This window comes from Rattus norvegicus, chromosome 18 (genome assembly GCF_036323735.1).
Source record: "Rattus norvegicus strain BN/NHsdMcwi chromosome 18, GRCr8, whole genome shotgun sequence".
NCBI classification, from domain to species: Eukaryota; Metazoa; Chordata; class Mammalia; order Rodentia; family Muridae; genus Rattus; species Rattus norvegicus.
The window spans coordinates 69,710,251-69,780,049 of record NC_086036.1 but is presented as its reverse complement, the minus strand read 5'-3'; the positions used below and the strand labels follow the sequence as shown (position 1 = coordinate 69,780,049).

Here is a 69,799-nt window from a genome sequence, read left to right as displayed (position 1 = left end):
GGGCAAGAAGCTGAGATCGCATCTCCACCACATGCTAATAACGGAGTGGATATGCTGAAGTGGGGTGAAGCTAAAACCTCAAAGCCCACCCACGTGACGTACTTCCTCCTGCAAGTGCATCCCAAAGGTTTTATAACCTTTCCCAACAGCACCACAAACCGGGGTCTCGGTGTTCAAATCTATGAGCTTCCGAGGGGACGTTTCCGACTCAAACCACCATATCTGAGCTCTTGTTAATTCTGTTGACAGCTACATGCTACATTTCACCTCCTGCCACCAGGGACACACTTCCAACCACGTTGTCTTTAACATGGGATATCCCCTTCTCTCTAGGTTACTTTATAAGATGTCTACTTGACACTTAGCAAGCTCAAGAACAACTTCAATGACTGGAGAGATGGTTCAGTGACTAATTACACTTGCTGTTCTTTCAAGGGACTCAGGTTCTGTTCCCAGTCCCTACGTATTGGCTCATCTGTGACTCTAGATCCCGAAGATCTGATGCCTTCTTCTACACCTTGCAGGCCTACATACATACATGCATGCACATAAATGTTCCTACACATAATTCTTTTCAAAAAAAACTCTAAAATAATCAAAATAAAACAACAACAAAAACAACTTCACCTTGGACTCTTAAGTCTCACTTCATCACTATAATGTCTGCTGGGTTCTTGGCCAAAACATTTGCTGGAAGAGAAAAGATATCTACCATGGAAAATACCTGTAGACCTCTGCCTCCTGCCATCTTACTTCTTCTTACATGGGATTCAGGGTAGCTTCAATGACAGGGAAGAAATTCAGGACGCTGTGCAGGTCAAACCACCCTTGGTCCTCCTGCTCATATATCATGAACTCCATTTGGGGCATCATGGCATGGTGCTCGACCTACAACATGGAGAACCTAAGGCATTTCTCTACCTGCCTGTCTTTGCTGTGTGCCTCCTGGTGGCCCCTGGAACTAGGGTTCCAGATGTTTTCAAACCACCATGTGTGCACTGGCAATCAAACCTGGGTCCCCCGAAGAGAAGCAAGTGCTCTTAGCCACTGTACTGACCCCTTGACTCCTGTTTTCTCACCAACGCCTATCTAGGCCGCCATTTTGAAATAAATGCTTTCTAGTGGAAGTTCCAGGCCTCTCTGTCCAAGCCAATGGCCACTGGCCACACCTGACTACTGAGCTTGAACAGAACATCTATCTATCCTATGTGTATCATTTAATTAAGAAAGAAAACACCCTTTCCTTTACCTTCCTAGATGTTATGGCTAGAGTCCAAGGAATTAACCTGGAAGACAGATTAACAGGAGAAAAGCAGGGTTTATGAACCTATGAGGCATGCACTACTCAGGAGAAAAGCTTACTGATATGTAACTCAAATTATTGGTCTTTTTTTCTTTACCACTTGCTGGGTTTTTATTGCCTTTACCTCAAAATCATCACTATGTCAGAATGCCATACGTGGAGATACCATATGCTGAGTCTGTTCTACTGGGCGTGTAAGATACATACCAAGCGTGATGGTCGGGATGTGAAATGCTCTCCCCCCACCCCCAGGCTCATGCATCTGGACGCTAGATTCCCAACAGGTGGCACTGCTTGGTGAGCAATGGGCCTTGAATGCTATAGACCAGCCCAATGTCCAGTCAAGTGAAGCTACTTACCACAGTGTCTTTCCCACCATGATGGCTGTGCCTCCTGACCTAGGAACCCAAACAAACTTCTTCTCCCTTGAGCTGCTTCTGTTTTGTCTTAGCCACAGTACAGTAAAAGGGACACACAAACATCTTAAATTATTTGCAAACGCCACTAAACAACAACCACCTAACGAACAGTGTTTGTTAGACAGATAAAACAGTCAAGTCTCTCTCTCTCTCTCTCTCTCTCTCTCTCTCTCTCTCTCTCTCTCTCTCTCTCTCTCTCTCTCTCTCTGCCAGAGGACAAGAAGTGGAAGGGCTGTCTTTAAACTCCTGGAAAGCAGACACCCAGACACCCAAGGCTCATCTCTCCAAGGTCCCTGTGCAAAGGGACCTAATGTCTCAGGTTTTGGCCTAGCTGCTCCGATTCCACTCAGAGCTCTGAACAACGTCCTTCTGCCTCATCTGAGTTTAATACAGGCAGAGTACAGAATCAAGATGACCCACTTACTAGATTATAGGTGATTTATTTTATCTCCAGTGGTGCCAGACATTATATTTTACATTGGAGTCTCATGGCTCTGAGCTGTGATTTATTTATTAGACTTGATAATGAAAGCTGTCTACCCTGAGCACACAGAGGAAAATTTAGCCCAACTCTAAAAGTAGAAGGAGCTGCTGTGAAGTACGTCCCCTGATTTAGTGTGTGTGTGTGTGTGTGTGTGTGTGTGTGTATGCATATGTGTGCATGTGTATATATGTGTGTATGTGTATGTGTGTATGCGTGTGTGTGTGTGATGTGTGGGTATGTGTGTATGCATGTGTGTGCATGTGTATATGTGTGTGTATGTGTGTATGCATGTTTGTGTGCATGTGTATATGTGTGTGTATGTGTGTGTATGCGTGTGTGTGTGTGTGCGTGTGTGTGTGTGTGTGTGTGTTGGAGGGAACATTGTCACACTCATGCAACTTGTCCCTTAACTTGCAAAATGGGGTCAAGATGAACTCATAATTATGAAGATCTGCACATGGACTATCTTCTGTAGGGCTATGCAAATAAAACTTTAAAGACCCGATGGACTACCTCAGAGAGCCAAGGCACAACTCTTGTGCGAGTGTCAGATGGTCCTTCAAATGCAGTAATCGAAGGTCAGCAAAGCTTTGCTATTCTGCCCACCTCGCCCCAAGTCCAGACTGTCAACCTTTATCCACCATACAAGTCCACTGAGATCACATGCAACTAGGCTACCTCAAAGGGACAACACAACTTCTCTAGCATGAACTCTCTCCCCAGCTTAGGAAGTGATGGCCTTCAGACAAGTCTCAGTGACATGACGGTAAATGTGAGCATTTGCAACAGTCCTCTAAGGAACAAAGATGGTGAGCAGACAGAAGGACCCACGATGGATCTTAGAAAGAGCAAGGAGTTGAACTGGACTGAGAATGAAGAGGTGAATTTCTAGAGGAGATCCTTCTGGAGGAAAGCTGGCTTGTTTTGTTTTGTTTTGTTGTCTCATGTTGTCTTCTTTTATCCTGTTTTTCCAGGACAGAGAATCATATATCTCTTCCAAAAGAAGACAAGCTATTGGACCAGGAAGCTAAGTCCAAGGACAAATGAGGGCAGGGATAATAACAGATAAAAACTGTGCCTTACAGCAGCGCCTCAGCTGGAGCGCGACTCTTTGAGAATACCCATTCTGCAGACATGGCTGTCCTGAGTGTATATTGTTGACATGAGCATGACCTTGTCGTGGACACCAATGCCTCAGACCCATGGGAGGGACAAAGTCTTCCTCTATTCGAAGTGTGAATGATGACAGTGTGTCAGGAAATGTCCACCACGCCTTTCCCCTTCCTGGATGCTGACTGTCTGAACGCAACCCTACCTCTTGTTCAACTGTATATAATAAACACCCTGACCTTCTGAAATGCTGCGCCCTTTCCACAAGGGAGCCCAGTGATCCCAACTTCTCTGTGTGTCCTTGTTTTTGTCCTTTCTTCAATCCCTCACTGCCCCAGTTGGTTCGATCCTTGGAGCTGTCTGACACCGTCATGGATCATTCCTCAGTGAGAAAGTCTAAGCCAGTCTTTTACTTCCCAGGCCTAGAACAGTCCAGGATGATTAAGAGCAAAGCCCATTGATAGTGTGTCTTTGGTCCTTATTCTGCTGTTGGTGGTGGTTGGTTGGCTGGCTGGCTGGTTAGTTGGTTGGTTAATTGGTTGGTTGGTTGGTTGGTGGGTTGGTTGGTTGGTTGGTTGAATGGTTGGTTGGCTGGTTGGTTGGTTAGCTGGTTGGTTGGCTGGTTGGTTGGTTGGCTGGTTGGTTGGTTTAGTTGGGAAGCTACTAAGCTGAACATCACCCACACCTTAAGGCTCTTTGCAAGTAAACTGTAAAGGGTTACTTGTTCTTAAATGATCAGAAATTGCCAACTAAAATCTGAGCCAACTGTAGGCAGCCAAGAAATATCTCTACTTCGCTCCCCCACTCTTCCTACATATTCCTATAGGGAGCCCATTGCTCTATCATTGAAGCTGAGCTCTCAAAGTCTCTTTTGGCTCATGAGCTGTCTTTGGTACAAGCAAACCCTGCTAAGTTTATCTGTGGCACTTCCTCTAACTACCTGGTCTTTCCTGCTATAGCTTGGCTTTTTTCTATATCCCTCAGGGGCCCATGAGGTAAGGCTGGCTCCCCAGATTCATGCTACTGTGAGATAGTGGAGTCTTTAAAAGGTGGGGTCTCACTGGGGGACTTCTAGGGCATTGGGAAATTAACTCTTAAAAGGGACCTTGGGACCCCAGCTCTCTTTTCCTTACTCTCCGTGAAGTGAGTAGCTCCCTTCTAGCAAGCATGTACTCTACCATGCATTCCTGCTTTGCCACAGGCCCAGAAACCAGGCCACTTAATCATGGACTGAAATCCTCAGAAGTATAAATTAATTATCTCAGATGCTCCTTATAATATCAGAAAGCTGATTGATGTGTTTCTTGACTTCCAGCCCTAGCCAGTTCCTCCCCCTCAGTGGGATTCCGGAAGTTATTTAGGGGCACCTCGCTGTGCCACCAGACAAGGCACTATCCCCTTTTCTTCTCAGCTCAGGCTCTATAAGGTCATGTACTGTGAAGGTCACAAAAACCCAATGTCTAAGCAGCGGGTGCTATGGCTGGCTGCATTGGCCGAAGAGACTTAATGATGAACCTTTTTCTGCCGCTCCCAGAGTCACTCATAAATTATCTAGCCATCTTACCTCTCCCTCTTCTTCCTAATGCTTCAAGGCTTTCTTCCCCTAGACAGAGGGTGAGGGAGGGACTCTTCTCTTCAGGCAAAAGGCCTCCCAACTGGATGCTCCCTACTGGGTAACCAAGCAAGCTCAGGTCTGCCTCCCCCTCTGTGCCAGAGTTCCTGCTGGGTAGAAGGTTTCTTCTTGGCTTATCTAGAAAGAAAGTCTATTGACTTAAGAGAGGCTGGCTGGGGGACTGGGCTCTGTGAAGCTGAAGTTCTGTCAACGGAGCCTGGCTGTGAGGGTGATTGCCCCGAAGGCCGCCAGCTGTTCAGCCTGCAATGGCCACCCGCACACTGCTCAGCTTTGAAATCTCAAAGCAGAAGAACCAATGTTAACACCCCCAGCGCCTCGTTGGGAAATGGCCACAGTGCTTGATGTAATTTCTGTTTTCCCTTCTCCCTTCACACCCCTTTGTGCTGGCCACAGGCCAAAATCAATCACCTCTCTGCCTTCCCACAGAGACTTGTCTCTCCTGCTTCTGCCTCTCTGGGAGGAGACTTTTCTCTTGCACAGACCAGCAGGGCTACAGATCCGCCCATTAGTATTCATGGCCTGATCTCCAGGAATTGACTTTTGATAAGGAGTGTGGGGGCTGGGCTCACATCACATCTTAGCTCTGCTGCATTTATCTCCTGTCAAATGTCAGTCAGACCCACGGGTATTCACTAACCTCCACATGAAGCCTGCTCACCTAAGAAGTGGGTTTTTCCCTTCTGATGTAGGGTCGGGCTATTGACAAGATAAAGTATTCAGGGGGGTCATAATGCCTTTTGTGGGTGCTGTCTATGCAAAAGACACAGCTCTCATCCTAAATGGAACAAGGGAAAGCTTGTTCAGGAGCTAAGTTCAGTGGCCATGGCCTGAGAACATAGGTTTAGGGTGACCCTGAATTCCAGGTACCAACCTGGAAGCAATTTCGGGAAGTTTTAGAATTTTGCAGAACAAAGAGTGTTGTCCAAGGCAACTTTAAAATACATTGGTGGGTACAACAGAGAGGCAGTACAGTGAGATAGGAGAAGGTTTTTCTAGGTTCCAAACACTATCTGAGGACATTCTTAGCTTCTGGGTTGGTAGAAGTTAGTGGTCTGCTAGGTTAATAGATTCTAAAAGGTTTCTGTCACAAGGTGTTGATTCAGGCACAGAGGCAAGCAAAGAATAGCTGTTCTGGAGGCCAGAACTAGCCCAAGATAATATAACTAACCTCTTGGACCTGCAACATTCCAACCTCTCGACCGTGCTGAAATGTCAGTCGGTCTCTGCAGGTACAACTGGATCATCCTGAGATTGTCATGGGAGTGAATTTGTCTTGTAGGTAACAGAAGTGCTCTGACTTGATCCTGTGTTTAGGTGAACAGGCCATCAAAAGCCAGGCTATTCTACCTCTAGGACCTCCTCAGCTGAGATGAACAGGGAGGGCGAGAAAGGGCCACAAATTCACTCTCAGCCCTGACTTCGGGGCTGCCAAAGGCCCCAGAGTCATAGAGAGGAAGAACTGAGTAGAGGAAGGGTTAACCAGTCTTGGCTACACTTGGAGACGCTGAGAGGACGCACATTTGTCTCCGTTATCTCGGGTCCGGTCTGTGAGCTCCTCCTGACTCAGAAGTCAATACTGTGTGAGGGGCCAATCCACTTCACCAATGACAAGGTTTCTCCTGCTCAGGGAGACGGTCCTATCATGGGGTGACCTCTCCACAGGCTAGGTATTCCTGGAGTCTTGAGACCATCTCATGCTTACCCTGGTAAGCTTTAGCCTTGGAGAGGAAGGATTGCCGGCTTCAGATGAACCGTCTTTAATGATTAATGACTCTGTGCGAGTTCAGCAGAAATCCAGCCCAAGGCTTTACACTGGTAAAGGAGACAGAGCAGGTACAAAAGGGAGGCAGGGAAGCATTTGCGGGCTTTTGGCTACCCACTGGGCATGTGCAGGCCCAAGTAAAGAGTTTGTGCCTTGGCAAAAACAGCCTCTACCTCCTTGTCACACTTCGGTTTGGAAAGACTGAGGTAAGAATGTCGCTGAGGAAGGACCACGGGCATGAATATTGTAGTCTATAAATTCACCTCTGGAAAGCACCTGGGAGGTAAGCGATATAAATGTATTCATGCTGGAGGCTGAGATAATTTCTGTAGGGGAAACTCGACAGAAATGTGGGGGTCCAAGACCGTGCTCTGGACGCCAACAGAAGGTCTGGCAGCTGTGACCAGAGCCCTGACTGCTGCTTTCACTGTGCATCATGACTTTAACCAGTTCTCCCTAACACACACACCTCACCTCACTCCAGGAGAAGCACCCCTACAGGGACACCTCTGCAGATAACTGCCTGAGCACCTATTGCTCCACCTACCCAGGATACCCCAGACTTTTCCCAGCTTCTTGATGCTGGGGGTTATGGAAAAGGATGCACATGCACATACACACACTCACACACACACACATTCACATAAACACACACTCTCACACACACATAAGCACACACTCTCTCATACACACACTCACACACATTCTCACACACTCACACACACATACACATAAACACACACTCTCACACACACACATAAGCACACACTCTCTCATACACACACATATATACACACTCTCACACACTCATACACACACTCTCTCACACACACATTCACACACACTCACACACATGCACATACACTCACACACACACACACACACACACACACATGGCAAAGAGAATAAGGGTTTGAAACAGCAGGAGGGTTGTACTCGGTTTAGATCCCTCTGGAAGCTCAGACTTGGGGGGAACTGGGAGAGCTAGAGGGAGGGAAACTGTAATCAGGATCCATTGTGTGAGGGGAGAAATCCATTTTCAATAAGAGGAAAAAAGAGAAAAGGAACAAGCACAGAAACACAAAGTGGGTGGGGGAGTACCGTGCAAAGCTGGTTCTCATGAGTGGGCCAAGTGACGGCCTCTCCTTTTTCTAGAGGGATATGACGACCCAAAGGGAAGGCTCTGGGGCTAAGCAACCTTCAAGGCTGACACAAAACAGGTCCCTGACCAATCTGTGAGACCTAGAGCACAGCGGAGGGCAAGCAAGGGCCTGGGACCTAGACTGAGAATTAGGACAGGGGAGTCCACAGTGAGCCTGAGGAAGCAGAAGGAAGAAGCTTGCATCTCCTCTGCTGATGAGAAAGGAGGTGGGTGTGGTCTGAATGCTGTGAGCTGAACTCCTTCCTCTCTAGGTAAAGTACTGAAATGTCTTAGAGATGGCGGAGGACGCTGATATATAGATTTCTCCTTGAGGCCTAACGATTTATTTAATGCCACAGACAGACAGCAACACGGCAGGGGCTCTGAGATCATGCAGACCCTAGAATCAGAGACAGATAGTATGGCAGGGACTATGAAGAAAGGAAATCAGAGCTCATGAGACGGGAGTGGAGGATCTCGTCTTCTACTGTTGTGAGGATGGTGCTGGATTCATAATGCAAGCCCATGGTCAGGCTCTCTGATTCTCTTGAAGGCAAGGGGTACAGAGCAGGATGTGTGGCCACCAGTACCCTCTTGATGTAAAAACACTTACCTAGGTGAGAGATCCTGCTCTCTGGAAGTCAGGGCCTCACAGATGAGGTATCCTGTAGAAGGGATGTAGTTGCTGTTCCGGGGAACCAGCTAGAGTCCAGCATCACATTCTAGTAAATGTCAGGAGCTGGGGTATTGAAAAGTGACTGGATGGTGGGGATGGAGTTCTCATGAATGGAGCCTTTACCTGAAGCAGCCTGAGAGGACGGCAGCTCTGCCGCCAGGTAAGGGCACTGAGGCAACATCACCAGGAAGTAACCTTTGCCAGACACCACATCTGCTTTGATCTTGCTCCACAATGGTGAGAAAGAGGTTTCTTTTGTCTGCATGCCGCTCTGCCAATAGTATCTTGTATGGCAGTCCAAACAGACTATGACAGAGGTGTGGGGTAAGTGTGCATGGTAGTGAAGAGACCACAGATCCAAGAGACAGGAGTTGGGGATCTTTCATCTCTAACCTCGGCTTGCCTGTAGGCACCCTAATCTCACGGGATGATGAGAGATAGGTTAACAATATGTGTGTAGCATGCGCAAGGGGGTGTGAATCCTACCCACAGCACTGACAACAGAGAAACAGACGGAGACAAAGACAGAGAGACAGAGACTCCTGTAAATGCAATTCTATACCTCCTTTGCTCCCAAGTAATGATAAGGCTTTTCTATGCCCTCTCTAGCCCATTTTAGCTCCCAAATAAATGACACCGAAGCCTAATGAATTTATTAACGAGGAGCAGGCACTATGCTGGGCAGAGTCTAAGCTATTCTAACTAAGGCTGCCTATTTCCCAGCCGCATGGTTCTTTACCTGCTACTCTGGTCCTGTGTGCCCCATGGCTGTTCTCCCATGGTGACCTCATGGCGAACCCTCCTGGTCTTTGTTGTGTTTTATTTAAAAAAGAAAGAGAGAGAGAGAGAGAGAGAGAGAGAGAGAGAGAGAGAGAGAGGACCAGGAATATGTTTGGTAGAGAGATGTATGGTGTGGTAGAAGGGGGTGCCTCTGTGGGCCCATGCTGAGGCATCCCTTTCCCCTGAGGTACCAGTCACATGATGGATATAGTATGGAATAGTTTATTTAGAGCATGGGGAGGGGAGTTGAGGAGGGAGTAGAAGCAGAGAAAGGCAGAGAGAGACAGAGACAGAGACAGAGAGACAGAGGTGGGAAGGAGGGAGAAAGAGAGAGAGAGAGAGAGAGAGAGAGAGAGAGAGAGAGAGAGAGAGATCCACAAGTTGGACCTAGGTGCCCACAAGAGACATCTCTGTGAGTCGTCGCTCTGTCTAGCACTTTCTTGAGCAGCTGGTCTCTGCTTTGCTGGGGATGCTCAGGGGACAACGGTCCCCTCTTGTTTCCCACACCCTCACTGTGTACAACCCCAGCATATAGAGCCAAACTTCCATCCATATCAGAGAAGAAAGGACGTGAGCATGAATAGATTGAGTTTTGGAGGGAGATGCTGACCTTGGAGAAGTCATACTCCACTGAAACAGCTTAGGCCTCTTCAGTCCTCAGACAGTAAGAACTGTGGACATCTGGAATCTATGTGACAACTGTCAATTCAGCAAGTGTTGGTCTAAAACTGTTTCCATCGCTTGGAGCTTGGGTCAGGCCAGCCAATTCTTGTGCCTCCAGGAATTAAAAATTACTTCAATTGTTTCCTCAGTGTGCTAATTTGGAGCGAGAGTCTATTATAGCCTGGAGCTGGGCCAAGGGCTAGGGAAACTGAGGTCACCGTTCATAGGTTATTTCTTCTCTGGTGAAATGAGCCGATTCAAACCAGATTAGATTTATATTCAAGGCAGGTTTATTGGGAAGCTGCTCTTGGGTGAGTTCACTGGCCCCAAGGATTGAGGCCAGGGGCGTGCGTCACCATGAGGAGAGGGAGGGAAGAAATAGAAAGGAAAGGGCATTTGGACAGAGAGGGAAGAAAGGAGGGAGAGAGGGAGAGAAGGAGAGAGGGAGAGATGGGGGAGGAAGAGGAGGAGGAAGAGGAGGAGAAGGAGGGGAGTAGGAGGAGGAGTAAGAGGAGGAGGAGAAGGAGGGGGAGGAGGAGGAGGAGGAAGAAGAGGAGGAGGAGGAGGAGGAGAAGGAGGGGGAAGAGGAGGAGGAGGAGTAGGAGTGGCCAAATGTGTCTGGATTATATAGGAAGGAACCTCTGGGTTAAAGACAGCCTAGCCCCCCGGGGCTGGAAAATTTAGGGTTGGCCACAGGGTATGCCTGGTACGGACTGAAGGATATTGGGAAAACCTGGAGGCCAGGCTTGTTTTGATATATAAAATATGCACCTCAGTCTCTTGTCCTGGGTCAGAAACCAAACAACCACAGTCCGTAGAAGAGACTCTAGCTTCTACAAAGCTGGCATTTCCTTGTAACCTCCATAGCAGAGAAAAGCGGGAAAATCCCAGACAAGAACCATCAATACAGAAGGCTGTGTCACTCCATGACGGCAATGGTGGCTCAGAGGTTTGGAGAAGCTGTGTGAGGTGAGTAAGAAAGTGGGCTGTGCCTTCCTGTGGCTATGTGCTGACTCCCTCCCTCACAAACTGTTTTCTGCCTCTTAGGGGCAAGCATAAGCTGGGTCCGTTTGGCTGGTGAGACTCAGAAGGGAAAAGAACACTGGGCTGTTGCATACAGGGATGTAGGGGACTGAATCCCTGGAACTGAGGGCTTAGGGTGAAAGAGAAGCCCCCACCACCTAGGACATTCTTGCTCACTGGCTATCAATGTCTTTTTCTGATAGGTGAAAGACCCCCGGAGAGGACCTTTCCCTCAGGAGGAGTCCCAAGCGCCCAATGACCGAGCCGAGTCCACTCGGATGCAATCAGCAAGAGGGTTTATTGGAAAACACAGGTACCTGTGGGCACACAGTCTCTTCGGAGGACTTGCGCGCCCAGCAGCTCCAGCATGGGGCTTTTATAGGGATTGGGGAAGCAGAAGCGGGCGTACAGAAGAAGATGCATAGTTACGGGGATTGGTGGATTCAAACGAGGCACATAGACATGTTCACATATGATTGGCTATTTCACATGATGAGGTAATAAGGTATAGCTACACACATTGGCAGGTTTGGGGCGTCCTGGATGTCGGGGGCTGGGGGCTTATCTCTTCCTGCCAGGTGGCCTGTGAGTCAGATCCGGTACTCCTGGTCTGTTCTGCATTCCTTTCCTTATCTTTATGGCTTGCCAGTCCTGCCTAGACAGTGTTTCCTGTGCTCCTTTATCTTTATGGCCTGCTAGTCCTGGCTGTAGGGCTTAGCCCTCGGTCTGTGGCCTTTTGGGGTTTATTCTTTTAATTTTGTATCTGTGGCCTTTTGGGGTTTATTCTTTTAATTTTGTATCTCCAAACCTAGAATTCGTATAATTCTCCTTTCATAGGTAAAGTTGGGCAAAGCCCCCAACAGCTGCTTCTGACTTGGGAGAGTTGAGATAAATTCTTTCTTCCCTTCCTCTCTCCCTCCCTCACTTCCTTGCTCCCTCTCGCCAGCTGTCCTCTCGTTCATTCAGTAACTGTTGATGGAGTGCTATACAGCAGGCACAGTGAGAGTGAAAGAGCGTAAACGGGGAGCCGAGTCTCTCACTCCAATCGTGGGATGGGGTGCCCCCAGGAATCACGAGTAGCCATCTTGATGTAACAGCAGGAGGTAGCTTTTATTAATGAGATCCCGGGTCTTAGCGGGATCCCGGGTCGACACGTATCCCACACAGGAGACAGAGGAATCGACCCCGAGCTTCCAAACTCGGGGGGGGGGGGGTTATATAGGGGCATTCACGCGGTTACACATGATTGGTCAATTCAAATGGTGCACAGTTACTTTCGGCGCGAAATTACATCAGCAAGGTGTACGTGCTCTCTAGCAGCTCGGCAGGCAGGTAGGGTGGCTCATCTCACTCAGGGGGGTGAAGGAAGGGGAGGGGTGGCTACAGATGATCAATGTCCTTGGGGCTGATAGCTGGTTTGGCAAGTCCTATCTCTGGCTCTCCCTCAGGCACGTCCAGCCCTGCACATCCGGACTCTGACAATGAGTAACCTTTTTAAAACTCTAGTTCTACAAGAGCACAGTCGGTGAAGGGATCAATAAGATCCTGCCTTCGAGAAACTTGCACCGCATTACAGTACACCCCAACTTTTTCCACCCCACAGTACCCCCCCCCCCGAAGATGATGGAATGTGCATCACAGATCACAATGAATAGGAAGGCCACGCTGGCTACGAGGACTAGCCCAGAGCCTTTTCTTGATGCTGGTCCCCCACCGATCAGTCCCAAGGATAAAAGGATCAATAGCATAGAAAGCCATTTGCAGCCAAGGAAGTCAATTACAGGCAGGGTTCTGAGACGATTTCTACTTAAGAGTCCTGGAGAGTGAAATAGCCAGGCACCAGAACCTGTAAGCACAAGACCTTAAAGGAACAAGAATGCTTTAAGCCATGACTGAAAACAAGCAAAAAAAAAAAAAAAAAACAAAAAACAAAAAACAAAAACAAAACAAAACAAAAAAAACAAAACAGAAAACAAAAAAACCAGGAAGCAAATTCCTATCATTCCTTCGACAAAGAGGCTTGACTCTGCGCTCCCACACCTTGAATGAGACTTGCTATGGATTTAACCACAGCTGCAGCAGCCAGCTTTGAACATGCAGGGGCTGAGCCTGACTCTTACCCCTAACAATTTGCTTTTTTAACTCAGCTTGCTTCTCAGCACCGAGGCAAGGGGCTTCTGGGAAGCACTCAACACTCATCCATGCCCAGACCCAGAAATTCAAATGATTTGACACCCTGAAAGAGAACTCAGGTGAGAGAAAGAAGACAGGCTCTCCTCTCCCATGTTTTTGAGAAGGAAGATCTGAGGCACATTCCACAGGGCTCCTCAAAGATGCTGAGCTAGACAGGGCCTCAGATGTTCACAGCAGGGACCAGCTCAATTATTTTCCCAGTTTTATTGTTTGATTCTGTTGCCCGCGATTCTGTATGACAATAAGCCACCTGTCCACAGAATGTGTGCCAGCTCGGCTTTCTGGGGAGAATGCAGATGTTCTAACACATGCAGATTATTTTGCTAAGACAAACGCCAATCCACGGAAATCACCCCCATATTTTACACCACAGTAATGCTATGGGCTTGATTTGTTTCATAATCTAGTCTCAACTCAAATCATCCCCATATTTAAAGGGCCCACAAGAGCTGCTCCAACAAAGCTTGCAAATGGGAAGTCTTCAAACAACTGAAATGTTCTCTCCAGTAGTTCCAAAAGTCAGAAGTCTTAAGACCAAGTTGTTGAACCAGCCCTGCTCCCTCTGAGAACTTGAGTAGATTCTTCCCTAATTTCCCCGTCTTCTGGTGGTAGCTGGCAACTGTAAGCACTCCTAGGCCTGCCACTGTCATCGCAAGTCTCTGCCTTCTGCTTCACAGGGTTGCCCTTCCATGGATCTCCAGGTCGCCACCTTCATCTACATTGTGTCCAGGTGCACCCCCTTATAGAAGGACACTATTCACGGCAGATTACAGCCAACCCTGAGGATGTCGTCTTAACATGATTATCTGCAAATGCAGAGTGCCCGGAAAGAATGCTCACACTGGGGACAGTGCCTACATTGGGGAGGACGCTCACACTGGGGAGGGTGCTCGAAGTAGAAAAGGCATTTGCTCCCATTGAAATTATGAGTCACACTTGTCATGGGAAGTTGATTTTTTTCCCAGCACTCCTACTGAAAAATTAACTTATGATGACATCACTCGTCTAGCTCCATTTATCCCCACCTCTATAAAGGGGCTAAGCACATTTGTTCAATGTCAGGGACTTAGAATCAGTGGCATAATTCTCCTGGCAGGATAAGGCAGCTGGTAGGCTCAAATGGTTAACTCTCGTCACAATTTCACACAGTGGTCTCACTGGCTAGGTTCCTTGAATTGAATTTATGTATTACCTCATTCTAAAGTGGAATGATCTCACCTGACCCACAATCGGGTTGGTAGTCACTTCCTGGCTTTTGACTAAGTTTTTTGTTACGCTGCAAGCTTTATTAGTATGCTTGTGTACTTTGTGTATGTGTGTGTATGTGTGTGCTTGCATGTACATGTACACAGGCACACACACATGCACACATAAAGACCAGAGGACAAGATTAGGTGTCATTCCTCAGAAACTGTCTACCTTTTTGTCTTTTGTTTTTGAGTCAGAGTCTCTTACTAGATGTGAAGTCAGTGGGCAGCCAGTATGCTCCAGGGATCCACATGCCCCTGCCTCTGCCCCTGCCTCTGCCTCTGCCTCTGCCTCTGACCCTGCCCCTGCCCTTGCCCCTGCCCCTGCCCCTGCCCCTGCCCCTGCCCCTGCCTCTGCCTCTGCCTCTGCCCCTGCCTCTGCCTCTGCCCCTCTGCCCCTCTGCCTCTGCCTCTGCCTCTGCCCCTCTGCCCCTCTGCCTCTGTCCCTGCCTCTGCCTCTGCCTCTGCCCCTGACCCTGACCCTGACCCTGACTCTGCCTCTGCCTCTGCCTCTGCCTCTGCCTCTGCCTCTGCCTCTGCCTCTGCCTCTGCCCCTGATCCTGACCCTGACCCTGCCTCTGTCTCTGCCCCTCTGCCCCTCCGCCTCTGCCCCTCTGCCCCTCTGCCCCTCTGCCCCTCTGCCCCTCTGCCCCTCTGCCCCTCTGCCCCTCTGTCCCTGCCTCTGCCTCTGCCTCTGTCTCTGCCCCTGCCCCTGCCCCTGCCTCTGCCCCTGACCCTGCCTCTGCCTCTGTCTCTGCCCCTCTGCCTCTCTGCCCCTCTGCCTCTCTGCCTCTCTGCCCCTCTGCCCCTCTGCCTCTGCCTCTGCCTCTGTCTCTGCCCCTGCCCCTGACCCTGCCTCTGTCCCTGACCCTGCCTCTGCCTCTGTCTCTGCCCCTGACCCTGACCCTGCCTCTGCCTCTGCCTCTGCCCCTGCCTCTGCCCCTGCCTCTGCCTCTGCCCCTCTGCCCCTCTGCCCCTCTGCCCCTCTGCCTCTGTCCCTGCCTCTGCCTCTGCCTCTGTCTCTGCCCCTGACCCTGACCCTGCCTCTGCCCCTGACCCTGCCTCTGTCTCTGCCCCTCTGCCCCTCTGCCCCTCTGCCCCTCTGCCCCTCTGCCCCTCTGCCCCTCTGCCCCTCTGCCCCTCTGCCCCTCTGCCTCTGTCCCTGCCTCTGCCTCTGCCTCTGTCTCTGCCCCTGACCCTGACCCTGCCTCTGTCCCTGACCCTGCCTCTGTCTCTGTCTCTGCCCCTGACCCTGACCCTGCCTCTGTCTCTGCCTCTCTGCCCCTCTGCCCCTCTGCCCCTGCCTCTGCCCCTGCCTCTGCCCCTGCCTCTGTCTCTGCCCCTCTGCCCCTCTGCCCCTCTGCCTCTGCCTCTGCCTCTGCCTCTGCCCCTCTGCCCCTCTGCCCCTCTGCCCCTCTGCCTCTGCCTCTGCCCCTCTGCCTCTGTCCCTGCCTCTGCCTCTGCCTCTGTCTCTGCCCCTGACCCTGACCCTGCCTCTGTCCCTGACCCTGCCTCTGCCTCTGTCTCTGCCTCTCTGCCCCTCTGCCCCTCTGCCCCTCTGCCCCTCTGCCCCTCTGCCTCTGTACCTGCCTCTGCCTCTGTCTCTGCCTCTCTGCCCCACTGCCCCTCTGCCCCTCTGCCCCTCTGCCCCTCTGCCTCTGTCCCTGCCTCTGCCTCTGCCTCTGTCTCTGCCCCTGACCCTGACCCTGCCTCTGCCTCTGTCCCTGCCTCTGCCTCTGCCTCTGCCTCTGCCTCTGTCTCTGCCTCTCTGCCTCTGCCTCTGTCTCTGCCTCTCTGCCTCTGCCTCTGCCTCTGCCTCTGCCCCTGACCCTGCCTCTGCCTCTGTCTCTGCCCCTCTGCCTCTCTGCCCCTCTGCCTCTCTGCCCCTCTGCCTCTCTGCCTCTCTGCCCCTCTGCCTCTGCCTCTGCCCCTCTGCCCCTCTGCCCCTGCCTCTGTCTCCCCAGCACTGAGGTTATGAGCACATATCACCACATCTGGCTTTCTTAAGGTGGACATTCATTATTCACCGTCACTGTTGCCATGAGAAATTTACAGATGAGAAAGAAAACAGACCAAGAAGGCTGATTCTATTAGGAATGTGGAAGGAAAGGCAGGGACATAGCAGAGAGTCAGGGTGAATATGATTAAAGGTCATTATATGAATTCCATTAGTGGCTTTCACATCACTGTGACCAAAATACACTGAGGAAAATTTGGCTCATGGTTTCAGAGGATTTCAGTAGACCATGGCAGAGAAGGCTTGATGTGGGAGCAACATACGATGCCAGGCAAGTGTGGCAGCCTCTGTAACCCACCACTTGGATGGGTGGCAAGTCTAACAGAACTGGAATGCTTTGGCTTCGAATGAGAGACTTTGCCTTAAAGTAGTGAGTGACAAAAGAAGCCACTCCACATAGCTCTCTGGCTTCCTTGTGCATGAGCACACATGTGTTCACACACCCATGCAAAACACAACATGTAGGCAAACACTGCACATAATATACAGAGAGGGGGAGAGGAGGAGGCACATCATATTATTTATAAAACATGAAACCTTATGAGATTTTTTTTTAAAAAGGAGGGGTAGAGGGGAAGAGCAGTTGTGGGTTGATGTCATTATGCAGGAAGGCAGGTACAGGATAGAACAAGGCCTGTCATTGGACGAGAAGGAAGGATGGGTGGGAGAAAAGTTTTAGAAGGAGGAGAAGGAGCCAGAGTGAAGGGGAAGCTGGGAAAACATAGCTGCAGATGTTAAGATTCTTCTCTGAGGGGGGCAGACACGCCTGGGAAACCAGAGGAGACTACTCTCTGCCCACATTTCTGACTCTAGAGGAAAACGCCTAGCGCCATCTGGGCTCCTGGAGAAGGAGAGGCAGGCCCTTCTGGTTGTTACCCTCATGGAAAGCTGATACTTAGCCCTGAAGAGCAACTTCATGCCGGAGACCAAAGGTAAGACCAACTTTTCTGCTCCAAGTGACCTGCCTGGTGGACTTAGGACACACACCCACAGGAACAGCTGAAAGCCAGTGGACAGGAAAGACTACACACCTGAAAGCAGAACACTCTGTCCCCATAACTGACTGAAAGAAAACAGGAAAACAGGTCTACAGCACTCATTACACACGGGCCTTAGGACGATCAACCACTGTCAGAAATAGCAGAACAAGGTAACACCAGAGACAACCTGATGACAAGAGGCAAGCACATGAACCCAAGCAACAGAAACCAAGACTACATGGCATCATCGGAGCCCAATTCTCCCACCAAAGCAAACACTGAATATTCAAACACACCAGAAAAGCAAGATCTAGATTTAAAATCACATTTGATCATGATGATAGAGGACTTTAAGAAAGACATAAAGAACTCCCTTAGAGAAATGCAGGAAAACACAAGTAAACAAGTAGAAGCCCTTAGAGAGGAAACACAAAAATCCCTGAAAGAATTACAGGAAAACACAATCAAACAGGTGAAGGAATTGAAAATGGAAATAGAAACAATAAAGAAAGCACAAAGGAAAACAACCCTGGATATAGAAAACCAAAGGAAGAGACAAGAAGCCTTAGATACAAGCATCACCAACATAATACAAGAGATAGAAGAGAGAATCTCAGGAGCAGAAGATTCCATAGAAATCATCGACACAATGGTCAAAGATAATGTAAAACGGAAAGGTCTACTGGCCTAAAACATAAGGAAATCCAGGACACAATGAGATCAAACCTAAGGATAATAGGTATAGAAGAGAGTGAAGACTCCCAACTCAAAGGACCAGTAAATATCTTCAATGAAATCATAGAAGAAAACTTCCCTAACCTAAAGAAAGAGATGCCCATAAACATACAAGAAGCCTACACAACTCCAAATAGATTGGACCAGAAAAGAAACTCCTCCTGTCACATAATAGTCAAAACACCAAACGCACAAAACAAAGAAAGAATATTAAAAGCAGTAAGGGAAGAAGGTCAAGTAACATATAAAGGCAGACCTATCAGAATTACACCAGACTTCTCGCCAGAGACTATGAAAGCAAGAAGATCCTGGACAGATGTCATACAGACACTAAGAGAACACAAATGCCAGCCCAGGTTACTGTATCCAGCAAAACTCAATTAACATGGATGGAGAAACCAAGATACTCCATGACAAAACCAAATTTATACAATATCTTTCTACAAATCCAGCCCTACAAAGGATAAATGGTAAAGCCCAACACAAGGAGGCAAGTTAAACCCTAGAAAAAGCAAGAAACTAATCGTTTGCAACAAAACAAAGACAAGCACATAAAACATAATCTCACATCCAAATATGAATATAACGGGAAGCAATAATCACTATTCCTTAATATCTCTCAACATCAATGGACTCAATTCCCCAATAAAAAGACACAGATTAACAAACTGGACACTTAATGAGGACCCTGCATTCTGCTGCCTACAGGAAACACACCTCAGTGACAAAGACAGACACTACCTCAGAGTAAAAGGCTGGAAAACAACTTTCCAAGCAAATGTTCTGAAGAAGCAAGCTGGAGTAGACATTCTAATATCAAATAAAATCAATTTTCAACCAAAAGTAATCAAAAAAGATAAGGAAGGACACTTCATATTCATCAAAGGAAAAATCCACCAAGATGAACTCTCAATCCTAAATATCTATGCTCCAAATACAAGGGCACCTACATACTTAAAAGAAACCTTACTAAAGCTCAAAACACACATCGCACCTCACACAATAATAGTAGGAGATTTCAACACCCCACTCTCATCAATGGACAGATAATGGAAACAGAAATTAAACAGAGACATAGACAGAGAGAAGTCATGAACCAAATGGACTTAACAGATATTTATAGAACATTCTATCCTAAAACAAAAGGATATACCTTCTTCTCACCACCTCATGGTACTTTCTCCAAAATTGACCATATAATCAGTCATAAAACAGGCCTCAACAGATACAGAAAGATAGAAATAATCCCATGCATCCTATCAGACCACCACGGGCTAAAGCTGGTCTTCAATAACAATAAGGAAATAACGCCCACATATACATGGAAATTGAACAATGCTCTTCTCAGTGATAACCTGGTCAAGGAAGAAATGAAGAAAGAAATTAAAGACTTATTAGAATTTAATGAAAATGAAGGTACAGCATACCCAAACTTATGGGACACAATGAAAGTTGTGCTAAGAGGAAAACTCATAGCGCTGAGTGCCTGCAGAAAGAAACAGGAGAGAGAGTACATCAGCAGCTTGACAGCACACCTAAAGCTCTAGAACAAAAAGAAGTAGATACACCCAGGAGGAGTAGAAGGCAGGAAATAATCAAACTCAGAGCTGAAATCAACCAAGTAGAAACAAAAAGGACCATAGAAAGAATCAACAGAACCAAAAGTTGGTTCTTTGAGAAAATCAACAAGATAGATAAACCCTTAGCCAGACTAACCAGAGGTCACAGAGTGTGTATCCAAATTAACAAAATCAGAAATGAAAAGGGAGACATAACAACAGAATCAGAGGAAATTCAAGAAATCATCAGATCCTACTACAAAAGCCTATATTAAACAAAACTTGAAAATCTGGAGGAAATGGACAATTTCCTTGACAGAAAACAGGTACTGAAGTTAAATCAGGAACAAATAAATCATCTAAACAACCCCATAACTCCTAAAGAAATAGAAGCAGTCATTAAAAGTCTCCCAACCAAAAAGAGCCCAGGTCCAGATAGGTTCAGTGCAGGATTCTCTCAGACCTTCATAGAAGACCTCATACCAATACTGTCCAAACTATTCCACAAAATTGAAACAAATGCAGCACTACCGAATTCCTTCTATGAAGCCACAATTACTCTTTATACCTAAACCACACAAAGACCAAACAAAGAAAGAGAACTTCAGACCAATTTCGCTTATGAATACCGATATGCAAAGATACTCAATAAAATTCTTGCAAACCAAATCCAAGAGCACATCAAAACAATCATCCACCATGATCAAGTAGGCTTCATTCCAGGGATGCAGGGATGGTTTAATATACAGAAAACCATCAACATAATCCACTATATAAACAAACTGAAAGAACAAAAACCACATGATCATTTCATTAGATGCTGAAAAGCATTTGACAAAATTCAACACCCTTTCATGATAAAAGTCCTGGAAAGAAAGGAATTCAAGGCCCACACCTAAACATAGTAAAAGTCATATACTGTAAACCAGTCGCTAACATTAAACTAAATAGAGAGAAACTTGAAGCAATCCCACTAAAACCAGGAACTAGACAAGGCTGCCCACTCTCTCCCTACTTATTCAATATAGTTCTTGAAGTCCTAGCCAGAGCAATCAGACAACGAAAGGAGATCAAAGAGATACAGATTAGAAAGGAAGAAGTCAAAATATCACTATTTGCAGATGATATGATAGTATATTTAAGTGATCCCATAAGTTCCACCAGAGAACTACTAAAGCTGATAAACAACTTCAGCAAAGTGGCTGGGTATAAAATTAACTCAAATAAATCAGTAGCCTTCCTCTACACAAAAGAGAAACAAGCCGAGAAAGAAATTAGGGAAACGACACCCTTCATAATAGACCCAAATAATATAAAGTACCTCGGTGTGACTTTAACCAAGCAAGTAAAAGATCTGTACAATAAGAACTTCAAGACTCTGAAGAAAGAAATTGAAGAAGATCTCAGAAGATGGAACGATCTCCCATGCTCATGGGTTGGCAAGATTAATATAGTAAAAATGGCCATTTTACCAAAAGCGATCTACAGATTCAATGCAATCCCCATCAAAATACCAATCCAATTCTTCAGAGAGTTAGACAGAACAATTTGCAAATTCATCTGGAATAACAAAAAACCCAGGATAGCTAAAACTATCCTCAACAATAAAAGGACTTCTGGGGGAATCACTATCCCTGAACTCAAGCAGTATTACAGAGCAATAGTGATAAAAACTGCATGGTATTGGTACAGAGACAGACAGATAGACCAATGGAATAGAATTGAAGACCCAGAAATGAACCCACACACCTATGGTCACTTGATTTTTGACAAAGGAGCCAAAACCATCCAATGAAAAAAAAGGTAGCATTTTCAGCAAATGGTACTGGTTCAGCTGGAGGGCAACATGTAGAAGAACGCAGATCAATCCATTCTTATCACCCTGTACAAAACTTAAGTCCAAGTGGATCAAGGACCTCCACATCAAACCAGATACACTCAAACTAATAGAAGAAAAAGGGGAAGAATCTCGAACACATGGGCACTGGAGAAAATTTCCTGAACAAAACACCAATGGCTTATGCTCTAAGATCAAGAATCGACAAATGGGATCTCATAAAACTACAAAGTTTCTGTAAGGCAAAGGACACTGTGGTTAGGACAAAACGGCAACCAACAGATTGGGAAAAGATCTTTACCAATCCTACAACTGATAGAGGGCTTATATCCAAAATATACAAAGAATTCACGAAGTTAGACTGCGGGGAGACAAATAACCCTATTTTAAAAAAATGGGCTCAGAGCTAAACAAAGAATTCACAGCTGAGGAATGCTGAATGGCTGAGAAACACCTAAAGAAATGTTCAACATCTTTAGTCATAAGGGAAATGCAAATCAAGACAACCCTGAGATTTCACCTCACACCAGTCAGAATGGCTAAGATCAAAAACTCCGGTGACAGCAGATGCTGGTGATGATGTCGAGAAAGAGGAACACTCCTCCATTGTTGGTGGGATTGCAGACTGGTACAACCATTCTGGAAATCAGTTTGGAGGTTCCTCAGAAAATTGGACATTGTACTACCTGAGGACCCAGCTATACCTCTCTTGGGCATACACCCAAAAGATGTTCCAACATTTAACAAAGACACATGCTCCACTATGTTCATAGCAGCCTTATTTATAATAGCCAGAAGCTGGAAAGAACCCAGATGCCCTTCAACAGAGGAATGGATATAGAAAATGTGGTACATCTACACAATGGAATATTACTCAGCTATCAAAAACAATGACTTTATGAAATTCACAGGCAAATGGATGGAACTGGAAAATATCATCCTGAGTGAAGTAACCCAATCACAGAAAAACACACATGGTATGCACTCATTGATAAGTAGATATTAGCCCAAATGCTTGAAGTACCCTAGATGCACAGAACACATGAAACTCAAGAAGGATGACCAAAATGCAGATGTTTCACTCCTTCTTTAAAAGGGGAACAAGAATACCCTTGGGAGGGGATAGAGAGGCAAAGTTTAGAACAGAGGCAGAAGGAACACCCATTCAGAGCCTGCCCCACATGTGGCCCATACATATACAGCCACCAAACTAGATAAGATGGATGAAGCAAAGAAGTGCAGGCTGACAGGAACTGGATGTAGATCTCTCCTGAGAGGCACAGCCAGAATATGGCAAATACATAGGTGAATGCCAGCAGCAAGCCACTGAACTGAGAATGGGACCCCCGTTGAAGGAATCAGAGAAAGGACGGAAAGAGCTGAAGAGGCTTGAGACCCCATGTCCTCTGCCACAAGGCAATAAATATTATTTATAAAAAAGTTAACTTGAAATGGATCAAAGGCCAAAATATGAGAAGTAAAATGGTAAAAGTCTTAAAAGAAAAAGCCAAAGACCAGCGTTTTTGCAACCTTAATTTTAGCAGTGATCTCTCGGCTATTACAGCAAAAACACAAGTAATAAAATGGAAAAAATATATAAATTGAATTATGTCAGCATTTAAAACTTTTGCATGTTCAAAAGGCATTGTCATAAAAATGAAAAAGGTAGCCCAGAGGATGGGAGAGAATATATGCAGTTCATATGTGTGATAGAGGTCTAGTGTTAGAATACATAATAACTCTTCTAATTTATTACAAAAACAAATTGGGGCTAGAGAGACAGCTCAATGGTTAAGAGCATTGACTGCTCTTCCAGGGGTCCTGAGTTCAAATCCCAGCAACCACATGGTGGCTCACAACCATCTGTAATGAGATCTGATGCCCTCTTCTGGTGTGTCTGAAGACAGTGGCAGTGTGCTCACATACATAAAATAAATCTTGAAAAAAAAGTTGATGTCTTAAACTTAAGACTATAAAAGAATTTAAACAAATACATCTCTAAAGAAGATACATAGATGACCAAATAACCAAGAAACATCAAAAGATCTCAAAATCATTAAAATCAGGGAAATGCTAATCAAAATCACATCTTCACTATACTAGAGTTAATATAACAGGTTTTTAAAAATATAGATTCTGGGCAGATGACTCAGTCAGTAAAGAGCTCGACACACACACTTACAGACTCACAAATAGACTCAGAGACTCTCTCTCTCACACACACACACACTCAGAGACTCACACACACACTCAGAGACTCACACACACACACACACACTCGGAGACTCACACACACAGACTCACACACACACACACACACACACATACTCACATACTTACACTCACACACCAAACCCACACTCACATAGTGTAGAGAAAATCTCTTGTGTCCTGTATAGATGCAACACCTGTCAATTAAAACCGATTGTCCAGTAGCTGAGGCAGGAAATAGAAGATGGGACATCCCACGGGGAGAGAGATTTCTGGGATAGAACCAGGCACCAGGCACAGGATTGAGGCCCCAGGAAGAGGAAGGAGAATGTGCGTGGAACCTGAGCAGAGGTAACCTGCCACATGAGAGAATTTAGATTAGAATAAATGGGATATTCAGTTATGATCTTATCGGGGAACAGTCAAAGCTTGTGGCCTAGGTATTTGTAAATATATTTGTGTTACAGAGTTGTTATTTCTGGGAACTTAGAGCCAGGCAAAGGGGGAGGGGGGGCTTGCATTTAACACACACACGCGCGCGCGCGCGTACACACACACACACACACACACACACACACACACACACACACACACACACACAGGGCATGGAGTGTGAAGTGGCAATGGGGAATTAGCCGGACCAAGAAAACAGGGGTGATGTTTCCCTTGGAGGCAGCTAGGAGAGAGTGCGGAGAGAGAAGGGCGCCTCCACAGTCAGAAAGTGAACGTACAGCCAGCGCCTCAGGAAGGCAGGTTGCTGCTCTCCTGTAAGGAGCACCTTGAGTTACAAGTTAACAAGGTTCCAACAAACACCTCTTTAAAGGCCAGATGCTTCCTGCTTTTGCGGGGAAATCTCCGTCCTCCCCGCCAGCCCCTACCCCCACCCACACACACGTACACACACTGACCCTGGCCCCCTGCCCTGCAGAACAAAGTCTTTCTTGTGAGAATTCCAAGGGTAGCCTGGAAATCCTAAACCTTTTTGGGGTTGGAAGAGTGGCTCTCCACAGGCAGACGGCTGGCAGGAGCGCTGCTGCCCTCCCCTGGTCAATCAGTGAACGGCTGTCATTTTATCCCTCTGACCTAGGCCATAGGCCATCTACTTGCTGGTCTGTGACCAAGGCAGCCGCCCTGGCTGTGTATGCTGGGCAGGTCTGAGGCTTTCAGAGGCTAAGGTGCGCCTTCTATGAGGGTAGAGGCTCTTTGCTCTCGCTTGTTTTCCTTTCACACACCAGCACCTCGCACCTTCCATTCCCCAGATGCAGTCGACTCCTAGGCCTGTTTGACCCTGCAGACACTTTCTTCCCACAGCTTGAAAATCAAGTTTACTGCTCATTGTCAACAATGAGCCATTGCTAGCCTCTTCCGTGCTGTTTCCCATCCACTTATATAAGTGCGATCATACATTGATGGTCTTTCCGTATGTTTTACTTTTCCTAACATCACGCCTTCATCGATAACGTTTTATAAAATATTTTTAAAGAATCTAAGGAGCTTTTTGGTCAGAAACCAAAATTCACCCAGAATGTTCAGAAATACACCCTTTTCTCTACCCCCTCTGAGTGTTTCTAAGAAACCGAGCCAGCCTGGCGCTGCCAGGAGGCCCATGGGAAGCCCTCTCCGTGACAGGGTTCTGGCTAGTGGCATTGTGTCCCACACCCAGCTGTGGTGGGTGGCCCAGTAAAGATGTGATTTCGGGAGACGTTCCTGGTTTTCAGTAGAGAACTCCATTTTCACACTTACCTATGATCATCTGGACTCTAGAATGGTCCCGTTTACAAACAGGATTATGGGAATGGGCTTTTTTTTCTTGGAATCTCGCACTGGTGAGTGGGGAGGACCGCGGTGGGAGGGGGGACGGCGGGATCCTGCTGGTCGTATTTCTGACTGCGCATGCCTAGGGCTCCATACAGCAGCTGAGGGCTGAGGGGCTGTGGACGAATGTTATCCTACAGCACTGATTTGAGCACTCGCGGAAATCCCTGCACCTCAGTCATCCAGCGGTACCTGCTGCGCCGGAGTCTGAAGGAAGGAAGAATGTGGGTTCTTCCTCACTTCACTAATGGCTTCCGTGCAGGCCTCCTCAGCCCTCTTCCCTCCAGGGGCTATTCTATCCCTCCATGCTTTCTGGTTGCAGCTTCCCACTCCTGAGGACTGTCCCATTCAGTGCTGAAAGTCCCATGACTTGGGAAAACTTCTCTTTTCTCGTTCTGTTTGGTTCTGGCTCGAAGGACACATGTGCTTGTGTTTGCTGGTGTGCCGCTATGTTTACCTCTGCGTGCAGACGCAGATGCCGGGCGGAGATCAACGTCAGATAACGTTAATCATTCCTCACTTTACCTCTACAAGGTTCTCACTGAACCTAGAGCTAGCCGGTTCAGCTAGACTAGCTGGTCAGTGAGCCCTCAGGATCTGCCTGTTTCTGCGCTAACCCCCAGGACTGTTACAGATTCACTGAATCATATATATCCTCGACCTGTTTGATTTTGTTCTGCTCTGTCCCACCATGTAGCCCAGGGTTGCCTGGAATTCGCAGTCTTTTTATTTTATTTTATTTTATTTTATTTTGCCTCCCAGGGGCTGCTGGGATTGTAGGTGTGTACCACCACACGTAGACAACCCCCTCCCTCTCCCCTCTTCCTTCCTGACTCCCTCATTTCCTTCTTGGTTGATTTATTAGACCAGACATTCAAATGCACCATGTACTTTATGCACCGATTGCATACCCCCATCCTGAAGGTTCACCCAAGGCCTTCACACTTTTTTTTTTCATCTTTATTAACTTGGGTATTTCTTATTTACATTTCAATTGTTATTCCCTTTCCCGGTTTCCAGGCCATCATCCCCCTAACCCCTCCCCCTCCCCTTCTCTATGGGTGTTCCCCTCCCCATCCTCCCCCCATTACCGCCCTCCCCCCAACAATCACATTCACTGGGGGTTCAGTCTTGGCAGGACCAAGGGCTTCCCCTTCCACTGGTGCTCTTACTAGGCTATTCATTGCTACCTATGAGGTTGGAGCCCAGGGTCAGTCCATGTATAGTCTTTGGGTAGTGGCTTAGTCCCTGGACGCTCTAGTTGATTGACATTGTTGTGCCTTCACACTTGTTAAGCATGTACTCTACCACTGAGCTACACTCCCCACCCAAGACATATTCATTTAGGCTGGCCATATGTGAAGACCTGAATAGTCACCGGTTTCTGGTAGCTATCAAATGAGACTGCATACACCGGGAGCCCGGGTTGCAACACAAGTACCCCATATAGTCACTGCTCACGTATAATGATCCAATAAGTCTGTCTCTTTGGAGGCCAGAGAGTATAGGAGCCATGTCAGATAGGATAGAAAGTTGTTGGATAGGAGAGAGATGCAACATGGCTGAAGTCATGCTGACAAAGCCAGGTTCTGTCAGCCCTGGCTGTGGCCAGGGGTTCCCAGCACGAGGAGCTGGTTTGCCTGGTCCACTGTTTAAAGCATCAGAGGGGCCGCAGAGCATGCCTGCTAGATCGAGGCCCTCTCCTGCACCACCAGAAGTTTCCAAAGAATAAAAGCAGACGATAAGTCACAGGGTACAGAGAAGCCAGTCTCTCACTTACATATGTCCTATCGAGCAGAAGCTGCCTCTGGCTGGTACAGCTGTTCTTCCAAACTGCATTCTGCAGCAGCCGAAGAAAGATGCTGGCTTGCACCATTGTGGCTATGTAAGCAGAGTCTTTCCGTGTGTGTTCCCAAACAGGTATCCTTTAAGGAGAGCAACGGTTCTTAACCCAGAGAACCTTCTCAAATGGAAAGAAAGAATGCCAATGGCTTGATTTGTCTCTGAGTCCCCAAAGTCTCAAGATGTAGTTATGGATCACAGAAGGCCAGATCCATAGAGCCTAAAAGTTGGTCATTGAACAAACGAAAGGAAAGAAGGAAGAAAGAAAAAAAGAAAGAAAAGAAAAGGAGGATTTGGCTGCTCCTGGGTATGGGCTGAGGAGAAGGTTTGCTGTAGATATAAGGGTGAGCATAGCCTGAAGTATCTGGAAGGGTCCAGACTGAACCAGGCCATGAGGGAAAGAAGGTGAGAGATAGGAAGGGAGAGGAACCAGGAGACCAAGAGACCAGTGTAGAACAGCTGGGTTGTACAGGGAAGGAAGAGAGCTGGGTCCTAGCCCAGCTCCGGGGCTGGAGAGTTTAGAATAAGGGGCAGGGTATGCCAACCAGGATGTCTCCATAACAGGCCTGGGACATGCTGAGAGTGAGGCTGGCAGACAGCGTCCACTTGGTTAAGTTAATAAGCACCTGGGTCTAGGGACTAACAGTTATCAAGTCACAAGCACCTCACAAAGTAGAAGAGAGGAGGGAAAAGAGAGAAGACTAAAAAAGATCCCTGACTAGATGACACACAGAGAGAGCGTGTGTGCATATCCATGTCACTCTCGCTCCTCCCACGTGTGTGTGTGTGTGTGTGTGTGAGAGAGAGAGAGAGAGAGACAGAGACAGAGACAGAGACAGAGACAGAGACAGAGACAGAGAGGCAGAGAGGCAGAGAGGCAGAGAGGCAGAGAGGCAGAGACAGAGAGAGAGCACATATGTACAGATGTATAGGGTGTGTAGGCAGCCTAAGATTGTGTGTGACTATGAAGACAAGAAACACATACTGGGCATCTTCCTCCACCACTCTTCCCCTCAGTTTTTGAGGCAGAGTTTCTACCTGAACGGGGAGCTCACTGATTCCGCCTGGCCAGCTGCCCAGCAACCTCTCCTTGCCCACCAGCACTGGACGGCAGGTGTGCACCACCAACTTTTTACATGGGCACTAGGAATCCAAGGCTATGCTGTCATGGCAAGAACCTCACTGCACCACCCTGTTGGCAGGAATTCCAGTGTAGACAACCCGTCCCTTCCAGTTGTTGGTACAGGGCCTCACACTTCTCTTGCTCTCTGCCCATTCCTACCAGCAGAACCACTGGAGGGGAAAGGAGGACAAACCAAAGAGGACACAGGGCATATCCATTGGTTAATTGCTTATTTTATTTTACTGTGGTGTGGGGGATTGAACCCTGGACCTAGCATATACTAGGCAAACACGGAGCAAGATCCCTGGGATGCTGGTTGGTTATTTCAAATGGTTGTTTTGTGCCTGCCCATGGCGAGTGTAGAGTGTTACTGGCTAAAAGATTGGGGGCTAGAGAGATGGCTCAGTGGTTAAGAGCACTGACTGCTCTTCCAGAGGTCCTGAGTTCAGTTCCCAGCAAACACATGGTGGCTCACAGCCATCTGTAATGGAATCCAATGCCCTCTTCTGGTGTGTCTGAAGATAGCAACAGTGTACTCAGAGACATACAATAAAAAAAAATAGCATGAACTCCTAGAGCTTTACAGATGGAAGGATCTAGCTCCACATGCAGACATGGTGCATGTAGCCAGACACTGGCCATAGCATGGGCCACGCCTCTGGGAACACTCAGAAATGCAAGACACAAGGAGGAGGAGACTCCTTAGAAATGGTGACCCAGGAGGGTCCTTCCAGCTTTCTGTCCATTGTCGTGCGAGAAGTGAATCACCCGGCCTGTTGGGAGCAGTCTGCCATCGATGCTGGGACATCCAGATGTTACAAGCTTTGGTTTCTCAGACAGAACAAACAGCTTTGATGAACAAGTCCAAATCATATTTAATAATAATAATAATAATAATAATAATAATAATAATAATAATAGTAATAATAACAACAACAATCTCCAAGGGGCTGGTACAATCGCTACTTTTCTTAGATTAATCAACGTCATTGGCTCCAGGAGTAAACACAAAGGTCTTTCGAGATTTTGCAGGCTTTCCTGGGCATATCCCAGCCTTGCCTTGATAATAGTGTCTTCCCTGCATGTTTACTCCAAGATCACAGGAGGAAGCAACGCTCAAAGACAATCGTTTAACTAAACAAGTGACATGTGTATAATACAACATGTCATGTTTGTTCCCCGCAAGATGTGAGATCTCTATTTCGGAAATTGGGTTCATTCACTTAAGTCGTCAATGAACTCTCTGGCTTTTGATTAATGTAATCCACCGCTGAACTGCCCATTGCATAGGTTTTCATTCCCCTCAGAAAAACCCAAGCCCCCTGGGTATGTTCCTCTCAGGTTTATGAGGAACAGTAAATAAAATTTCTCCCTGACATACTTTAATCCAAGCATATTAAAATTTTCGTTTTCCCCTAATGGTGACATGCACGCATATTTTTGTCTTAAACTTGACCTTGGTGTTAGAACTGTCTCAGGGAAGAATGGCAGGCTTTGCACAATTTCCAAACATTATTCTGCCTATCATTCTGACAGACCCGAGCGCAACTAAACTATACAAAGTTGATAGTTACTTGCAATAAAATAGTCTGTCATTCCTAAAGCTTACTGGTGTGTACTTGTAAGGTTTTGTGTGTGTGTGTGTGTGTGTGTGTGTGTGTTTGTGTGTGTGTATGTGTGCGTGTGTTTGTGCACGCGCATGCGCATTAGGGGTGGGGAGTGAGACAGGTTTTCACTATGTAGCTCTGGCTGTCCTAGAACCAGGCCTGTTTCTGCTTCCCGTTGCTGGAATTAAATGTATATGCCTCCAAGCCCAGCTTTTTTCTTTCTATTAAATGTGTTGCTTTTGAATTGGGGCCTACACTAAGGCTGTGTTTCATGTTTTCCTTTCGGGTTCTTGGAGAAATAGACTCCGGTAACGAGTGGCTACCGAGGAAGGACACAGTTCACCCAGACTTCCTCATCTGAGTATCAGTCTGCTGTGGGGGGCTTTCACCTCGTGCTTCGAAGGAAAAAGCTAAGGTGCTGGAAAGGGAACCAGACAGCTAACCAGACTGCCCAGTCAGTGTGCCTGCTGCCCAAGCAGGAGGACGTGAGTTCAGTTCCCTGGTGCCCACATAAAAGGCTGGCTGTAGTATGTGTCTAAAACCCAGGACAAGGGATGCAGCAGGATACATTGGCTTTGAGCCTAGGTGAACCAGTGAGCCCCAGGTTCACTGAGAGGCCCTCAGAGTACAAGGTAGCTCTTCACAGAGGAAGACACCTAGAGTTGACTGACATCTGGTCTCACAAGTCAAGGGGGAGGGGGAAGGAGAGGGGGAGGGGAGGGGGGAGAGGAAGACTATGAATCGGCTAATGATTAAGTGAGAACATAGGCCTTTGGCCATCAAAGTTAGCACCCTTGAGCATGAACGACACCCTTTTGAGAACCAAGCTTCTCCCCTTCTCCAGCAGGTGGCTCTGTCTGCTGCCACCCCTGACAGTCATGTTGGAAAGCTTAGGATCTCCGCCCAGCCCATTTTTGCTGTGCCCAAGGCATGTGCCTCTAGGAGTGTACATATCGGAAATGACATTCCAATTCTCAGATCTGCATTTCGGGAGACATCGAACCATTATCTGGTTAACATTTACAAACTGCTCTAGGAAACTCATTAGCTTGAGAGAAATACGTCTGCAGCAGCCACCCTGCAACAGAAGGCAGGGTGTTAATTATTGACAAGAGATTGCCAATAGACACAATACAGAATTGTTCATAGAGTTTTGGGAATACTGGGTTTAAGAGAATAGAACCCCAGAGCGTGGAAAGCCATCGCATGTCTTGGAAGTGTTTGCAGACGACTTTCAACAAAGGCTCCATGAGAATAGACAACTTGTTAGTCTCAGTCAGTCATGACTATGATGTTTGTTAAAACCTCAGGTGAGGATAGGCCCCTGCCACAGAAGCATAAGGACTTGTGTTCAGTCCTCAGAACACAAGCAAAAGGTCTGGCACAGAGGTGCATGATTGTAAACCCATGCTCAGTAAAGACAGATCCCAGGGGCTGACTTGACAGCCAGCCTGGCCTTCTCAGCTCGATCTCCAGGTCAGTGAGAGAATCCATCTCAGTAAACAAGGTGGATGGCTTCTAAGGTGCCACAGAACATCCTCTGACCTCCTCTACCCACACACACATACGTACAACCACATACATGTGAACATACGCACCCTAACGCACACATATACATTGTGAAAATGACCAGAGAGCATGTGCAAGGTGCCAACATTTTCCATTCAACAAATTAAACTCGTCTTCAAAAGGTGCTCTTGGCAGCCATTTCCACACCACATTCTTGGCGAGCTGATGAGAGCAAGGTGCAGGGCCATTCCAGGGCTGATGGCAGCAGAAAGCATAACAAGATGGTCCTTCACCCTTACCAGGGAAGATGGCAAGCACTTGGTGTTGCTTAATGAATTCTTGGAAGTCCACCTGTTCCAGGAGTCAGGTCATCATTGGCTGTGCTTAACAGAAAAGCAAATTTGAGATGTGTCTCACTGACTTCACCACAGTCATGTGGGCAAGTGGCAGAACCAGTCTCCCACCCCCACCAGATCCGCTCTGTCCCTGAAAAAAATGATGGATGGAAACAGGAGCTTGACAGAAACAGTCCACACTGGGGATTTAGAGAAAGCAAAGAGAGATCATAGGTCGGCATGGACAGCAGAGAATATTAAATGTTTGCCTTGGGGATGTGTGCTTAACTTGCAAATACTAACAACCTTTACATTTCAGACTATCTCTCCACAGAGAATTGAGATGTGTTGGCTTTATCTAGAGCCCACTCACTGGAAGCTCTTCGTGGTTCCTCTGACAGGGTCTCCTGTGAACAAGACCTGCCTCAAAGGAACTATGCACCCGAGGATGACCTTGAACTCCTGACCCTCCTGCCTCTCTTCCCCAAGTAGTGAGGATAAAGGCTTGTGCTGCCATACCAGGCTTAGAACCCAAGATTTTTTCTAAGAACATTTAACACTCAAATGCAGGAAGAAAAGATTCAACAGTGACCAAACTGAAGTGCTCCAGATCCACTAACAAAGCGGCATGCATCATCAGCGAGTGCGTCATTTACAGGTTCTCGTCACAAACCGGTTAAAACAAACTGTCACGAGAGGGACTAGGCAGCCACTGAGGGTGAGCAGGACCCTCCCAGGCATCTACAGCATCACTTCCACAGACAGACATCTTCTTTTCACTGTGGACCAACATCTTTGCATTAATTTTATGACTTGTGAGCGTGGTGATGCACACTCAGTACAGAGAACTCGGGAACCTAAAGAAAACAGAAAGCACAAATATGTCTTCTATATCACTAACTCCAAGTTCTCCCTCACAGCCCATGCTGTCTTCCGACGCACACTTTACTGTTTTAATAAAGTGTAAGAGACAATGGGGAGACATCTCCCTGTTTAATGACTCTTGCCTGGAGTCCCAGGCTTCTCCTCATACAAACTGTCAGAGCTGGATACATCTGCCAGCTCCTCGGTTCTTTCTCTCATCCTCCTTAAGAATGGCTCGTCTTGGGACTCGTCACAGCCTCGGAGACCAGAAAGAGGACTTCAGATCCAGTTTGGCACTTGACCCCGCTCGTCATGGAGAAGATCAAGCTGATCCAGCAGGCCAAGCTGGCTGACATGGCCACCTGCATGAACATCGTGATGGAGCCGGGCGCCGAGCTGTCCAATGAGGAACGCACCTGCTGTCGGTGGCTTACAAGATCGTAAGGACATGGTTGGGGGCCGCAGGTCTGCCTGGAGGGTCATTTCAAGCATTGAGCAAGACCAACACCTCCAACAAGAAATGTCTCCTGTGTCACATATTCTGGAGGTTACATCTGTCTGTGACAACAGGAGTTTTCTTATGCATTCTTCATTTGCTGCTGTGTAAGTTGACAACTTCCTTCCTAATAGAAATGCACTAACACCTCTTGCCTTCATAGCTCTGGTATTCACTTTACCTTGTGATAGAAGTAGTCTGTTGTTGCAGAATACAAGCATTGCTTTGGGCAAATTAAAATGCATGTCCTTTCTTAATCCACTAGAAAGGAGAAACAAAGTACACAAGTCCAAGTCTAAACTTTAGACTTTTCCATGCAGATTTGTGCACATGTGAGGGAGTATCTGGTGTGTCTAGTGATTGTTCTTTAGAGAGTTGGACCATTACATTGTGTGTTTGCTAATCATTGACTGTAGTCCCAAAAAAGCCTCATGAAGATGTTATGCCTTATGTAACAGCAGAGTAACATAAAATAAAACTACATTTTATAAAGAAGAAGAAGAAAATGAAGAAAATGAAGAAGGAGGAGGAGAAGAGGAAGAAGAAGAAGGAGGAGGAGGAGGAGGAGGAAGAGGAGGAGGAGGAGGAGAAGAAGAAGAAGAAGAAGAAGAAGAAGAAGAAGAAGAAGAAGAAGAAGAAGAAGAAGAAGAAGAAGAAGAAGAAGAAGAAGAAAATGAAGAAGGAGGAGGAGGGCCCATCTGTCTCAGTGGTTAAGAGCACTGACTGCTCTTCCAGAGGTCCTGAGTTCAAATCCCTACAACCACATGGTGGCTCACAACCATCTGTAATGAGATCTGATGCCCTCTTCTGGTGTGTCTAAAGACAGCTACAGTGTACATAAATAAATAAATAAATAAATAAATAAATAAATAAATAAATAAATAAATAAGTAAGTAAAATTATTTTAAATATTTAAAAGAATAGCTCATCTCACATACTTCCTCTCTTTCCAGCCTGAAAGCAGGAACCAGGCTTTCCTTGCAGCTATATGTAACACTTAGTGTGGCAGGAACTTGAAACTCTATTTCCTTTATTTATTCAATTGCTGTGTCTAATATTAAGACAGAAGAAAGGTCAAAGCCTTTGGGTTGGCGCTCAAGTTAATAGTCTTCGTGTTAGTCATGTGTCTCACTGCTGGGACAAAATGCTTGAGAGAAACAACTGAATGGAGGAAACGTTTCAGAAGGTTCTGTCTGAGATGGGGTGGGCCCACTTGGTGCCCGAGTGAAGCCCACATCACATTGTCAGTATGAGTGTATAGCTGAGGAGACAAAGAGATAAACGTGCATACCTGATTGGCTTCCTCCTTTGCCCCACTTTGTTCTGTCAGGGATCTCAGTCCATGGGACAGGGCCCCTGACCCCTCTGGAAATGCTCCACAGTCACAGTGGCATATTTTCTAAGCCGTCCCTAATCCAGTCCGTTTGACTAACCATCACAGGTATCTTGTGAGCAAGGGAATGTTCTAGATACAGGAGAGTAAAGATAATCTGGAGTAGCCTCATAAGAAAGGGAATGTGGGCCCGCTTTTGTCAAAACGTCCCTTAGAGAAGAACCATGGTCCAGATGATGTTTCCCTCTCTGACCAGCATTTATTTTCTGAGCACCTCTGACACTGAGGGTTCCAGAACAAACAAAAGAGCAAAATGAATGACGGGGAGACTTTCTTGGCACTATTGCTCTGTGACAAACTATCCCCAAAGTGAAAGACTGGACCTGTCAGCCATTCCATTCCTCCTACATTCCACAACATGCATGAGCCCTGTGGAGACAGCTCCTTGTCTCCCTGCGGTGTCAGTCAAGAGAGCTAGGAGAACTGGGGTCCGTGTGGACCATTCAGCTAGGGTCCTGCTCTGGACCTCAGACACTGCTGTGGGCTGGGTTCCTTCTCTCCTCCAAGGTGATCTCAGTCTTTCAGCTTTGTGTGTGGTGATTAGATTTATGCAGAGGCTGGCCTCCTGCCAGAGTGGAAAAGGAAGGTGTCAGGGACTGCAGAGTGGGCACAACACACTGTCACCACATTCTGACGGGCAAAGCATGTCACAATAGGAACCTACATTGGAGGGCAGTGAGTCCACACAGGGCATGGCTGTGAGGAGCGGGATTCATTGGGTTACCATAGAAATGCAACATCAAATATCAACCCAGGGATGTTAGCCACAATGTCTTCTCTACTGCACATCGTGCAGTCGCACAGGCCCTGTCCCGTCTCCACTGTCTCTGAACGTCATAGATATTCAGTTTCTCATGCCACTTGCTGATCACTGAACAACTCTGAACCAGACTCTAAACCTGTCTGGCAATCTAGCGTTAGCAAGCCAGCATCTGGAGAAAGAAAGAGCCATGGCACCTGCTGTTCAGTGTAGGCCACTGTTTGGAACGCCTGCTGTCGCCAGCTACAGGCTCGGAAGGAGAAAGCCCCACTGTTTTATGTACCTTCTATCACTTCTGCCATCTCTGCCCACATTCTTTCTCTCCCAGGACACTCCAAACACCGTCATCGCTTCATTTCTTGGCGACAGAGTCTCTCAGTTCTCAGAAGGGCTCTTCAGATCCCTCCATGTTTTGATAACCTCTTGTGTTCTCTGTTCTTGTTGATTTTTCCAGTTCCTAAACAGAACGCAGTGTCCCAGGAGTGATGGAGCACAGTGAGGGTTTCCGAACTGCCGTGAGGAAAAGCCTGGGGCTGAGCAGGCTGGTGGGAAGGAGGGACTAAGAAATTTGTTCTTGGAAAAAAGAAGGAGACTTAATATGTTACCCAGGCTAGTCTTGAACTCATGCCTCAAGAGACCTTTCCACTTCATCCTCCCAAATACCTAGGACTTGAAGAGTGCACATTACATGGCACATTGTTGCACATGGATGCAACTCTTTACCAGCGCTGAGGCCCTTCAAGTGACAACAGGTCATCGGTGCATTAGTCAAGAAATTGTTAAGAGTATAGACTGAGTTCGAGTACTTCAATGTAGACTTGGAATGGATGTATAGTGAACTTTAGAAATGAACTCTAAATGTATGGGCTTAGTGTGTGCAGAGGAGAAAAAAAGTTACCTTGGTTGAATAGGAAAGCAGAAGCAGCTTGTGGTGCCCATAGTTTTATTTGTCACATTTTTCACCATGGGGAATTCTTCCACAGGTAGAATTATTGAGCTTCAATTCCAGAACTCAGATCCCATGGATTTAAGTTCTAGTTCTACTATTTATCTTGGGTGAGTTACTTGATTTTCTCTGTGTTCTCATCCATGAAGTGAAAACTATCCCTGGGGCCAGCAGGATGGCTCAGTATGTAAAGGTGCTTGCTGCCAGGTTTGACAACCCGAGTTAGATCCCTGGAACCCACATGGTGGAAAGGGAGAACTGACCCCCTCAAGTTGTCACCTGACCTCCACACACACCATGACTCCCAGTAAATAAACAATAGCACCTGTCACATACAGTCGTTGCATTAATGTTATTTTCAAAAAGTTACTAGTGCCAATCTTACTATTCTATTGCTCCAAAGAGACACCATGACCCAGGCAACTCTTATAAAAGGAAGCGTTTAATTGGGGCTGGCTTAGAGTTTTAGAAGGCCAGTTCATTATCATCATGGTAGGAGTAGACAGGCATGGTGCTAGAGTAGTAACTGAGAGCTTTACGTCTTGATCTGTAGACAGTAGGCAGGCAAAATAAGAGACGGACAGACAGACAGACAGACAGACAGACAGGGCCTTGCTTGGGCTTCTGAAGTCTCAAATTCCATCTCCAGTGATATACACACCCTCTAACCCCTCCTAAACACTTCCACTAAGAAGGGACCAAGCATTCAAATACGTAAGCCTGCAGGGTCGCTCATCCAAACCACCACAGTACCGAAATAAGTTGTAAGCATTCTCAGTAAATGTTACTGTTTTTATTCTGTAACTTATCATCATTCAGTGGATTTTCAACAATATTTCTTTTCCTTGTTGTTCTTTTTAAAGACGATTTTAAGACCATGACATTTTAAGATCATCCGAAATTAAAGACACATTGTAAGCCAGCTCCTTGGTCTCCTGGTCCGTAGCAAATAGCAAACTATCAAAAACAAATACAGTTTAAAAATGTTTAAGGTAACAATTGTTCCCCCAAGCCTCAGAAGTTACATATTATAAATGTGTGTCACCTGGCAGAGAGGGAGTGAGAAAGGAGGGATTGGGACATCATGCATGTTAAATGTTTTAAGGAAGTGTGCATCTACTGGGCTGGGGAGACGGCTTAGTCAGCACAAGTAGGTATAAGGGCCTGAATTTGGCACAGTCAAAAACGGTTGGTTCGATGGACTGTGGTTATAACCCCAGAGCTGGCTCACTAGCTATCAAGCCTAGTCTAAGCTCCTGCAAGCCCCAGGCCAGTCAAAGATCCTGTTTCAGTGGAAAGATGGATGACGCCTTAGGAACAGCAGTGAGGTCGTCCTCTGACCTCCACAGTCATGTGCATGTATGTGCACACACTTGCATAGAATTTTACTTTGCGTGCACTCCAGGGTGATTTTTTTTTCAGTTGCTCTCTGACATCCTCTTTTCTCTTACAATCACTCGAGAGTCAAAGAGGTATCCTATGAGACAGATGGGAAATTCCATGCCGGGGCAGGGCACTCCCGTGGGCTTTCTCTGCTGCTCTGGACCTACAGGATTTTATTGGCATAGAAGAACAGCAGGATCTCTGGATGGTAGTGGCTCTGAAATTAGAAATTAGGAAAGTACGTGTGAGGGAGGTTGCCATGCAGGATACTGGGAGCAGAGGCAGGAGTGGAAACAGCAATGACCCAAACTGAGCCAACAACAATATTGGGGATCATCTTCTAGGCAGCCTGCCATTTGCATCTTGCAATTGCAATGCTGGCTACTTGAGGGGGTAGTGGGAGGTAACTTTCTGCTGCACTGGGCCACTTCTGCTGTTGCAGGGCCTGGAGGTGAGGGACCCCCCCCCTCCCAGGAGAATTCTCTCCTGCCCTGGCTCACCCACCAGTTGCTGGGAAAGCCTGCGGTTCTTCTGGTCTTCTTCACTTTGGAAACTCTGCTCCTTTCTGGGTTTCAGGTATGGAACACAGGCTTGAACAGCCATTGTGCAAGCCTGGGGGAAATCAATAACATGGCTGTCCAATGGCCTAAACTATTAGAAAATTCTAGAACCCCCCCCCCAGGCCGGGCAGGCAATCCAAAAGGAATGCAGCCCATCTTCAGTCAGGGCTGCTGAGGCTGGGAAAGTAATCCTCAGGTCATTTGCGAATGAGTCTAAAAGGAGTTCTTCTGCTCATGAAACGGCCATGACTTGGTCTGTGGCACAGGCAGAGGGCGCAGCTTTGCCATGTCACAGCCCCTTCTAGAAATTACATCACCTCCCTCCCCAGGCCCCACTCCCAAAGTGGTTTGGTAGCACTCTTCGTACCCAGTGTTTTGAAGCACCCACTCAGCCCCATGATCCTTTGGAAACCTGGCCTTCCCTATCCATCTAACATTGACAGGAGTTGGGTTAAAGCAGAGTCAGGTCAAAGAGCAAGCGAGGGAGATTGTACATTAGAGGCCTCTTTGCCCAACTCTGCATGGATGGCCATTCTAAGTGACAGGAACCCCAGAACATGGCTTCTCCACTTAGCGAAGCTGCCACCACCCTCTCTAGGGACAGCAGAGATCTCACAAAGTGAGACAAGCATGCCAGTCTCACCTTGGCAACCTGAGGGCTTTCGTCCTGCAAATGGCTTAGGAGGGAATCTTGGGTCTGGTTGACCTGGTGGGTGAAGAACTTCTTCCATTTCCGCCCAGCAAATGCAGCCAACTGCCCAAAGAGGACAAAGGCTGAGTAGCGCACGCTGTCATCCTCCTGTGGGTTTTCATCAACAAGAACACAGAGCCAGGTCTCCATCATTGGATCGCCATCAGAGTGGACCACAGCCATCGTGAGTTGTACATTAAAGGGTAGACGTCATTGCCAAGGTCCTGTGTCTCCTTATTCAATGGACAGACACTGCTGGCCTTAGCGCCCTGGCTTTCCTTTCCATCTGTCTGGGAGCTGCTTCCTGCCATCTCCTAAAGATTTCCTGCTTTCATTTCTCAGTTCTTTATCTCCTTTCCTTTCCCTCCCCCTCCCACTTCCTCTGTCTCTCTCCCTCTCTTCCTTTCTATCTTCCTCCTGTCTCCCTCTCACTCCCTCCTCTTCCTCACCCCCCATCATATTCACCACCTCTCTTCTCCCTCCTGTCTGAGCTTCTCCTACTGATCGAGGAAACAAAGATCCCGTGTCTCCCCTCCCCCCAACACTCTCGCAGCTCTCCCTGCCCCTTCTCTCATCTCTTAGCTCTTCACTGAGAGCCCCGTCACCCTCTTGTCTTCTACCTAAATGATTCGGTCTGTATTTCTGCCTTCAGACACACCAAGGAAGCCAACCTGGTCTCCTGACCTTGGTACACAGATTGTTTTTTATATCAGCACTTTTCGGTCCTGTCCAGGGAAACCAAAGAGAACAGGGCTGGGGGTGGGCCTCTCCAAAAGAAAAGGAGCATCTAGAACTGGGTCACAAAGACTCATCCAGAATGAGACAGCACTGATGGTTTTTCAAAATAGTCAAAATCTATTTTAGCATAAGCGACCCATGTAAATTGCCTGGGGGTGGCATTCGGTGCATTGCCCCGTTCAGTGTGTATTCATGTTTAAATCGATGTAATTGAAATTTAGTGAGATGTGTTCCAGCTAAACCCTCCCCTGAGGCTTCCATGCAGAAATGCGTAAGCTAGGTACTGTCCCCCGAGAGTGTGAATAACATCTACTGGGGGCCCATGTCCCAACAAACGTGGCTTGAAGCTGGCCATGTTCAGAGTATACCTCTCACATAAATTCTGCCATCAGGCAATGGTGGTAGTGATGGTGGTGGTGATGGTGATGGTGGTGGTGGTGGTGGTAGTGGTGGTGGTGGTAGTGGTGGTGGTGATTTCCTTTTCTACATAGCCAAGGATTGTGCTAAAAACAAAAATGACAGGCAACTGGATCTACAAAGCAGTTGAGTAAAATTCAACTGAAGTTCAGGTGGTACCAGAGGTATTTAAGGATATGTCCTTAAGATTTGTGCTGACATCCTAGGGTATAAACATCTTCCTACCACTTCTCAAACAAGATAGATTTGCATTCAACAGCAAACACATAGGCAAGGGTACTTTATCATGCCTGTAATTCAGTACTGAGGACCTGAGGCAAGAGGATGAGCATGAGGTCAAGGCCAGCCTGGGCTACATATTTGTTACAGGATATTTACACTTGTTTCTTTTTTTTTTTTTTTTATTAACTTGAGTATTTCTTGTTTACATTTCGAGTGTTATTCCCTTTCCCAGTTTCCGGGCAAACATCCCCTTAATCCCTCCCCCTCCCCTTCTTTATGGGTGTTCCCCTCCCCATCCTCCCCCCATTGCCACCCTCCCCCCAACAATCACGTTCACTGGGGGTTCAGTCTTAGTAGGACCAAGGGCTTCCCCTTCCACTGGTGATCTTACTAGAATATTCATTGTTACCTATGAGGTCAGAGTCCAGGGTCAGTCCATGTATAGTCTTTAGGTAGTGGCTTAGTCCCTGGAAGATCTGGTTGCTTGGCATTGTTGTTCATAAGGGGTCTCGAGCTCCTTCAAGCTCTTCCAGTTCTTTCTCTGATTCCTTCAACGGGGGTCCCATTCTCAGTTCAGTGGTTTGCTGCTGGCATTCGCCTCTGTATTTGCTGTATTCTGGCTGTTTACACTTGTTTCTAGTTGTGGTATGGCTTGGTCCTTAGCACAGATCTTCAATCCCTCTAGCTAAACTACAGACATGCCCTTAGGATACACCTTCAATCCCAAACAATGAGGGAAAAATTACTTTGTGGACGGAAGCAGCCATGTTTGAAAGTGATGTCTAATTGAGTGGGAGACAAAGTCACAAATCAGAGAAAGATTTAACAGAATAGGATATGCCCAACTCTCACTAGAAGAGAGAGGAACGGGAAGCTACTTAAGAGAGCAACACAGAGGAAGGAGGAAGGGAGCAGTTTTTCTAGAACATTCATGGAGAGACAAGTTGCGGAGAGAGAATGAGCTAGACACAGGTGAAGACAGAACAAGCCAGAGAATGTGAAGGAGACAGAAGGTAAGAAGATATTTCCCAAGTCGGTCTGAGGCTGGTCAGAGGAATTCAGTAGGAGGCTGAGAAAAACCACATTCAGTCAGTCAGAGTTTGAACCAGAACAGCTGAGGTGAACCAGCCAGAGCTCAGAGTGAAAGGGTGAGCCTATTCAGCTGTGAATTTCAGAGACCGAAAACACTCTAGGCCTAGATTAGACTGCACAGAGGTTAGAAGCTTCTAGGACTAGGCCCAAGTTAGCAGAATAAGCAGTAAGCCTTGACGACAACAATGTGTAAAAGTTAAGTTTATACATATTGAGTCCCAGGCTATCCCATGCCATCTCCAATGAAATATTAACATCTGTCCCTGTGGAGGAAGGAGGGCCCCTGACAAGAGAGCCTGCAGCTCTGATGGGAAATCTAAACTCTGTAAACTCAGTGTCTCTCCCTTTTGCTTGAGGAGACACTATGTGTCAACACAGGGAATTAGGAAGAGAGGGACAGCAGAGATTGCTCTGGGTATAAATAAAGGTCTGAGGTGTGTCTGACAGCTGCTGCCTTTGATAAAGGCAGAGAATAGCACTGGCAGGCTGACTGTCAGTTAGCAAGTCAGTTACAGAAGACTCCTCACTTTGAGACAATGTTGCGCTTCTCAGTTGGCCCATTTTATCTTACCGCTAACAGTGCAGGGGCCACAGTCAGATGGTAGCTTTCAGGATGCATTGCGGCTCTGTGAACTGAGGGCAGGCCCTAATCTTTCCCCAGTCTCCTCGTTTTGAATAAGGATCATTGCAGAACCTACAGAAAGGGGTTATTGTCACAACTGCATATGTATCCATGGCAATTGTGTGGTGTTGTGAACAACACACAGGAAGGACTCACTAAATGCTAACTTGTTATGGAGAAGAGAATACCAAGTACAGGTCAGCATCAGCACCACTACCACCATCATTATCACTAATACATACATATATGTATGTATACGTATATAGTATATATAATGTATCTATACTAGTAATGAATATATGTATATATTCATTTTCCTATTGAAATGAGAACTTCTCGAGGGAGAGTGGCAGGATTCTATATATCTTCTATTCTCTCCAAAACCCCTATCCCATAACTCTTCTCAATAAAATGTATTCATAAATTACTGACTAATATAGTCCTTGTTTCTGAGAAACACTACCCATGGGTCTCATTTCTTTTTGTTTCTGTGCCTTTTTATATAATCCTGTCTGTCCTGGAGCTCACCAGGCAAACCTCTAAATCATAGAGCTCAGCCTGCCTCTGCTGCTTGGGGTTAAAGGCATGCTTGAAGTTCTTATTTCTCTCTTTCTCTCTCTCTCTCTCTCTCTCTCTCTCTCTCTCTCTCTCTCTCTCTCTCTTTCTTTCCTTCTTCCTTTCTTTCTTCCTTTCTTTCGAGCTAGCATTTTTTAAAGATTTATTTATTATATATAAGTACACTGTAGCTGTCTTCAGACACACCAGAAGAGGGCATCAGATCTCATTACAGATGGTTGCAAGCCACTATGTGGTTGCTGGGCTTTGAACTCAGGACCTCTGGAAGAACAGTCAGCGCTCTTAACCACTGAGCCATCTCCCCGGCCCAGAGGTTCTCATTCTAATCCAGGACTATGTCACAGCCCCTTCTCACTTACATCATCCAATAGGGTCCGGGTCTGAAGGGTGATGTCTATGAAGAAGGAGCCCAGCCGTTGGCCCTGGATCTTGCCCAACATGATAGTCAGCGTCTTCACACTCTCATGAATGACTTCGGAACTCACAGGATCATACAGCCCGTGTACCAGCAGGTCAAGCATAACTTTCTTATACTTTCTCACCTGCTAGCAAGGTTAGAAGAGTTTTAGAATCACACATATACATATACATGAACACATATGCACACATGTACACACAAACACATACACGCACATGTACACATACTCACATTCCTTCACTCTTAATCTTCCAGTAGTCCAAGTTGCCTTCTATGTCTTATTGACATATATATCATTGTCTTTCCCTCATATTCATCCCCCAATTACCCCCTATTATCCCTTCCCCCACTACTACTTATGCTGACCCCCTCCTCCTCACAGCAGTTCTCTCTGTTCGTGCCATTCATATGTATAATATGTAATAAAATTTATTATATATATGCATAATATACTAAAACATAAATGCATAATACATATACACACACTTTCTTCTGAATCTTCCACCAACTCAGCCAAATATAAATGCTTCTAGTAATCCAGGCCATGAGCCCAGCTTGATCTTAGAAGAACAGAAAGGACAAATAAGAATGAGGCCTCTGGACAATGGAGATGGGAGATTCTTCAAGAGCAGAGGGAGAGCAAGAGTAAGACTATTCCAGGGACCTTCAGAGTGCTAGGTGTCTTTTTAATGGTGAGGGCACAAGATGGCATCAATGTGCACAGGCACTAAGAAAGGGGCATGAAAAATGTCTCTCATGAAAGAAGAATTATGAGAAGATTGTTTAAACTCTCAGAGTGATATCCGCCTGAGTCAGTGCTACTGTATCTGTTTCCCAAGGCTGACAGAGCTGAGGCGCCAGCCCAAGTGATGACCTTGACTGAGTCTCGCCCTCACAGGATTTGTTCCTCTCCTGTGTAAGAAGAAACAATGTCTTGCTTCTAGCCGGATGCAACAGAAGTAACCAGATGTCTCTCCTGGTTGCTAAGCTACATTATATAAGACTCCAGTAGAGCAGACAGGAGTGAGAGATACCTTGAAGAAACAAGTTATCATGTTTTGAGAGTGTGGATCCTGGGAACCCGGATGGGGGTGGAGGGATAGCCCCCAGCAGACAGACAGCAAGGAAGGAGAAACCTCAGTCCTACCATTGGAAGAGCCCGTTCTACAAAGAGTCTTTCTTGGAAAAGACCTCTGGGTTTCTGGGAGGCACAGTCTGGTGAAAGCAGTTTGCAGCCTTGCCAGATGTGAGCAACTGATGCAGTTCTAGACCCAGCCCCTGAGCACTGACACTGCTGTTTCATGGTTCATGTGGCTTGTTAGCATCAGCGTCCATGGAGTGAGTGCCCAAGCTGTGTGGACTCCACGCTTAGAGTCTTGGGAAGGCTATCTGAATCCCACCTCCCCTACCTTGTCAGGAGCTTCATGGGCCAAGATACCCAGGCCTCTCATTGCTAGATGGCGCTTTCTAGGATTAGGACCCCGGGCTCTTTCTGCCAAGACGAAAAACAGATTCTTCAAAGGTTCCCGCTTCTGCAACCTCAGTTTCCAAGAGACCTGGGTGGTCAAAAGTGTGTTAATTCAGAGGCTGGTGAGATGACTCAGTTGCTAACGTGCTTGTTCGCCAAGCATGAAGACCTGAGTTCAAATCCTCAGCACTCACAGTAAGCAGCATCACTGGGAAATCAAATCTCAGCACTGGGAAGACGAAGGAAGGAAGGAAGGAAGGAAGGAAGGAAGAAAGGAAGGAAGGAAGGAAAGACTGAAAAGTTCACTGACCATATAGCCTAGTAGAATTAATGAACTCCAGTCCAGTTAGGGTACAAGGTAACCAAGGAAGACACCTGATGTTGACATCGGGGGTGCACACACACACACACACACACACACACACACACACACACGGGAGAGTGGAAGAGAGAGTGAACACATGAGAGGGGGAAAAAGAGAGTGAATGTCAGTTCAAAAGGGTTCAAAGTCATATGCTGAACTCAATCCCAATCACTCTCACTTCTGTGTGTGTATGTGTGTGTGTGCATGCATGTGTGTGTGTACATGTGTGTGTGTGTGGGAGAGAGAGAGAGAGAGAGAGAGAGAGAGAGAGAGAGAGAGAGGTCATTAAAGCCTGGCTTTGCATACTAAGCCCTCACCTTATCACTAAGCTATACCCCAACCTTTCAAGATGACTTACTTCTGTTGGCAAATCTGTTTGTCTACATAGTGGAGAAGCAGATGCAGAAAACAATACAGGGCTGGTGCTGTGTGGGTTGGTGATTCTGGAGAGAGAGACGTGGCAGTGAACTGTGCAACAAATGCTAAGAGGAAAGGGGACTGTCCTTGAGACTCAGTGTATGCTGTGCTGGAATTTCTCCTATCTGAAGAGTTCCCCAGCCTCTCTTCCTCTTCTGAGCCATCCTCATTCCTCTGCTGTACTCGTAGCTGAATAAAACGTTTGTACGATACCTGCTTTATCCAGCTCCTCTCTTCCAATTCTCTCTCGATACGTCTGCCGTCGGGCCAGTGTTCCTGCATCCCCATCCGACAGTGGGACAAATTCTAAGAGACCTTTCTCGGAGGTCACCTTCCTCAACCCTTCACAAACATGTGAGTCAATTGCAACATCTCAACAAATATCAATTACACGGCTACAAACATTTCAGGACTTTGGAAGTTTGCTCCAACTTTTGAATTTGTGCATGAGCAATGAAGAAGAAGAGAAGGAGGAGGAGGAGCAGGAGGAGGAGGAGGAGGGGGAGGAGGAGGGGGGGAGGAGGAGGAGGGGGGAGGAGGAGGAGGAAGAGGAAGAGGAGGAGGAGGAGGAGGAGGAGGAAGAAGAAGAAGAAGAAGAAGAAGAAGGAGAAGAAGAAGAAGAAGAAGAAGAAGAAGAAGAAGAAGAAGAAGAAGAAGAAGAAGAAGAAGAAGAAGAAGAAGAAGAAGAAGAAGAAGAAATAACACAATGGGGAAGTACTGTGCTTTTATGCAAAATCCTACACTTCCAAAACCAAACTAGATCAATATGTAGGCCACCTCTCCGCTGAGCAGATTAGCTGCCTCCCTGGTGAGCGATGGGCTCCAATGCCAAGGCCCTGCTGTTCCTCAGGACACAGAACAAAGGCAACCTGCATCCGAGTCAGACCCCAGATGATGAAGGGTCCCACCAAGGGCACAGGGCTCGGTGGGTAAAGCACTTCCCACGCACCCATGGGGACCTAAGTTTAAGGCCCACGTAAAGACAGGCACAATAGCACTTATCTATAATCCTAGTTACCTGGTGACAAGATGGGAGTAGCAAGAGGGCATCCCAAGAGAAGAGAACCCCTGTCTCAAAGGAGGTAGGAGGTAAGACAGACATCAAAGGTCGTCTTCTGACTTCTGTGTGTGCATCATGACTTGAGAGCACCTGTGTTCACATTGGAATGGACACAAACACACACCCGCACTCACATGCACACGCAAAGACACATGGGGGGGGAGAGAGAGAGCGAGAGCGAGAGCGAGAGCGAGAGCGAGAGAGAGAGAGAGAGAGAGAGAGAGAGAGAGAGAGAGAGAATGGGAATCAAAGACAAAAGCTAGCTCCGATTTTTAGGAAGCAGGTCCAGATGCAGGGTTCAGATGTGGCCGTCGGCTCAGCACTGGGCATGAGACATTGTAACTCTCCAGTGTCATTGCTATTTCTGAGCACTTGTCACCGTTCTTGTTGTGTTGTGTTTTTCTAATTTTTGAGTTAGCAGCAAACTTCTCATCTTCCCACAGGCATCCTCTATCCCTGCTGACAAAAACTGTCATCACACGGCTTCCGGAAGGACCCGGGGCAGAGCAGTTCTAACTACAGAGATAGCAGGCTCACACCTTACACAGTGGCGACTGGGAAGGGACCTCATGTCTGACCTTGGAAAAGAAAGATGACAGTGGTGTCCTCCTCTTCTTGGACTGAGAAGCAGGGGTGGGGAGGGGCTGGTTCGGGATTCTCTGCATTTGTTCCATGAAACTAAAAGGAAAGGAAAGAGTGGGACAATACGTCATGAGATGACCCCAGATGGTCCTCTGAGGTGTCTGTCAGTCAGCCTTGCTGGTCACTGTGCAGAATGCACCCTACTGGGGAAGACGGCAAAGATGGTGGGAGCCTTCCACCTTGCTGAGGAGCTAGGAGTCGCAGGTCAAGGTCAGAAAGCTCAGCGAGACAGACTGAGGGGAGCAGCAGCTGACCTCACACTCCCAGCAATCCTCCTGTCTCTGCATTCTGAGTGCCAGAATCAGAGCTATGCACCGCCACCCTCGGCTCCAGGCGTGCGTTATGAGCTACCTGTTTGAATACGGTGTGAGGCATGGATGGTGCTTCCTTAGTGGCTATGGCCTCTGAGCATTCTGCAGTTTAACAGAATTGTCCCACAAGTGTCTGCAGGTGGTTCTCATCCCTGGAGATGTCAGAATCACCTACAGCATTTCTAAAACCCAATGCCCTGGCTGCCCCAGGTCAAGGTTGTTGACATCTCTGGAAGTGGCCTTGGCATCAACCATTTTTTTTAAAAGTTGGCCACACAAATAGCCAGTCACTGAACCAGTGACCAGACACCTGTCCTGGTTTGCTTGGGTCTGAGGAGTTTCCTGAAGTCAAGGAGCCCAGAGCCAATTGGAAAATATCCCCACCTGACAGATTCCAGCCCTCTTAGGCAGCCACGCATCAGAGCAGCTGATTCGGTGGGGCGTAGAGGTGGGTGGGGATTTGTCTTCTCTGTCATCTTTGTTTTTGAGCACATTTTCGAGGTCAGATGGCCCTAGGAAGTCATGAAAATTCATCTTGTACTTACGGGGAGGTGCCCGATTGCAGCAAAGAGAGAAGCCATTTCCTCCAGAGATGTATTCTCAATGGGTTGTCCAACCCAAGTTGTCAGCCCCAGACACATATACATGAACATGCTAAATGGATTCAGTAGGTTGTGCGCGCGTGCGTGTGTGTGTGTGTGTGTGTGTGTGTGTGTGTGTGTGTGTGCATGTACACACAATACACACACACACACACACACACATATATACACACACATATAACAAAAAAGACAGTATGAGTTTGGGAGGAGAGTGGGCAAGAGTTGGAGGGAGGGAAGAAGTGAAATAGATGCTGTGTTTATTCATGAACTTGTCAAAAAAAAAAAAACTGTTAAATGAACAAAAACGCCTCATTACTCTCTAGCCCCTGGACCCTATTTCTCCTTTCTCACTGGTCAGCAGATGTCCCTGCACCCCTGTGATGGGAACTAAAACCAAACAACAAAAAAATGGGGCTAAGGAGATGGCTCAGTCGGTAAAGGGTGCTTGCTGTATAAGACGAGAACCAGAGTCCCATTCCAGCCCCCATGAAAAAGCCAGGCATGGCAGAACAGCCCTGTGATCCCAGCGGTGGGAGGCAGAGAGAAGAGGATCGCTAGCCAACAGGTTAACCAAATTGGTGAGTTCCAGGTTCAGTTAAAAAAAAAAAAAGGTGTCTCAGGCCGGAGGGCTGGCTCAGTGGTTAAGAGTGTAGACTGCTCTTCCAGAGGTCCTGAGTTCAATTCCCAGCAACCGCATGGTGGCTCACAGCTATCTGTAATTGGAGTAATGGAATCTAATGCCCTCTTCTGGTGTGTCTGAAGACAGCTACAGTGTACGCATATAGATAAATAAATCCTTTTTTAAAAAAGTGTCTCAAAAAAATAGAGAGCAGCTGAGGAAGACACTTAATGCCAATTTCTGGCCTCCTCTTGCATACACACACACACATACACACACACACACACACACACACACACACACACACACACAGTAGTCAGTCTCTCTTTGCATCAGTCGCCTGACTGACTGAAAGCCCCTCTGTTGAACTGGAGGCACCCCCATGGGATTTCAGGTTGTCCAGTGGTTCTCATACTTGAGCATGCGTCAGAACCACCGGGGCGAGCATATTGAAACACACACTCCAGGCCTTATCCTCAGAGTTTCTGATTCTGCACATTGGAACAGGCGGGCAACCAAGTAACCTGTATTTCCAGTACTTCCCGGGAGGCACCGAGCTACAGTTGGCCTCGGGACCACACTTGAGAACCACCTTAATACAAGAAAGAAACCACAGCATTGAAAGGCAGTCCCCTCCAGGATAAAGGACTTATAAACTCACACTGAGGCAAAACAGAAAACATTTGCAACGAAAGAAAGTGTGTGGTTGCTTCCGGGGCTTCCTTCGGGTCACTTGATGTTCAAATAGAACCTGCTACTTCTTGGGTGGAACTCTCTGGATTAGAGTTTGACAGATCCCCTGAGGACAGCTCCTGTTGCTTTAAGAAGCACAAGTCTGATAGGCTGGAGCCTGCTCACTGAGGAGGGCCATGTGCCTCATTGTAAGGCAGTTGGCGGCTGTGTTCCTTGGCAAAGTTAGTCATGCCTGGAGCTACTCTTCATTGGGCAAGAAAACAAGCTGTTCCTTGTTTCCTAGGCTCAACTTCTTCTGCAAGATTAACAAAGCCACAAAAGGATGCTAGCCAGCTAGGGGAGCTTCCCCTAGCTTCGGACACCAAGCAGCAAGCCTGGTTCTATTAGGCAGGGCTAGAATTCAAAGCCATAGAACATTCCACAAATCAGGGCAAAAATGAAGGGACTTTGAGTGGCTTCTCCAAGAAGACACTGCACCTGTGATTAGAGACTCTCACATGGGCCCCTTCTCTACCTGACAGTTTATTCTAGCCAAACTTCTCCAGGTCTCTGCTACCCCTCACAAGACCCAGGCTGTTATCTCTTGTCAGCTGACAGGCTGCCTTCCGGAGCTTATCTTAACCATAAATGCAAACTCGGACGTGTTTTCCACATTACTAAGGGAGCCTTCAATGTGAGCACCCCCTAGGACTTGTCAGACTCCAAGTCCACTGCACAATCGCTGGACCAGAATCTCAGGGAGCCAAGGGCCTGAATGTTACACTTTTTGTATAAGACTTTTGGTATGGCTAAACACACATACTGGTGTATAGGCGTCTCTGAACTAGAAATTAACCCCAAGATTGGCACACCCCATGGAGCTGAGGCCGTCCCTTAGGAAAGAGGCCAGAAGTCACAGAAGAAGCCTGTTTGAGAGAGGAGAAAGTTGGTATTTATAAATAAAAAATTTCAGCATGTGTTTGCGGAGTACATCAAAGTTCACAGTTGCTGTGGCTTGGATTCGGTGTAACCCTTCCAGACTCACACTGAAGTTGAATGCTCACGACAAACGACTAAGGCAGAACCTGTAAGAACCAGCTCAGGCTCTGCCCTCACTGTAGACTCATCCACTCATGTGATTAAAGGGCCAAAAGGTTAATGCTACCACAAACATGAGTCTGTTGTACAGTCCAGCTCGGTTGGACTGAACTCTCACCAGGGGATGTTCTACAACACTTCAGGACTCTGTCAGCAAGAAAACCACCCACCGATGGGGTCCTTTACCTTTGGACCTAAACTGCGAGTCCAAACCTCTCTGTGACTTATTCAGTTTCTGGTGCTCTGTTCTTAGCAACAGACGTGAATGAAGATAACTGTGGAGATCAGATGAGCGCCAGTGGTAAAGCCTGATCCTAGCACGCAGAGATCCTGACTTCTCGGATGCTGTTTTTCCTCCAGGACTGGAGACCACGGGCAAGGCTTTGCACACGCTAGACAAGTATCTACCACTGGCCTATGTCTATGTAGCACAAGCCTGCTTCAAACCTGACATTCCCCTGCCTCAGTTTCCTTGGTGCTGGGATTACTGGTATGAGCCGTCACATCCAACCAGAATGCCATTATTAAAATTTCCTTTCAGGGCTAGAGCGATGGCTCAGTGGTTAAGAGCGCTGACTGCTCTTCCAGAGGTCCTGAGTTCAATTCCCAGCAACCACATGGTGGCTCACAACCATCTGTAATGGGATCCGATGCCCTCTTCTGCTGCGTCTGAGGACAGCTACAGTTCACTCATATACATTCAATAAATAATATATTTTTTTAAAAATTTCCTTTCAAAAAAACAGAAAAGCAAAAACAACACCTGCAATCCTGGCATTCAGGAAGCAGAGGCGGGAGGACAGCCTGGGCTACATAATGAGCTCTAAGGCACCAACCTGGGCTACATGGAGAGACTCTATCTCAATATAAAAGGAAGTAGAAACAAATCAAAAGAATAAGAACAAGCAAGCGCGGCCATGGTGGGGCCCAGGCGCACTCGAAGCTTTCAGGGAGCAAAAGCAGAAGGGTGGCGCTGTCCCCAAGAGCTGTAGGCTTTAGAAGAAAGACCTTTCCTCGAAAAATAAAAATAAGTAGATAAGGAAAGGAAACTTGGAGTTAAAGGATCACAACAGTCTCTAGTATTAGCAGCTCCCGCCCTGCACAGGCCCTCAACACCTCCAGCTTCCTTCCAACAGCTGTGACCCTTCCACCCATCCTATCAAAGCTGAAGAATCTTCTCCACCTGTGACAACACAGGCTGACTGGGAGGAGCACGGCAAACCAACTACGGACGAATTCAGAACACCGAGTCCTGGTCACTTGGCTCTGAACAGCCATTTCCTGTTAGAAGTAGGCTTTCCTAGTGTGCTTAATGAGACCCAGGCTAAGGGGCTGAGGCGGAGGAGGAAGAGAAGGAGGAGGAGGAGGAGGAAGAAGAAGAGGAGGAGGAAGAAGAAGAGGAGGAAGAAGAGGAGGAGGAGGAGGAGAGTCCTGAAGTTTCACCTCAAGCTGAAGGCAAGAAGTCTGACAGACCCTTGTTTGCTCCCTTTACACACTGCTTAATTCATCTCTCCACCTCTGGACCTGTGCCCCAGCTCAAGGTTTTTACTGTCCCCAAGGCCATCAGCATGTCACGGTTCTACCTGGTCCTAGAAAAAAGCCACAGGTCGGGGTACTGGAGGCTTTTTAAGCTGTGTTTTAACACCCAGATGCCTTCACAAACATAAGTCCCTCAGACTCAAATATTAGCTCACAACCATCCCTCCACGTAATGAAGCCACGAGGCGTATTATAGAGACCCAGATTACAAACAGTTGTAGTTTTCCTCATCTGTAGACGGAAGAGGGAAAAAAAAGTGGCTAGATTACAAACTACCCTTTGAACTCTGACCTCATTAGCTTTCGTAATAACATGGATAGCTAACAGCAGTACATGAGGCACCGGGTCAGGCATTCAGTTTTAAACTCGGGGCAGGAAGAGCTGCGGTTGCTGTCCCCTGTTTAACTTGGGCTGTGATTCTCTGGGCCCTGTGCAAACACTGTCACCCACAGCAGTGGTTACTCACACTTCCCCTGCTCTACAGTGGGAGCACGCTTCTCAAGAAGCCATTCACAGCTGCACCCGGTTACTGCAACTGCGGAGTTAATTAGGCTACTTGCCCCTCGGGGGATCAAACATCTGTACAGCGAAAGGACGTCATTTCTCTGAAAGCAAAGTTAGAAGCTGAAAGGACTTTACAATGGGAAACGGCCGCTCAAATATTAGGTGTGCGGACGGAGAATGTTTGAGGAAAATCATGGTTTCAAAACGAGGTGGCAGGTAGCTTCGCAAGTGCCTCTACATGCTTGCTAGAGTAAAACAAACCAAAACTAAAAACATGACATTACACGTGTGGTTTGCAACGAGGAAACGACTCAAAAAGCCAACTAGTAGATTAAAATTCAAAGAAAAGGCCATGTCCTGAATTAGTAGTAGTTGAACTTCAGGAGAAGTTGGGAAATGCTAACTTTCCTGAGTTTCTACTTTAACTAACCTCTTTATTAAGTAAATCCAGCCCCGCAGCTCAAATAAAAGAACTTTTTATCATATTTCACTTAATCTCACATTTTCTTAATGAAACAGGTAGTTTTCTTTATCTTCCTTTTAGAGAAAAAAAAATCCTGGAGTTTAAGATAATAACGCAGCCAAAGACAAACACCAACGGAATCCAAAATTCTGAACCCGCCACTCGGTTTGTTTTTTCTTCTTAAAAACAAAACGCGGGGTTGGGGATTTAGCTCAGCGGTAGAGCGCTTGCCTAGCAAGCGCAAGGCCCTGGGTTCGGTCCCCAGCTCCGGAAAAAACAAAAACAAACAAACAAAAACAAAAACCGCAAACAAAAGCAAAAAAACCTTTTTAAGGTCTAAACTGCCCTGGGACTTGCGGTCCTTCTGCCCCACCCTCCCTCAGGTACTGGGGGGTCATAGCTAGGTCCAGTCTGTACGCGCTTTTCATGGGCCCTGAAAACTACTAGACAACTCCCTGGGTGCTGACCAAGCGAGCGGACTCTTTTTTTTTTTTTTTTTTTACAGATGGTTGTGAGCCACCATGTGGTTGCTGGGATTTGAACTCAGGACCTCTGGAAGAGCAGTGGGGTGCTCTTAACCGCTGAGCCATCTCTCCAGCCCCTGACTGACCTTTTGATACAGTTTACTAATAGAAAAAAAAAAAGTAACAAATGGCTTCCAGGTCAGTTGTTGCCCTGTCCCATCTTCCAAAGGAAACATCACAAGATAGCAAAATTCTTGGGATTCAATTCCCTCCAAATGCCGGTGGTCAGAGCACATTCCAGGCTGGATGTGGGAACCGGGCACCTGCACTTCTGCTCAGTCCGGGCTGCCCAGCCTCTCGTCCCCTTACCTGGCTCCTGGGGTGACTGTCACGTGAAGAACCGCTGTTTCGGGGCTGGAGGCTAGTCCTGGGTCTCTCGGGAGGCGCGTTGTTCCACCGATTCGGGATTGGCCTCCAAATGTGGTGAGTCAGCGAGATTTTCCCAGCCCTGGTTTCCTTACCTACAAAAAGAGAAGCCAGAAGGTCCTCTCGGAATTTGGAGCCAGCAGAGCATAGGAAAGCGAGACAAATCAAAGAGAGGGAGGATCCGCCAGTACGAGGTGGTGAGGTGGGGGAGGGAACTGCCCTCCAATGACACCCACAAGGTTGTCCTTCCTCCGCCCAAGATGCTGCGCCTTTGCGCTCCAGACTGCCGAGGTGTCTCCTGCCTGCTGCTTGCTGTTCCTGCCCCTTACTAATTCCTCCAGTCCGGACTCTTGCACACTTTCTCCAGAAAGAACGACAATTCTGAGGACTTCACCCTTGCCAAGACACGCGCTGCCCGGCGTCATTTCCCCGTGGTGCCAGTAGATGGCGCCATCATTCCAGTCAAGGCTTCCAGGGCTCTGGCCTCCTCTCCCCCACATAATCCTGTTAGAGAGCAGCATTTAATCTAAACTCAGCGTTTAATCTAAGAACTGTACTTTGTCCCTATGCCAAGCAGCCCATTGTGACTGACTGTCGCACTAACAAGTATTTTAACTGCTAACACCGGTTCCAGTTCAACACGTGCTGTATATCCGGAAAGGAGCGATTCAAACGCTGAGCAACTTAATGCATTAGTTAAAAACTGGAGAGACGGCTCAGCGGTTAAGAGCACTGACTGCTCTTCCAGAGGTCCTGAGTTCAAATCCCAGCAACCACATGGTGGCTCACAACCATCTGTAATGGAATCCGATGCCCTCTTGAAGACATTTATAGTGTACCCACACACATGAAATCAATAAATACAAACAAAGAAAAAAAACTGAATAACAAGGCTTTTGCTACTTTGGCCTTTCGGAGTCTCCCTCAGAGTCGTTTCTCCTTTCAGAGCCTGTTATGTTAACAGGTAGCATTCATGAATACTTTCTCATGCCACAGTTACATTAGTTGTAACTATCCCATTTAATTTGGACACCAAAACCAAGGGTATCCTCAGTTTTATAGTTAGGAGCAGGAGTTCCTCAACAGGCAAGCTAATGTTACTTTGGACCCCCAGTCAGGATGCTGTCATGCAAAGTGCCAGTTTAGAAAATCCATTAGGAGCTAAGTAGATGGGTAAAGAAAAGTGAAGATCAAATAAAACCCTCTTTGGACTGGGCTCTGAGAGGACCACGGTCGACCTTTGCAATTTCAAGAGGGTAAGGACAGAAAAAGCACAGGAAGATTTAAAGGAACTTATGGATGGTATGGTTGTGAGGGTTCCTCTGGGGAGCAGAGCGATGTCTCTCCATTTGCCTGAACTGAGGAGCAGACACAGGAATAAAGGAACTACGTGACTCCTGTGGATTTGCAAGTTCAGATCTTCCAAACTGGCTTCAATCTTTTCAGTGAAATCTGCAAGAATAGGGGTAGATTTTAAAGGCATCATCCAGGTACTGAAGATGAGTGCTATAACTGACCCCAAACTGAACAGGATTATGCTGGGGGGGGGGCAGAGGAAGCCAGTGGAGAGAGGCGTGTGCTGGGCAGTGTGACTGCAGATTGCAGACAGGAAACGAAGTTTACACCCCCCGCCGCCCATATGGACTTAGACACAAGAGCGGTGTTTCTGCGCATGATCAAGGAGCCCTCCTCCACTGTGCCATGCCTCCAGCCCCAGCCGCTACCCTATTAATAATCCGCATTTAAATATATTTGATAGAGTATAAAGTCCTCTCTGTTGCCAAATGGGAAACCTTATCTGCACTGCTCCTTCGCCTGCTTAAAGCCACAAGGGGAATCAGGGCTGAAACTAAAGCCATCACTGGAAGCCTGCAGATACCCGCAGATGCTCACCCCGTCACCTGAATTCAGTGGTCACAAGGGCATGGGTATGAGTAGTACCCCAGAGGGTTCCCAGCACACTGTGTGCCAACCTCTAAAGACTCTTTATCGAGACACAGTGTCCCAAGGGAACCCAAGGCCACCGGTAGGATTCTGGGAATTAGAGAAGCCTCTCTAAAATCTTGATTGTCACATACTGACATGCAGATAACATGCTGTCCTTAAAAAAAATAGCACACTGTAATTGCTTAATTATTTGATGGCTCTATTTTTATTCTCCACTGACATTTTCATTTCGTCGGAGACACACAGGTGGTACCAGCCCCGAAAGTAATTTTTTCTCCTGCTGTTACTGAAGGAAAAAAAAAAAAAAAAAGCAAAGCAAATCGATTGTAGGATGCTCACTTTCCATTTAGACTTGTGAAATCAGGAGACAAACGACCCTTCAAAGGGGCTTTTCTTGGGCTGGAGAGACACCTCGGTGGTTAAAAGCACTGACTGCTCTTCCAGAGGTTCTGAGTTCAAACCCCAACAACCACATGGTGGCTCACAACCATCTGTAATGAGATCTGATGCCCTCTTCTGGTGTGTCTGAGGACAGCTACACTGTACTTATATATAATAAAAAAGTAAATCTTTTTTTTTTTTAAAAAAAAATGGCTTCTCTTTAGTTCAGCACTGACAGGAAGTGCTTCCTCCTTGAGAGTGCAGTGTCCAACCCAAAACGTGTCTGAAAGGAGGGACTCAGGTTTCCTGCGTCTCCTCTTCTTTCAGGAAAAGCTGTGCCAAGCCTCGTCAAAGATTTTTACTCCTAAACAGAGGAAAAGGGCGAGGGCAGAACACTTGCCCGCGTTTTCCTTCATGCACAGTTCATTCATCGAGTGTTTGTCTGATTTTCTAGTACCACATGGTCAGCAGGCAAAGCCAATACTCACCTTGCCCCTGAAAACCCACCAGGAGAGGACTGAAGATGGCCTAAAGTCCCTGTCAATCACAAGGGGGAAGTGCCACGGAAGCTACAAAAGGCAAAGGGCAGCCCCTCAGAAAAACCCACTGTTAAAGGAAGACCTCGTGCGTCTGGACTGACCTGACAGAGGGCGCCATGGAGAGAAAAGCGGGCCAGAGCTGGAGCCCATTAATACTGCCCGCCCCCGTCAGGTGACTAAAGGGCAGGCTCCATGCTCCTCAGCTGCCTGGATTAATGTCAGGGCCACCTGCAGCAAGTGAACGTCCTTGGGAAGGTCTTCTCGAATGTGCCCCTGTCACCTCCCACGGGCCTATGTAAGTGTGCTTAGTGAGAAAGTGGAGGTCATATTGCTTCCAACAGGGGGTGAATGCAGGTTACAGATGGACGCACTGGGCTCATCCTCAGCTTCCAATGTGCCGTGGCCCACGACACAGGAGTCTTTTATGGCCCCGGTCTCTGGCAGATAGAGTTCTATAAACTGAACTGAGAGCAGCTTTCTGCTGTGTTCTTGACCTCTCTCCTTCCTACTGCTTTCTCGCCTCTCTTGCTTGGTGGCCATTGTTAGTGACGCCCAGCCCTTCCGTTGTTGTCTCCTTTGACCCAGGAAAACCCACGCTGTCATAAGAACCAAGAAATTCAAATCGTGTCCCCTAAGGACACGGGGAACTGCCGGAGCCTTGAATTATTCGTATCTAGCAATCCAGCATATGTGCTTTCTGTCATCCCGATACCCTGGAGGGGTGCACCAGACCCAGCAGCCGGGCTGGCACAGAACCCGGTGCTCCAGAAGCCCAAACAAGCATTTAGTCGTTGGAGCAACAGTGGTCTCACAGGTTTCCTGGAGATGCTCGCCCACTCCACCCCCAAGACAGAGGCTGACCTGGAATTCATCATGCCCAGCTACTAGAGATCTTCAGCCACTGAGCACATCCAGGTGAACAAAGCCCCTACTGTGCGCACTGTCCTTACAGAGCTTGTGGCCACAGTCCTCCTACATGTGGACTTTACTGCTTCACTGAGATGATCTTCCCTGGAAAGGGACAAGCTACTCCTGAACTAGAAGAGGAGAAAAAGGTAATCCCAGAAGGAACAAGGGGCCCGGGAATAAAGCCAGCATATAAAAAACATAAATAACAGGTTTAAAAAGAGAGTATTGGGGATGTAGCTTAAGTGGTAGGGCGCTTACCTGACATGCTTGAAACCCTGGGTTTGATCCCAGTACTAGCAGAGAGGGTAGAAGGAAGGAGAGAAGGAAGGAAGAGAGGGAAGGAGGAAGGAGAGAAGGAAGAAAGAGAGGGAAGGAGGAAGGAGAGAAGGAAGGAAGAGAGGGAAGGAAGGAAGGGAAGGAGGGAGGGAGAAGGGAAGAGTTCTAGCTTCTTTCTCCCATAGCATTGCCACTAGTCCTATTCCCAGAAGTAACTATGAGCTTACACAGTTGTTTTTGCTAGTCCCGCTTAAATTCATACAGGTCAGCAGCCTGTGTCGTACCACAAATTGAATTGAACAAGCGGGATCCAGGAACTGGTCTGAACCACCTTACCTGAGCTATGCAATGAGGAGCCCAGGGCGTCTGCCTTTTCCCTCTGGGCTCATCTTGATGACTGGCGAGTACAGCTAACTCTGAGAATGCTGCTATCCTTCAAGAAAACCCATAATCTACAGTGAGCTGTATTTCGTCCTTGAAGATGACACAGTGGGCTGATTAGAGCGGTGCACAATAGGGCCTCTTGTAGACTCGGCCCCTGCTAATTGCTGGAGACACAGTACACTGCCCTGCAAACTCCGACCACTCTCACGGTGTGGGTTTCTTGCTGCTCGAGCTGGCTGCAGACTGCTGTGCTTCTCTGTGGGTCCCCAACAGCAGAGGGCTAACCACCTCGGTGTCCCCATGCAGATTCCCCTCTGCCTTTACTGTCCCAACGTGTTCTTATTAGGTGGTTTTGACCTTCCAGCCTTGGGAGTTGGGAAGGGGGATTATTCTCTGCCCACGTGACATGTTGGGAAGTAAAGACAGTGTGGGTAGGGGATCCCCACAAAAGCTCAAAGTTAGTGAATGGTGCTGGGATCTTGGGGTTCCACATTCTCTCCTGCCTTGACCAGCTGTTCACCGCTAAGGGCAGAGTCTCTCTTACAGTCTCCCTGCCTGGCCTTCTCTGTCCCCTTCCTTGTTGCTCTATTAAGTTTGTTCTGAACAGCGCTTAACACAGCCCCTTTTGTTTTTAAATGATTATTTATTTACCTATCTGTCTGTCTATCTGGGACTTGTGTGGAGTCAGTAGACTTGGAGTCAGTTTTATCCTTCACTAGGGATTGAACTTAAGTCATTGTGTTTGGCATCAGGTGAACTACTTTTATTCAATGAACTTTTTTTTTTTTTTTTGCAAGCCTAGTTTTAGTTTCTGGACACAGAATCTCATGTAGCCAAGGCTAGTCTCAAACTCACAGTGTAGCAACTGAGAATGACCTCGGGATCCTCCTGCCTCTCTGCCTCTCTGCCTCTCTGCCTCTCTGCCTCTCTGCCTCTCTGCCTCTCTGCCTCTCTGCCTCTCTGCCTCTCTGCCTCTCTGCCTCTCTGCCTCTCTGCCTCTCTGTCTCTGCCTCTCTGCCTCTCTGCCTTTGCCTCTTTCTGCCTCTCTACCTCTCTGCCTCTCTCTCTCTCTCTCTCTCTCTCTCTCTCTAGCTAGAGTTACAGGTATGTACCCAACACATCTGGCTCTAAAATAAACTTTGCTTTTATCAATCCCGGGAATTGGATCCAGAGCCTCCTGCTTACTAAACAGGTACTCTTCCTCCAAGCCACACCCCCAGCCCCTCACATCCTCCTCATTATCCCGCCCACTCCGCCAACAGTCCTGTTCCTTTCAATTTTACATTTAAACAGATGAACCAATAACATTCCACACAGGAGCATGGACATAGCTATCACGTGACAGGAGAGAGATGTCGACAACATTTGACCAAGAGAGCAATGAGCCAGTGTCCAGAGTGCCTTACAATGGGTGCTTCTGCCACTGGCCACATGCCCTCTTACTGAGACAGTGGACCTTTCCTTATGCTGGGCTATGATGGTGCACATCTTTACTCCCAACACTCAGGTGGCAGAGGCAGGTGGATCTGAGAGGGGGGGGCGAGGGGAAGGAGGGGGGAGGAGGGAGGGAGGGGGAGGAGGAAGAGGAGGAAGAGAGAGGGGGAGAGAAGATACCAACAGGACAGCATTCTCTGTACCCTGTAACAGATAACTCATGTATACCCCATCTTTAATTCTGTAATGTCCCTGCACAACTCCATCACAACAGAGTAGCTCTTTCCCCAGTACTGGTCATTTGAGAGCTCCAAAAAACCCAAAGGAGGACACCGTCAACGCTTGGGTGTTCAGGAACCAACAGCACAGGTCCTAAATCCCTTGGGAAAAGAGTAACATCCCTTGTTGGGTGAGGGTGTGCACACCTTCCAGGGGTTCATCTTCAACCATCCCCAGGAGAGCAGCAATTAGCAGACGCTGGTTTCCCCCACACTGGGATTTGGGAACTTTCGATGTTGATGTTGTTGTTTGTTTGTTGTTACTTCTGCTCTCTTTTATAAACGCAGATGACAGTTGATTATGACTTAAAACCACTAAAGTTTTAGATTTTAGAAATGCGCACTTTCCTAGTTAAAATTTCTGATGGCAAGTTTTTAAGTGGACAATGGTTGTCAGAAGTCCACATGACTGCCCTTTGACCAGTGGTTCTTACTCAGTTATCCACCCAAGGCCCTGGTACACTGGGCAAACTAGTAAAAGATTTAATGTCCATCACAAAGTTATTATAAAAAGTACGTGAAGGTATGAGATCTATAGTGAGTGGTCCTACTTTGTGCAGTGTACAACGTCTGCCTCTGTATTCATTATTGGCCTTGGTTGGTGATGATGGCAAGATATATTAAGAAGCAATTCCCAGAAGGGTATTTATTATAATAGCTAAGAAATGTTGCAAAAAACCTGCCAGCAAAGAAATAAATGTATCAGGTTATTATACTTGAGGTTAAATTAGTTTACTTAGAAACTGTTTCAAGTAATTCAGGCTGGCCTTGAATTCACTTTGTAGCTATGGATGACTCTGAAAATCTGACCTCCTCCTTCTCCCCCACCCCCACCCCACCCCACCCTGCTCCATTTCTGGTTTACTTAGTGCTGAGGACTGAACCCATGGCTACCCACATTAGCCAACCAAGCACTTTATCAATCACCTTACAGCCCAGCCCTAAATGCTTTTACACAATATAATCTTAGGGAGCATTACAAAAAGAATGTGTCAGATCTCTGCGTACTGACCAAAAAAATAAGGAAGCTGCCTTATGTGAAAAATATCAAGGTGCCCAGGAGACTATCTATATTGCAATTCAGCTTATATGCATCTTTTTAAAGCAAGAAAAGCTGGGCCTGGAGAAACCTTCAGGTGTTAAGAGTGCTACCTGCTCTTCCATGGCTGGCTCACGACTGTCTGTAACGCTAGCTTCAGGGGGTTTGAGGCCCTCTTCAGGCACACCTCCAGCATCTGCACACAGATGACATAGCAGACCCATAGACATGCACATGAATAAAAACGAGTATTTTCTTAAAAAAAAAAAAAAGATAAGCTGACATGACCTTGAGAAGATATTAAAGAAATCATTAACAGGAACCTCTTAGGAGGGTAATTGGGTGAGGGAGAAACTGTCCAAATGTACACTTTCAAGTGTCATTTGCATTTTACTGTTAAAAGTGGTTATTATTTTCATTTTAATTCATTAAATTCATATTTCATTTTATTTCACAAAAAATAATAAAGGTTATTAGAGTAAACAGAGGATCAGATCTTTTTTCCTTGTATCTTTTAACATAAAATTAATATCTAAAGGGTGTTTTTTTTTATTATTGCTCTATGCATCTTCCATCAGAATAAAAAGAAAAACAATGGCACAGTTGAGCAAAGGGGAGGCAGATCTCCTTCCGTTTGTCCCTCGATGCAGGCTTCTGGAGACTCAGTTGACACGTACGTGTCTTACAATCATACACCTACGGTAAGAGAAGCATACCCTGAGGAACATTCAACTCCCATGAATTCAATCCTAACGGACTGTAAGCCAAACATGAGAGGAGTCATATGCACCACTGAGCAGACCAGGGCCTGTTGACCAGGCAGGCCTCCACTGCCCTCTTCCTCCTCACAGGCCTGACTGAATGTGGGGGAAGGGATCAGCCGCTGTCCTTCTCCTCTGTCCCTAGAGAATGAGACTTCTAGCAGCTATGTTTGTTTGTTTGTTTGTTTGTTTGTTTGTTTGTTTGTTGGAGCTGAGGACCGAACCCATGGCCTTGCGCTTGCTAGGCAAGCGCTCTACCACTGAGCTAAATCTTACCCAACCTGGAGACTTCTAAATATGTGACCCAGAAACGTGAACTGCTGTTAGAGTGAAAGGAAAGGTAAATCCGTTATTACAAATTCTAAGCTGCAAATGCACTTTTCCAAGTGAGTATTTATTCGGGGCGCATACTCATAATTCAAAAAAAGAAACAAAGAAAAAGAAAACGGAAAGGAAAAGAAAAAAGGGGAAGAAAAAGGCTTTCTTTGATGAGCAAAAATTACATCTATTTAAGTAACCTAGCCACCCCAAATCTAATAACAGAGTGATATTTATATAACTCTTTAAAAGATATATAAATATTTGTGTTACATGACATTTATTTTTTTTAATAATATTTATTTATTATATATAAGTACACTGTTGCTGTCTTCAGACACACCAGAAGAGGGCATCAGATCTCATTACAGATGGTTGTGAGCCACCATGTGGTTGCTGGGATTTGAACTCAGGACCTCTGGAAGAGCAGTCAGTGCTCTTAACCACTGAGCCATCTCTCCAGCCCCCGACATTTAATTAATTAATTAATTTGTCCTTTCAGGGATCAGGAGCTGGCCCGGCGGTTAAGAGCACATACTGCTCTTGGAGAGGACCTGAGTTCAGTGTCTAGCAGTTACAGGTGATTCACAACAGCCAGGGGTCATCTGCCCACATGAACTCAGGTGTACACACATGCACAAGTGGACACACACACACACACACACACACACACACACACACATACACACACCTAAAAAAAAAAAAATAAATCTTTAAAACTATTTTCCTTTCCAGAATGGATCTCAAATAAGAGCCCTTTGTTCTAAAAAGAGAACAGGGCAGTTTTCTACTTTGTAACTTCGCATTTTGTAGCACGGATGTTTCAATGTCATGACCTTGACTTGGACTCCCAATTATAAACAGTTTGGTGTCTGCTACCCGTATTCCATTCTCGCACACACTACAAAAGAGACTTTATTGACCTCTATTCAGGGCAGCCTCTGTTCTCTGCACACCAGGGCAGCGCATTCTCCTCCTACCTGCAGGGTTGTGTTGGCAGACTGATTATTCACAGTATCCATTTGCTCCTCATCTTTTCTTGACCTCCCTGACTGTGTCATTAGACAAACATTGATGCATTCATTAAATTTTTATTGGGAATCATCTAGGTCCCTGGCTCTCAGCCCAGCCCTAAAGCCCAGGGAAAATAAAGCCAAAAATAAGACTAAAAACTATATGTTTCCATCCTTAGAAGACTTGGGCATTTGGGACCAATGTTCACTCTGTTGTTTGCTCTGTACTCTCAGGGCCAGGACAACCATGAACACAAGAGGTTGTGGGAAGGCATTCGCCCTTAGGTTTCTGCAGGAAGTGCTCCGGAGAGGGAACCTGAACTCTGGGGCTCCAGATTCCACTTGGGCCTGATCTGGAAATACTTTTACTAATGGGAAGATTCTTTAGTGTCGTCTTATATAACATAAACAAATTCAAGATGGTTGTGTACCTTCAATAGAATTTTCTAGACGTTAGGTACCAGTAGTGGACCCTAAACCTCTGACACAGGCCCCTAGCTTCCTTAGTGATGGGATATTCATTAAAGTTCTCCAGAGACACAGGACAGAGGCGTGTTTCTGCAGTCATGTCTCGTGTCATATGTGTTATAAAAGGCAACAGTTCCAGATGCCCAAGTCCCTTGCCTACGTATAATGTACTCGCGACCTCCCATGTACCTTAAGTCATCTCTAGGTGACTTACAGTGCCCACTGAAGTGTAACTGCTGTGTGAATATTTGTTACAGTGCATTAGGGAATGATGTTCTGTACAGGCGCATTTTTTTTTCTCAATAATTTGATCTAGGACTGGAGAGATGGCTCAGTGGTTAGGAGCATTGACTGCTCTCCCAGAGCTCCTGAGTTCATATCCCAGAAACCACATGGTGACTCACAACCATCTGTAATGGGATTTGGTGCCCTCTTCTGGTGTGTCTGAAGATAGTTACAGTGTACTTATATAATAATAAATAAATAAATCTTAAGAAAATAATTTTGATCCATAATTGATTGGACCCACATATACAAAACCCTATATGTGAGTAAAAAGGGAGCCAGGTTGAGAGGAGAGAGAGAGAGAAAGAGAGAGAGAGAGAGAGAGAGAGAGAGAGAGAGAGAGAGAAGTAGAGAGAGATGGAGAGAGGAAGGAGAGAAAGATTTTAAGAAATTGGCTCACATATTTGAGACTTGGCAAGCCCAAAGGCTTATGAGGTTAACCCACAGACTCAGAGCTGAGCTGTGGTCTCAAATCAAGGCTTTTTGCGGGCAGAATTTCTTCTTACATAGGGGAAGTCAGTCTCTGTTCCTTTGTTCGATTCAGACCCTCTGCTGACCGGATGAGACCATCTGCAGTATTAACGAGTCCAACCTATTTGAACTCATTCCAAAATACCTCCGTAGAAACAGCCAGCCAGATAACCAAACCAGCCAGATGGCTGGGGGCAGCGGTGCTAAATGTACTTGCTGACATGTCTTGTGACTTACGTTTGCTCCCTAAAACCCACACGGCAGAAGCAGAGAACGAACTCCCTCAGGTTGTCTTCTGACCTCAACACGTGTTCCACCATGTCCCTCCCTCACCTCCACACATACGTACATCAAGTAAATAAATGAATAAATGTAAAAAATAAGTTTGACCAGACCTCTAGGTATCCATCCTTGCTCAGCCCAATTGATACATAAAATTAACTATCACCTTTAACAGACATAATAATTATATCTCATAATTTAAAGGCAACAATTTTTAAAGAAATATATGTATCTCATGCATATAAATACATTGTAGCTGTCTTCAGACAGCTCTTCCAGAGATCCTGAGTTCAAATCCCAGCAACCTCATGGTGGCTTACAACCATTTGTAATGAGATCTGATGCCCTCTTCTGGTGTCAGAAGACAGCTACAGTGTACTTATATATAACAAATAAATAAATCTTTAAAGAAACAGGATCTAGCTGGAGGAAGATGATCCCTACCAACTGGTCCTTGAGAGGTTTTCTATGACTTATCCTGGGGAGATGTGAACAGACATCTACTCACCCCAGATGGGAACTAGCTATAGACCAAAGTAATGATACAACCAAAGTTCAACTTGGTTCTCTGTGTCAACCATGTTTACGTATAGGCCTGTGGGTGGGGACTCAACGATAACTTAAAAACAGTTTCATCACTCAAAGCTTACCCTACCATGGTGACCCACAAAAGCTGAAACCCCAAAGCTCTCTACATAAGTTGCAGGCAGCTCTACAGGTTGGAGAAATCTCTCTTCAAATATCCTTAATGCCTGTGAGGGGTGGGACATTATGAATCTGTATGTTTCAGGGATTTCCTAAAACTTGTGACTTGTTTACTCCTACAACTAAGGACTCTCTCTTTGAAATTCCTGAGTTTTAATGAGCTTCCATAGGGGATGGAATGTTTCAGATAGAAGGAAATTACTACACAACAGGAATAACATGTCCCTGTCCTCCCCACCCCTTTCATGGCTGCCATGAAGTGGAGAAACAACTCCACTATACACTCCTGAGACTGTGAAGCCCTCTGACCTAGCACATGGGAAGAAGTAACCATGGACTGGGCTAACCCTGGAACTGAGGCAAAACAAACCAACCTTCCTTCTTTTGAGTGGTTCTCTTGGGTATTTAGTCACACAGTGACTGAAGCTTCCTGCATGAGCACAGGACATGGTCCTAACACAAGCTCCTTCCAAGATTCCTGCCAAAGCTTTTCCCATTTTCCACCCAGTATGTTTCTTTTGGGGTCATCTTTCAGATGAATCAAACCTTGCTACCATTTCTGGGGGACCTCATCATAAATGAAATAAATACATTCTATGTTGGCATCCCAGCCACCACTGTCCTAGCCTGGACTCTTGGCTGGCTTCCTGGTCAGCCCATATGCTGAATAGTTTTACGTCAACTTGACATAGCTAGAGTCATCTGAGAGAAGGGAACCTCAATTGTGAAAATGCCTCTATAAGATTAGGCTATGGTAAGCCTGTAGGGCATTTTCTTCATTAGTGACTGATGGGGGACAGTCCAACCCATTGTGGATGGCACCCTGCCATGGCCTCTACATCATCTCCTGCCTCTAGGTTCGTAACCTGTCTGAGTTCCTGCCCTGACTTCCTTCAGTGATGAACAGTGTAAGCCAAATAAACAAGCATTCCTCCCTCACTCTGGAATTTAATCCTACGGAAGCAAAACAACTATTATAATTCTTTGTTGGCTTAAGAAAATGTGTTTCCTTATTCCCCAGAAGCTAATTAAGGTTAAAAACAGCTTAAATAAGTGAACATTTTGTTTGGAACTAATTTCATCAAGGGAGAAAGAGAGAATATTAGTATATTCATGGCAAAAGACTCTCTGTTGAGGGTAGATGGCAGGGCTCTTGGTGAGCATCTCCACTATTAGCTATCGAGATAACAGCGCTGTCTAATGGCTCCCAACCAAAAGGTTTAGACTGGTCACCCTCTTCCAGTTAGGCAACTCTGAACAAGTAGGATCTTCTCTTTCTTAAGGATGTGCATGTGGCCCTGCCCAACACCAAGGCACACCACATCTGTCATCAAGGAGAGAAATCCCACTGTCATACATATGACCTGGCAACATAGCAGATGGTCACCTAAGACAGGGAATCTCTTGAGGTGCTCATAAAGGCTTAGTGGCCTGAGGCTCCACCATAACCGGACGTGGCACGTGTAGACCCTAAGGTGTGAACATTGCTGCTAAGGTGTGAACATTGCTGGGGAGTCTCCCCATCTCGGGCATTTGTGAAACTCACCCAGAATGAACATAGTGGCCACAGCTCGAGTTGGACCTGTCAGTAGAAGCTGGGATAAACAATCAGTTCCCTCCTCTTACTCTTCCTTTGCAAGTTACTTCTGAATGAAATGTTCACCTCAGAGTGTAACTTGTTAGCACAACTTGTATTATGGCGATTTTGCTCAACTATGGGAAGCAGGTATATACTCAGTGAAAAGGCTTGGTTAAAGCCACTAGCAATGTGTTTTTCCTCCTTTCTCCCTCTATAGCTAGTCACTATTCCTCTCCTGCCTAAAATGTATGACAAAGTATAAAGGAGCGCCATGTACTAGAAGCGGCTTCTCCTCGTCTATGGAGACTTTTTACTTCCGCAATCACGTAGGTCAGGTTAACCAGGAATGGCACCAAACTTGGATGTTTTGGCACAGATGCTGGCGAGATGCCTTGGAATGCAACTGGACTGTGGTCGCAAGGCCAAGTAAACAGGCAAATAGAGAGGGACCCAGTGTTCAGTGGGCAAGCTTATACAAAGGCGTAAAGACCAACACCCTTTAAAGTCAACAGGATTTTTAAAAATTAAGTAACTGGCATGTGTGTTTTTTTTTTCAAGTAAATATAAAAGAATTGTCTTCTTGTCTGTTTTCAGGTTTTGAGTTTGGGGCCTTCCAAGGTCTATGGATAGGGGACTTTCTATAATCTGTGGACCAGAACAAAGTTATAAGAGAGTTCCAGCACCAGGACTCACGAGACACACTGCTCATTTGTGCAAGTCTTAGCAGAAGGAAGGATGTTCGGCTCTCAGTCCTTCATGTTCTCTTGAACATCATCTTTTTAATAGGGTTACTTATGTTGGTTTATACATTCTGTGTGGGAACTCGCATAAGTGCCTATCTCAAAGCATTGCTGTGAGTGTTTGTGGATTGATCTTCTAGCGCTCTCCAGTCACCCCATTTATTATACCACAGATCAAATGTATTTGAATAAAACTTGTATCTGCAATGAACGTGTGCTGACTTTCTTTCTTTTTTTTTTCCATCTTTATTAACTTGAGTATTTCTTATTTATATTTCGATTGTTATTCCCCTTCCCGGTTTCCGGATCAACCTCCCCCTAACTCCTCCCCCTCCCCTTCTCTATGGGTGTTCCCCTCCCCATCCTCCCCCCAATACCGCCCTCCCCCCCAACAGTCTAGTTCACTGCGGGTTCAGTCTTAGCAGGACCCAGGGCTTCCCCTTCCACTGGTGCTCTTACTAGGATATTCATTGCTACCTATGAGGTTGGAGTCCAGGGTCAGTCCATGTATAGTCTTTAGGTAGTGGCTTAGTCCCTGGAAGCTCTGGTTGGTTGGCATTGTTGTTCATATGAGGTCTCGAGCCCCTTCAAGCTCTTTCAGTTCTTTCTCTGATTCCTTCAACGGGGTCCCGTTCTCAGTTCAGTGGTTTGCTGCTGGCATTCGCTTATGTATTTGTTGTATTCTGGCTGTGTCTCTCAGGAGCGATCTACATCCGGCTCCTGTCGGCCTGCACTTCTTTGCTTCATCCATCTTATCTAATTGGGTGGCTGTATATGTATGGGCCACATGTGGGGCAGGCTCTGAATGGGTGTTCCTTCTGCCTCTGTCCTAAACTTTGCCTCCCTATTCCCTCCCAAGGGTATTCTTGTTCCTCTTTTAAAGAAGGAGTGAGGGGCTGGGGATTTAGCTCAGTGGTAGAGCGCTTACCTAGGAAGCGCAAGGCCCTGGGTTCGGTCCCCAGCTCCGAAAAAAAAGAACCAAAAAAAAAAAAAAAAAAAAAAAGGAAGGAGTGAAGCATTCACATTTTGATCATCCTTCTAGAGTTTCATGTGTTCTGTGCATCTAGGGTAATTCAAGCATTTGGGCTAATAGCCACTTATCAATGAGTGCATACCATGTGTGTTTTTCTGTGATTGTGTTAGCTCACTCAGGATGATATTTTCCAGTTCCAACCATTTTGCCTATGAATTTCATAAAGTCATTGTTTTTGATAGCTGAATAATATTCCATTGTGTAGATGTACCACTTTTTCTGTATCCATTCCTCTGTTGAAAGGCATCTGGGTTCTTCCCAGCTTCTGGCTATTATAAATCAGGCTGCTATGAACATAGTGGAGCACACGTCTTTGTTATATGTTGGAGCATCTTTTGGGTGTATGCCCAAGAGAGGTATAGGTGGGTCCTCAGGTAGTGCAATGTCCAATTCTCTGAGGAACAGCCAGACTGATTTCCAGAATGGTTGTACCAGTCTGCAATCCCACCAACAATGGAGGAGTGTTCCTCTTTCTCCACATCCTTGCCAGCATTTGCTGTCACCTGAGTTTTTGATCTTAGCCATTCTCACTGGTGTGAGGTGAAATCTCAGGGTTGTCTTGATTTGCACTTCCCTTATGACTAAAGATGTTGAACATTTCTTTAGGTGTTTCTCAGCCATTCGGCATTCCTCAGCTGTGAATTCTTTGTTTAGCTCTGAACCCCATTTTGTAATAGGGTTATTTGTCTCCCTGTGGTCTAACTTCTTGAGTTCTTTGTATATTTTGGATATAAGCCCTCTATCAGTTATAGGATTTTTTTTTTTACTTTTCGGGGTTTTTAATAGTCACATGCAGAGGTCCAGTTCATTTCAGCTCCTTCACTGCCAAACCTGGGGGCAAGAACTGCTTCAGCTTCTCCGCCTTCTCCTTGTCTGTGATAACCAGAGTGTAAAGGTACCTGCTACAGCGGACCTTGAACTTTACATTATCCTTGTTTTTCTTGATCTTGACAGATTTGGCATCCTTCCCCCAGGCTGTGAGTAGAAAGTCCTTAATTTCCTCAATTTTCCGAGGCATGGTGTGCCGACTTTCTTGTTCTCATTCCCTAAGGGACACAGTATGATAGTGGCTCATATGCCATTTGATTTGTACAAGTTATGGGAAACCATCTAGAGATGGTTTGGA

The 69,799-nt window shown here is 46.6% G+C and overlaps 2 protein-coding genes and 1 long non-coding RNA gene across 4 annotated transcripts; 1 reads left to right on the top strand and 2 right to left on the bottom strand.

The window, feature by feature from the left end:
* Positions 1–10,568: 10,568 nt before the first annotated feature.
* Positions 10,569–34,195, top strand: LOC134483051 (uncharacterized). 2 transcript variants are annotated; one of them, XR_010059885.1, is made up of 3 exons: positions 10,569–10,940; positions 11,198–11,307; positions 32,406–34,195. It is a non-coding gene; the product is annotated as an uncharacterized LOC134483051 (long non-coding RNA). The 2 variants fall into 2 exon arrangements; XR_010059884.1 differs by having other exon boundaries at positions 32,339–34,195.
* A 3,039-nt stretch (positions 34,196–37,234) lies between these two features.
* On the bottom strand, positions 37,235–56,286 carry Mro (maestro). Its single transcript, XM_063277666.1, is given in 9 exon segments — positions 37,235–38,063; positions 38,351–38,458; positions 39,050–39,205; positions 43,124–43,306; positions 44,592–44,738; positions 47,070–47,169; positions 53,775–53,827; positions 53,829–54,005; positions 54,008–56,286. Coding segments are annotated over 9 exon segments (1,323 nt in total). The 5' UTR covers positions 54,353–56,286; the 3' UTR covers positions 37,235–38,009.
* Positions 56,287–69,426: 13,140 nt separating this feature from the next.
* Positions 69,427–69,691, bottom strand: Rpl38l4 (ribosomal protein L38 like 4). The gene has a single exon (XM_039097370.2). It carries the CDS (start codon positions 69,689–69,691, stop codon positions 69,479–69,481), a length of 213 nt encoding a protein of 70 aa, XP_038953298.1. The 3' UTR covers positions 69,427–69,478.
* Positions 69,692–69,799: the final 108 nt, after the last annotated feature.

Excerpts from the sequence above, each read along its gene's own strand:
- Rpl38l4 (XM_039097370.2), bottom strand. The coding sequence starts at position 69,691 with ATGCCTCGGAAAATTGAGGAAATTAAGGACTTTCTACTCACAGCCTGG.